Source organism: Hylobates moloch, unplaced genomic scaffold, assembly GCF_009828535.3.
Source record: "Hylobates moloch isolate HMO894 unplaced genomic scaffold, HMol_V3 SCAFFOLD_18, whole genome shotgun sequence".
NCBI lineage: Eukaryota > Metazoa > Chordata > Mammalia > Primates > Hylobatidae > Hylobates > Hylobates moloch.
In genome coordinates, this window is record NW_026652293.1 from 4,603,729 (window position 1) to 4,675,817 (window position 72,089).

General features: G+C 43.6%; 1 protein-coding gene across 1 annotated transcript; it reads right to left on the minus strand.

Moving 5' to 3' along the window:
• Positions 1-25,889: 25,889 nt before the first annotated feature.
• On the minus strand, positions 25,890-29,616 carry LOC116457374 (uncharacterized). Its single transcript, XM_032136545.1, has 4 exons — positions 29,353-29,616; positions 29,033-29,260; positions 27,963-28,014; positions 25,890-26,238 (listed from the first exon to the last, which is right to left on the minus strand). Exons 2-4 carry the CDS (start codon positions 29,141-29,143, stop codon positions 26,090-26,092), a joined length of 312 nt encoding a protein of 103 aa, XP_031992436.1. The 5' UTR covers positions 29,144-29,260; positions 29,353-29,616; the 3' UTR covers positions 25,890-26,089.
• Between the last annotated feature and the right edge of the window lie 42,473 nt (positions 29,617-72,089).

Below are 72,089 nucleotides of genomic sequence, written 5' to 3' on the forward strand. Positions count from 1 at the left end.
AATCATCATCTATATGTAGACTAAATCCTGATGCCCTTACATAGCACCTAAGGCAATCTGCAATCTGGCTTCCTCCTTCTCATTCTCTTACTTTAATATTCCATGCCCATCTTGCTGAGTGATTGTGTCTCAACAGTATAAGGAACTTGCATGTTGACCTTTTGGGTACACATACCGCTACTTCTACTTGGAATACTCCCTTTCCCCACTCACAGTGACTGTGGATATTTTACTCATCCCTTTGGTGAACTCTTTCCTGTTCTCAACTCACAGCACTCTAGGCTAAGTAGAGTTAACCCGGGGATAGACATGATTTCAAATATTTAGCTCCACTGTCAGTTTAGAAACTAGAAGTATCATAACTGCAGTTCTTACCTAAGTGTCTATAGATGGTCAGTTGTGTTGTGATTGTCTCGTTTCACTAAACAGTGAGGTATGGAGTAGCAGAATATGCCACCCCAAAAGATGCCACCTACTCAAAAAGATTATTTTGAACTAAAGACAATTGAGAAGAAGACAATCAAGAAAAACACTTTGCTCTCTCCCTATTTGCCTAAAATCAGGACATGAATTTGTAAAGGTGTTCTTTCTCCTCTCTCTACTAAAAAGGATGAAAGTTAATCATTGGAAACAACTTGAGACCCTATCATCCTGGAGATGGCACCAGAAGAATCTACATAGCAAACTTTACTAACTAGCCCTTATTTTCTGTTATTTATATGTTTTCCTTGCTACAATTTGCCATCCTAGAAAGTCAAAGTCCCTTTTCTTTGTCTTGTCATTTCCTTAAATTTTTATTTTTCTTTTATTAAGATGTTACGTAAGTTCAAATTCTAACCATCACTTTTAGTTAATCATTTTTGGCTACTCCCATGTGTATGCATCAAACAAATGCTAATACATTTGTTTGTTTTTGTAGGAAACCAGAATATACCACCTTAAAATATGCCTCTTTGGCATAAGGATTATTTTGAGCTGATTATTCTGAGAAGCTGCAGACACAGGAGAAGTCTTGGAAACAGAGTAGAAGTTGCCCTTTTGTAAGGGAAATGTAAATCTATTAAGGAAATATCCGTTTGTAAGGGTGTCTCCTTCTCTGTACCAGCAATAGAAGAATGACTCTAAATCATGAAAGCCTCTTGCTAATGGAGAAGGCACAGACTTAAATCTGCATAATGAACTTAACACTTGCCCATGCTTTTTCTCATCATTATAATTATCATCATAATATGCCCTCCCCATACACTTCTTGCTTTGTTTCAGCAAATGATGGTATTTAAGCCTGAATTCCAAGATAGCTGTTTGAGATTTGCTTATTTCTCTGGATATCTCCTGTATGTACATGAACTATACATGTTTTTAAACTTCTGTTTGTTTTTCTCCTGTTAATCTGTCTTTTGTTACAGGAGTCTCTTCCAATTAAGAGTTATGAAGAGTAGAGAGAACATTATTTTTCCTCTCCTACATTTTTCTCTTGCTAATCTGTCTTTAGTTGGTTCCATTTACGGGCCACAGCTGGAGAACCTGAGATGGGTAGAGGGAAAAGGTTTTTTCCTCCTCTACAGAGCTTTCTGGGTTTATTTCTCCCTATCACACGCTGCCTCCACTCTTATCCCTTCTCCTTTCTACTTCCAGCTGGGTGCGGTGCCTAATAGATACTCACTAACATTTGTTTGTTCAAGCATCTCTGTCCTCATTAATTCACCTAGGATTTTCTCTTACTGAACAGATTTTCTAGGGAATGGATAGAGCCAAAATTGAATTTGGCAGTTTCAAATTCAATTTTTCAGATGTTTAAGCATTCTTTTTTCTGCTTATTAGAAGCCTTTATCTATACATGGTTACTGAATTGCCTTAGTTTGCTGTCTTTTTTTTTTAAATCTCTCTTATTTAGGCAGCTGGTTGTTTAAAGGTACTCTCCAAATACACTGGTTCCTGTTATTTTATAATAATGTGACATTATAGTTTCTGCAAGTTTTGAAAAATCACAGATTCTTGTAATATCTAGAGTTGTGTAATTTAAATGCTTTTGGAAGCCACTGGTTTATTTGTGAAATACTTACATTCTTTTGCATGTGTGTAACTCCCCAGTGGAAAGGTTCTTCTTACCTGTGGCACAGAAAAGCCAGTACCCTGAGACAGTGGTGTTGCAGTAAAGAAAGTGTTTTCTTATTGCAAAGCAGCCAACTGGAAAGGATGAGAGATATTTCTCAACTCTGCCTCCCTGAGAGCTCAGAGACTAGGATTTTTAAGGATAATTTGGCAGGTAGGGGGCTCGGGAATGTGTGCTGCTGAGCGATTGGGGATGAAATTATCATCAGTTTCTAGGTAGAGGTCATAGAACCATTGAGTCAGTTCCTTGGTATAAGTCATGGGTTGGGGTGATGTCAGTTGGTCATCAGAGTGAAAACATCTGAAAAATATCTCAAAGATCAATCTTAGGCTTTACATTAGTGATGTTATCTATAGAAGCAAGTAGGGAAGTTTCAGATCTCATGATCTTTTGCTACATGACTCCTGAGCAGTAAGGAATTATAAGAAAGCAAGCTAGGGGTCAGGCACAGTGGCTCACACCTGTAATCGAATGCTTTGGGAGGCCGAGGTGGGCAGATCATTTTAGGTCGGGAGTTCAAAACCAGCCTGGCCAACATGGTGAAAGCCCGTCTCTACTAAAAATAAAAAAATTAGCTAGGCATGGTGGTGGACATCTGTAATCCCAGCTACTTGGGAGGCTGAGGCAGGAGAATCATTGAGCCCAGGAGGTGGAGAATGCAGTGAGCAGAGATTGTGCTACTGCTGCACTCCAGCCTGGGAAACAGAGCGAGACTCCATCTCAAAAAAAAAAAAAAAGAAAGAAAAGCAAGCTAGGGACAATGGCTGGTTATTGTTTAACTATGCCTACAGCTTAGCAGAATTCAGGTCCCTGCTTTAATCCTAACCTTGTGGCCTTTCATTAATCTTACAAAGGCAATTTCAGTCCCCAGAAGCGGTCAGTTTTAGGAAAGACTATTATCATCCTTGCTTCAAAGTTAAACTCTAAACTAAAGCAATCCTCCTACCTTAGCCTCCCAGGTAGCTGGGACTACAGGCACACACCACCATGCCTGGCTAATTTTTGTATTTTTTTGTAGAGATGGAGTTTTGCCATGTTTTCCAGGCTGGTTTTGAACTCCTAGCCTTAAGCAATCTGCCTGAGTTGGCTTCCCAAGGTTTTGGAACTACAGACGTGAGCCACCACACAGGCCTATCTTTCTTAATTCCTTAACTCCCTTTCCTCTCCTAGCTTCTATCATTCCTTTTCAACCCATATCTCTATCGTATAGAGAAGAAAGTTGTTAAAGACCAGAACTGAAAATGTTAAATTGTCAAAATACTTGGTGATTACTGGATGGGAGTCCTAGCATGTCAAAATAGAAGAGGTCATTAGAACAACCAAGTCCACTTCCCTAAATTTAATGGATAGTGTTTTAGTCTGAGAAGCTATAACAAAAACTATAAACTAGGTGGCTTATAAACAACAGAAATTTATTTCTCACATTTCTGGAGGCTGGAAGTCCAAGATCAAGATGCCAGCATGCTCAGTGTTTGGTGGGGGCCTGCTTTCTGGTTCACGGATGGCACCTTTTTGCTGTGTTGTCACACGGTAGAAAGAAAGGGCTAGCTGTCTAGCGCTCTGAGGTTTCTTTTATAAAGGCACTATTTCCAGTCATGAGGGCTCCACCTTCATGCTCTAATCACTTCCCAAAGGCCCCATCTCATGTCCTAATACCATCACCTTGGAGGTTACATTTCAACATATAAACTTCGAGGGGACACAGACATTGAAACCAAAGCAGATGAGGAAACCGAGACTCGGAGGATTTACTCTGGAGGCTCTTCACAAGTTCTTCTCGGATATAATGTGAATGACAGAAAGAAGGACCAAAAAAGCCAAAACCAAAAACAAAAACCCCAAACCCAAACCCAAAAATAAAAACAACAAAGGTTCTTGATCTGAAGAGGATCTTCACCGTCAAAGGGGAAAGGTGACAGTGAATACAATGGGGTCTTCAGGCCCCTTACAGCCAAGCAGGACCTTAGCCTGTTCCCTCAGAGCAAGGGGAAATGAATTACTGAGACGCTGGGGTTTAACATGCTATTCTTACTAATAAGCTCTCTTAGCTACAACCCCAAAAATGCCACTAGATGTCGAGAGAAGATTCATAACGACACTTCAGTGTGCAAGGGCTCTCATTTTGAAACTGCAGCCATAGCACATCATCCACGTTATGCTGAGCTCATATTTAATTCTGACAAAGGACAAATACGAGGTGGTGAGAACTTGATGTTTTTTCCTCTGTCACTGGAGAGAAGACGTGTTGGGCCATATTGTTTTTGACACAGCACCTCAATTAGGTCTTAAAGAATAGGTAGCACGTGCTCAATGAAATAGGAGATGCTACCTGATCTGGGGAGAATTTAACCTCAAAACAGCTTGGTTTGAGGTTTAAGTCTGATGTTCACCCACCAGGGACCCACCAGTCACAATAATTACATTTCTGTCTTCTCATAATATGATTTATTTAGATGTTGCTTTATGAATTAATTCCCTCTAATTGCTGCTCCTCTCACTGTAAATCAAGGTTTCTTGCTTTCTGTAGTACGACGAACATGATCCTACAGTGCAGTAATTAGTCCAATTAGGAAGCAAGGCAGATGTGGAAAACCAATTAGTTTCAGGAATATGTCTGTGCCTATGTATCCCAAGCACTGTTCAATTGAAATTTAATAGCAACTTAATAAAACATTGTTTTATTCATAAACTATCTCTTCCTTCCAAGCTCCCATTTGTTTGTTTATCTGTTCATTTCTAGAGGAGCCAGTGCCAACGTGCTTCATGCTTGGCGAATCTCTTTCCATGCAGAGATTATTGTTATTTTCTCCCTGTGGTGAAAGTGAAGGGATCCTTATTTGCTGACGGAGGCAAAGACTAGTGGTTTGGGAAAAGGGTGAGTTTTTGGCCTCTTCCCCCTCTTTCTCTTAAATAAAACCATCACTTGATTCAGGGAAGTAAACCAGAAGACAACAACAACGCATTTTGTGCACACACACACAAACACACACTTATACACACATACACATACAGATATATATACACATATGTATACATATACACATATATGAAGATGCACACATATATGTAGACACACATACACATAATCCCTGTCATGACCCTTGGAAGCAACCCTGGGTTCAAGCTCACTTTGTGTCTATCAATCTCACTGAGGCTTCTGCTGCCTGAGTCTGGGTCTGACTCAAGGGACATCCCATTTCCTGAGGTTTATTCAATTGGGAAATGGGAACAAAATGAATTATTAACCCTACGGTTCCAAAAGATAATAACTTATTTCTCAAAGTTCTGAAGTATTAACTCACAAAACACCAAAAAAAAAAAAAAAGGGTTTAACAATACAAACTGATTGTGCTCCAATTTGAGGGAAAGGACTGGATGCGACAGCACCCTGTTATGTGTGCAAACCATTTAACCCAGTGTAAAAAGAGGAAGAGGCTGATCCCAGCCCTTGATCTAGTTTGGAGTCTGAGGTTGAAGCAGTGTTCATAGTGAGTTAAAACTGATATTTCTCTATTTGGTGAAGGACAAGAGGACATGGGGAACCCCATCGGTGGGTGGGCAGACAACTGGCTGACTCTCGTTGATACCCCAGCCCAGTTCTCTCTGCAAAGTGGAAGGCAGGAAGGAGTCCCTTTCCCTTTGCTGGAACAAAGCAAGTGTGGACAACATACAATCTCAGACAGAAAGAGACCTTTAGAGAGTGCAAAGTTCATTCTATTTCATAGAAGAATCAGAAGCCCTGAGAAGAGAAATGGCTTCCTTCCCCAAGGTGGCAGAGCTAAAATTAACTCAAGAGTCTCTTGACATGCCATGCCATGTTCTGCACAGCATTCTGCTGCCTCTCTTTGGGGAACAAATCTCTAGTTCCAGAACATCTACATACAAGAGTTATTAAAAAAATCTATCACCAAACAATCACAGTTACTGAAAATCCCTATTCACTGCTCAGTCTGATAGGTAAATTACCCAACTTTGATTTATGCAACTCATTATCATTGCACAGTTGCTGCAGTGATAAGCTCCATTTGTCTCCTTGATCATTACGTGGTTGGTTTTCTCTGTCCTGAAAGCAAGACCTTAATAATAACCACCAAGGGTAACACAATTAGCAAGATGTGGCATGAACGTGTGCAGTTGGCCCTTTGTGTGTGCATGTGGGCATGCTTGTGTATGTGTTGGGGAGGTGAGGGTGTTGAGAATGTTCAACGCAATAGGTAACTAAGCCTATCTCTTGGGAAGAACAACTGCTTTCCCTCCTGACCCAGGAGAGGGATGGGATATTTGAAAGTTCTGTTTACATCCTCAGGCGATTCAATCAGAGAACGCTTGGATACAAGCTGGAGTGTGTGGGGCAAAGGAAGAGGGAATAATGTCAGTGTGGAAAGAAAGAGAAAGGATTGTGATAAATCTGTGGCAGATTTCAGAAGATGGTTGTCTGGTGACCTGGGGGATAAGGTCATTCATTCCAGCTCGCAGAAAGTCATTATTGCTCTTCTGATTGTATCTCTCCCTTGGGGGACATGTGACAGTGTTCAGGCTACAAACGCCCACCACTCTGGAGTGGACGATTCACCAGCCTCAGCTGATTGAGGGGGTTAAAGTGGAAGCGGGAGGAGCAGAAATGCTCTCCTTGCCTTTCCTAGGCTTTCACTGGAAGAGGCACTGTTTTGTGGGGGTGGAGGTGGTTAAAAAGGCAATTATCAATCAAACCAATGTAATTTTTTAAAAGTCTGTTGCAATATCTGAAAATTCAATACAATTCGATTTGACAAATACTTATTAAAGGATACCCAACAGTTAAAAATAATTGTATACTACACTGGAGCGTATGGGTTATTTAAAGGATTCCTGTCCTCAGAGGAGTTGACAGTCTATGCAGGCATAAGTCAATGGTCCAAGTGTCTGTGAGACAAAGTAATATATGATGAGTGATATAGGAAGCATCCAAGTATGGTGAGGCAGAGAGAATGGTTGAGGCAATTAGGAAGCTTCTTGGAGAATGAATGTGTGAGCTGTATCCTGAAAAACGGGTGGGTTTTGGATAAGCAGAGAAGGGCATTGCAGGCAGGAGGAACAGCACAGAAGTCAAGCGGTGGTGGGAGAGCACAGATGACTTTAGGGAGTAGCAACTCTCCAGGTCATCTAGAAGCACAATAGCAGTAAGCCGTGAATGTGGTTTTGTATGGAACATGGGGACCAAGGAACCTGCCCTGAGTTTAGTGGGCCCTGGGCAATGACAGAATCTTCAACCATATTCTTGGGACTTTTTCTAACACAGAAACCATTTCAGTGATTGATTCCATCTGCTCTGCTGAATGGTTGTTTCAGAAAATGAAATGCATCAACCCATTGCAAATGACATATTTAATTCTATGCCCCTCGCAGCTCTTGTTAGATGAGTTTTCAAGCACACACCCCTTGCAGCCTTATCTACTATGGTAATATTGAGTTATTCATGAGTCCAAAGACTCGTAAACTATTGCTGTGAGGTAAGCGTTTGCAATAACAGAGCAGCATAATTTTTCTCTGTTACCAATAGGGGAGGGGAGGATAATAAAAATAAGAACTATTTAAGTTTCTTTCAGGGATCCCAAGGAGAATAAAGAGGCCACACTTTCTCTTATGTCTGTTACTTGGAGAGAAATGGGAGCCAGGACAAAGACTCAAAGACTTCACGGCTCTCCCCAGGGCTCCCATTGATTGTGTGGAAGAGCTGCCTTTGGAGCATCTGCTTTCCCAAGCAATCAATGCAACAACACGAGTGAGAAATGAGTAACAGCAACTGCTTAGCATCCATTCTTTCTTGTAATTAATATCACGTGGCTGCACAGACAGCCAGGAGCTGTCTGGTGAGAAATGCTCATTCAGGGAAACCAAGCAACAAACAAACAGACACGAAAACATGTTTCGCACAATTCTTGGAAAATGCAAAAGGGAAGGGGCTTACCTCAAAGCTGTCTGTAACTGAATTATCACTGGAGGTTTATGTTTGGTGTTTTTTTTTCTTTTCCTCTGACAAATCAGCTCATATATTTTCTTGCAACTGAGACAAGCACTGTTTTAATTGTTCCATTAAAAGAGGTGTTGAAATGTTACTAATTGTCAAATGCAATTAAGTGTAGCAACATGTCACAGGTAAATTAACGAGAAGCCAGGTGCTTGAGGGGTGGTGCTTAGCATTCAAGGGGATGGGAATAAAGAGGTGACTCCTGCTTGCCTAACCATGGAGCAGTATGCACTGAACTGGCCCCTGATCACAGGTGTTTCTGACTCATCAGTGGCCATTTGCTGTGAGTCATTTTTAGCTGCTCTGTCTCTCAAAGCTTGATGGTGATGCTGTGGGCAGGGTATTGGTAATTTTAAAAGGAAAAGACAATTGTTTTTCTTGAATAACCCAGAAAAAGGGAACAGTATTTGCAAAGAATCCAGAGGCTCACATCTGGAACTCTCTACCCATCACCCTTCACATGCCATGACAGAGATAGAGGGCAACCATAGTGCCTGATTGTCCCATGAAGACATGTTGTGAAACCAGATGTCTCCCAAGATAAAAGCCAAAGATGAGCTGGAAAACACAGAGAGCTACAGAGAGCTGCACCCATAAGGTTAGAAGTGCCTTATGGACATGGTGCTGTTGTCTCAGTAGATTAGTTAGGTTTCACATTCCTTCATTTGATTTCCTATTTATTCATTTATTCTTTCCACATGCTATGTGCAGTGGATCATACAGAAGTATAAAACATAACCTTATGCCCTCTGCTTTCATTTTCAACTACAGTCATGCACCACATAATGATATTTCAGTCATTGACAAACCACATATGCAACATTGGTCCCATAAGATTATAAGGGAGCTGAAAAATTCCCGTTGCCTAGTGACATAGCTTTCATAACATCATGGCTCAACACATAACTTTTTCCAAGTTTAGATATGTTTAAATACACAAATACTTACCATTGTGTTACAGTTGTCTGCAGTATTCAGTACAGTAACATGCAGTACAGGTTTGTAGCCTGGGAGCAATAGGCCACACCATATAGCTTAGGTGTGTAGTAGGCTATACCATCTAGGTTTGTAGATGTATGCTCTGTGGTGTTTGCACAATGACAAAATCGCCTAAAGATGCATTTCTCAGAATATGTTCCTGTTGTTAAGTGACACATTGAATGTATCTTATCTAGATTAAGCACACACATTTTCAACTAGCTTGTAAGCTCTTGACAGTAGGTACTGGGCCCTATTGTTTGAACCTGAAACACCTAGCACAGTGCCTGGCACATATTAAGAACTCAGTAAGTATTTAATGAATAAACAAAAATAGAAGAGCAAGGCAGGAAAGGAAATTTCTTTGTGGGAAGAGGGTACGCTAAGTTAGGTAGAAATGCCAAAATTTCCGTGGCAGGTGGTGCAAGAAGGAATTGAGTTCAAGGAGGTAAAGAGTTAAATGATAGTTACCAGAGAACGAGAAGGGTGTGTGTGTGTGTGTGTGGTGTTGGGGAGGGAGTGTGTAGGGATGAAGAGGGGTTGGTTAATGGGTACAAACATTAGCTGGATAGAAGGAATAAGTTCTAGTGTTCCATAGCGGAGTGGACTGACTATCATTAATGATGTATTGTGTATTTCAAAATAGCTAGAAGAGATTTGAAATGTCTCCAACATAAATAAATGATAAATGTTCAAGGTAATCCTAAATACTAAATCAGGATACCCTAAATAGCCTGATTTGATCATTACACATTATATGCATGTATCAAAATATCACCTCTACCACATGAATATGTACAAATATTATGTATCAGGAAGGAAGGAAGGAAGGAAGGAAGGGAGGGGAAAGGAAAGGAATTAGTTCAGTGAGAGAATCACAACATAGATACCTGGAATTTTTGGGCAAGGCTGTATTATCTGTAACAGAGATTTACATACCATTTGAAAAACAGCTCATAAAGTGTTAATGCTCCCCATAGGGCTGGAATGCTTGATCATCAGACATTAAGTTAGCATGCATTTGGGATTGGCCATCATGAGCTAAGTTTGTTCAGAGCCACCAAGTCATAAGGTCAGGAGGGCCTGACTCTCTGAGGGCCTGGCTTTCTCATGATGGAAGTGATATATCTAGAATTGTACACAGACAGGACCAAAAGGCACAAGCAAGCTGCACTATCAGGTGGCCCAGGTCTCATGACCTCTGCCACAGTTATACCAGAACTTTTTCCCCAGCTCACATATGTGGCTACACATGGTATTCCTTATGACCTGTTGATGAAAGAAGAAAAAAACCTGATTGTGATTCATGGATGGGTTGGCTTAGTTGTGGGTATGTTTGGTAGCTGAACTATAGCTCCACTCAGGGTGAGATTGAAATGGGAGAAAATCTTCATAGTGGAAAGAGCTAAGGAAGCCCACCTAGTCATCCATTTTGTGTGTAAAAACAAGTGTTCCAAGGCTAGAATATATATGAACTCATGAATTACAGGGAGTGGGTAGGCTGGCTAAGTAGGAGTTTGGATATAACAAGATTGGGGCTGGGCGCAATGGCTCACGCCTGTAATCCCAGCACTTTGGGAGGCCGAGGTGGGAGGATCACCTGAGGTCAGGAGTTCCAGACCAGACTGGACAACATGGTGAAACCCCATCCATACTAAAAATACAAAAATTAGCTGGGCATGGTGGCGGCGCCTGTAATCCCAGTGACTCAGGAAGCTGAGACAGGAGAATCGCTTGAACCCAGGAGGCGGAGTTTGCAGTGAGCTGAGATTGTGCCACTGCACTCCAGCCTGGGTGACAGAAAAAAAAAAAAAAAATTAGAAATGGGACAAGAAGTATGGACTAAGGCAGGAGATAAAGTGTGAAGATTTTTATATCACATTTTTTATGCCTATTGGAGCACATTCTACCACAGAACAGATATTACGGAACCAAGTATGCTGAAAGGATCTATTATTGGCCACTCCTGTGTTGGCAAAATGGACCAATGAATATGAATTATGCTGGCAGGGTTGGAGGCTGCCCATGGGCACAGCAGCATGAGCACCCAAGGCTGATTTATCTACTGTCACTGTCTAATGACCAACCTGCTAGCAACAGAAAACAACAGATTCAACACCATCCTTCAAGGAGAACAACTGGCCACTTGGTGGCAAGTTGACTATATTCGATCTCTTCTACCTTGGAAGAGGCAGCACTTTATTTATTTATTTTTCCTTCAACTTTTATTTTAAGTTCTGGGTTACGCGTGCAGGATGTGCAGGTTCGTTACACAGGTAAATGTGTGCCATGGTGGTTTGCTGCACAGATCATCCCATCACTTAGGTGTTAAGTCCAGCATTCATTAGCTATTCTTCCTGATGCTCTCTTACTCCCCACCCACCTCTGACAGACCCCAGTGTGTGTTGTTCCCCACCATGTGTCCCTGTGTTCTCATCATTCAGCTCCCCCTTATAAGTGAGAACATGCAGTGTTTGGTTTTCTGTTCCTGTGTTAGTCTGCCAAGCAAGGATAATGGCTTCCAACTCCATCCATGTCCCTGCGAAGGACATGATCTCGGTCCCTTTTATGACTGCATAGTATTCCATGATGTATATGTACAGCATTTTCTTTGTCTAGTTCTATCATTGGTGGGCATTTAGGTTGATTCCATGTCTTTGCTGTTGTGAATAGGAGGCAGCACTTTATTTTGACATGAATATACGCACATTCCAGATATGGATTTGCCTGTCATGCCAACAGCATCACAGCCAGCATCACTACTGGAGGCTTGTAGAGTATCTAATCCATTGGCATAGGATTTCACATAACATGGCATCAGTACATGGGACATACTTTACTGCCAAAGAGTTGAGCTAGTGAGCACTTGACGGGGAATCTGCTGATCATATCACATACGACACCACCTAAAAACGCTGGCCTGATAGAGTAATGCAATAACCTACTCAAGGCACACAGTAGTGGCATCTCAGGGGATGTGGCACTATCTTTCAGGAAACAGCATATATCTTAAATAAAAAATTTTATACAGTGCTATGCACCTAATACGTAGGATTCATAAGTATGGAAACCAAATGGTAGAAACCAGAGCCCCACTCCTAGTGAGCCACTTGGGGGGAACATGGGCTTCTCATCCCCAGAACTCAAGGCACTGCATATATAAAAGTTCCACCTTCTTTTCTTTTCTTTTCTTTCTTTTTTTTTTTTTTGAGACAGAGTCTCACTGTTTTACCAGGCTGGAGTGCAGTGGTGCAATCTTGGCTCACTGCAACCTCCGCCTCCCAGGTTCAAGTGATTCTCCTGCCTCAGCCTCCCGAATAGCTGGGACTACAGGCACATGCCACCGTGCTGAGCTAGTTTTGTATTTTTAGTAGGGACAGGGTTTCACCATGTTGGCCGGGATAGTCTCAATATCCTGACCTCGTGATCTGCTGGCCTTGGCCTCCCAAAGTGCTGGGATTACAGACAGGCATGAGCCATCGTGCCAGGCCTCCATTTTCTAAAGGAAAAAATACTGCTGCCAAGGGACACAGCAGGAGTCCGTCTGAATTATAAACTATTACTGCTTTGGCACTTCAGACTCATTGTGCCCAGGAACCAGCAGGCAAGAAGAGGAGTCACTAGTTGGCTAGAGTGATTTACTATGGTCAGCAGGAAGAGGTAGGGCTGCTAGGAGCAGAGAGAACTAGGTTTGGTACTCAGATGATCCACTTGGGCATCTTTTGAGACTCTCTTGGCCAATTTTAGAAGGATGTGCAGCAACCTTGGCCTGAGGAGGGCATGGTAACCAGGAGTTCAGATCCTTTTAGGGTCTAGCTCATGTCACCAATAGGATAGCAAAAGCAGCAGGGGTACTAGCTGAGAGTAAGGGGATCTATAATGGATAACAGAGGACGGTGAGAATGTCAGTTGTAGCTCCAAAGCCAATTGCCATGGTCGGGACTGCAGGTCATCCCACCGACCTTCATCTTCCAAGTTCCCTCCCCAACCGGGGGTTTACAAGAATGCTGGATGAACTGCTCCTAGGACTTTGGTGAAGAAGTGGATCCAAATGGTGTAAAAGGTGCACTGTGCCATGTGCTGTGATATGTTGCTCAGATCCCCTTTTGGGAATGAAGAATTAATTACCCTAGCTGCAGTGGTGGGTGCTGCTGGCAGATGACCCTCAGTTTTCAGTACTTTTGGGGGGATTGTCTCAACCTGAGAAAACAGCCTCAGTTGAGGTCATGCCTTCTTCCAGAGGCCGCCCACATGCAATGACTTATCATCATGGGGATATAACAGCTCAGCCCATTCACCCCCAATGCAGGATAACTCTGAAGGGACATTTGAGCTCTGGAACTTTCTGTGAATCTGCTGAAGCTGTCATTAGATCCACATCATATCTCAACTTCTCCCTCTCCCTAAACCTGTTTTCTTCCTCTCTTCTATAGGTTTTGAATCATGAGAAATCTTTAAATGACATCTCTGTCTCATATTCTGCTTGCTGAGAAACTCTACTGCAAATACCTATCTTGCAAACTCCACCACTATTATTACCATCATTGGGTTGCCCTTCTCTCCATAGTCCACATTCCTTGCTGCCTAGAACAGTCAATAGCAAATAATTTCCTTCCATGTTATAATTATGATCTAGTTTACCCTGTGGTTTCAGGCCTTGCTCAAAGGACCATCACCAAGGAAGCTTCCTTGACTGATCTTTTTCCATTCTGATCCAACTTTAAAATGTGGGTCCCACATCCCCGTCCTCTGGTGTCCTGTACCCTCTGGCATTGTGTTTGTTGCATTACAGTGCAGTGACTGTTTATGAGTCTGAATTTCTTCCTCCACAGTGAACTCCTAAATGCTGAAGACACGACCATACCATTTTCCTTTTTCCAGCCCTGGTACCTAACACCATGCCTGACTCATTGTGGCCTCTCAATCCGTGTTTGTTGCAGAATGAAATGCATTTGGATTTTACTGCTGGGAAAACAAGGACAGGCAGTCTGAACAGAGTTGTCATCATTGTCTAATTAGTCTTGGGTGTGTACCTGCTTATTCAATTTAAGAGAAAGCTCCTGACATTGCAGAGAAGGTGCTTTTTCATTTGCTAGTAATTTTTCTATCTTCCTATAGAGGATGGTGCTCTCTTTTTCTCTTCTTTTCTCAGTAGGACCTGAGTAAACACTAATAGACTCATTGTAACAGGAGTGTAGAACAGAGCCTGGGTTGGCCCCAGGCAAAGTTGCAAAACAGCAAACATTTATCTTCAGTTCTTTACCATTTCTTTTCTATGTTCTTTCCCCACTTCCAGCACTCCATTTTCTCTGCTATTTCATTCTCAGAAAGCTTAGTTCTAGGAAAAGGACTGATTTAGTCATTTATCGCTTGGTGTGACATTAAGTCAGTATGCTGTCTCTTCCTGGAGTACTTGCACTTTTGCCTCACTTTTGATTCAAGAACAAAAGTCTCCATAAAATGTCTAAAGGGCTCCCTACCTTCCCTTCAGAGTGTCTGTTTTTGTTTTAAATTGCATTTTTGAAACATAGTGCCATTATTTGACTCATATTTTCTTCCTCCTTGTGTTGTATCCTCAAGGAGGGTAGGGACCTGTTTCTGTTTTGTTTTTGGCATTGTATCTCAGCACTCAGTATAGTGCTTTGTATACCATGAGTAATTTATAAATAATGACAAATGCACATTTATAAATAATTGTATTCATATAAGTAAATTTATAAATAATGGTTGAATAGTTGGGCAGGTGTTTTAGAAGTAGGCAGAGAAGCTCTGCCCCAGAGATTCCCACTGAGCTTACATCATCTGGCTCTCACCTCCTGTTTGCTCCGGGGCTATGCCCCTCACTGTTTCTTATGTGAGCCTTCCACATTACCAGAAGCAATGGGTGGGAAGAGTAGAAGAGGCTGAAGCATGAGGAAAATTGTCAGTTCTGAAGCCCCGGAAAGAAGCCCCTGCTCGGTGTCCAGGAGGGTGAAGATACTAAAGCATGGCAACTATGGGGTGCTTTACTTGGGAAGGACCCTAGACGTCTTCCAGCTCAAGGGACTGGGACATGCAGAAGTTAAGGGACTTAAACAGGGCCAGTGTGTTCATTTGCTAGAGCTGCCATGACAAATTGCCACAGACTGGGTGACTTGAACAACAGAAATCGATTTTCTCATAGTCCTGGAAGCTACAGGTCTAAGATCAAGGTATTGTCAGGGTTAATAACCTCTGAGGTCTCTCTCTGTGACTTTAAACAACTGTCTTCACATGGGTTCCTCTGTGCGTATCTGAGACCTAATCTTTTTTCTTTTTCTTTCTTTTTTGTTTTAGAGATGGGGTCTCGCTCTATTGCCCAGGCTGAAGGGCAGTGGCACAATCTCTGCTCATTGCAGCCTCTGCCTCTTGGACTCAAGCAGTTCTCTTGCTTCAGCCTCCTGAGTAATTGGGATTACAGGCACACACCATCACACCTGGCTAATTTGTGTATTTTTAGTAGAGATGGGGTTTCTCCATGTTGGCCAGGCTGATCTCAAGCTCCTGACCTCAAGTGATCTGCCCGCCTTGGCATCCCAAAGTGCTGGGGTTACAGGCACGAGCCACAAATCTTTTATTCTTATGACACCAGTCACAGTGGATTAGAACCCAGTCATATGACCCAATTTAAGCTTAATTACCTCTTTAAAGGCCCTATCTCCAAACACAGTCACATCAACATATGCGAGGTAGGACATCAACATATGATTTTTGGGGGAAGAGAATTCAGCCCATTATAGTCACCAGGCAAACAGAGGCAGTATAGTACAAGGGTTAAATGTACTATGTGTAGAGACAGACTAGATTTGGAACTCTGACACTGCCACTTCAAATCACATGGGCCAATTTTTCAACCTCTTGATACCTTAGTTTCCTCTTCTGTTAAATGAAAATAAAAATAATTATGGCAACGGCCCTGTTAAGTGAGATGATGTATGCAAAGTACAATGTGTGGATATTGCCAGTACTTAATAACTGCCAGTAGTAGTAGCTATTGAGTTTGTGTTGTTACCGTTGTTATTATTAGTTTCCTTTCCTTTTCTTTTTTCTTTTTCTTTTTTTTTTTTTTTTTGAGACAGAGTCTTGCTCTGTCGTAGGCTGGAATGCAGTGGCACAATCTCGGCTCACTGCAATCTCTGACTCCCAGGTTCAGGTGATTCTCCTGCCTCAGCCTCCCAAGTAGCTGGGACTACAGGCGCACACTACCATGACTGGGTAATTTTTATATTTTTAGTAGATGTGGAATTTTGCCATGTTGGTCAGGCTGGCTTGAACTCCTGAACTCAAGTGATCCACCAGCCTCAGCCTTCCAAAGTGCTGGGATTACAGGCATGAGCCACTGCTCCCTGCCTATTAGTTTCCTTTTCTGTAAAATAGGGCTAATTGAAGTGCCCACCTAGTTCTTAGAGTTGTGAGGACTGCATGAGATAATGCATAGTGAAGAGCTTATATATCCCCTGGCACAGGGCAAGACCTCAAAAAATATTAGTTGTGGTCATTGTCTTCATGAGACAAGAACGAGTTTTCCAAAATCCTGTAGCTCCCTTTCATGCTACTAAACAAGATCTGAAATAGCAAAATTGTCTGTGTATTTCATAAGATGCAAATTTTCTCATTTGATTAGTTTTCAAAAGAAAAGCCACCTATTTCATGCAGGTACTCTTATATCAATTATTAAAACCTGAAATGAAGCAACACAGGAGCACACACAACTTATAGCTAAAATTTTTTTTTAGCCATAGGAAGGTGGGATCCGCGTTCTGAATTACATGGTAGAAAAATGTTCCGGTTCAATGTGGGTGATTAACTGTTTGATATCTTGTCAGGCTTTGACAGTTCTCCCTCTGTTTTACACCTCTTACTATGTCTCATGTAATTAAGAAATGGTACTGAGTTCTTGTCATCCACCATTAAGGAGTAGTCACAGATAGTTTCATAACATCTGCTTTTTGCAACCTTCTAATTATCCATAAAAATCTGGCAGAGAAACCTGACAGTTTATCCAGAACACAGAATATGAATGCAAAATAAGATCTTTGCTTCTATATACAGAGTGATGGTATAAAACAGATACTATCTAACCTCTTATTTTGCATGCAGCTATGTTGCCTGTTTAAATCAGTTAGGTGCATGTCTTCTCAATAAAGACTCAATTTTAAAAAGCATTTTTTCACAAATTGAATGTGGATCAGGAATACACTAATGATGCTGTGTCAGGATCTGTTGTCCATTGCTGCCTCATTACTCTCCTTAGAATCCATTCAAAAACAATTACTCCCCTCCCCTTATCTGCAAGCTTTGAGCTACCCATGCCCTGATAGGAAGAACTGAGGAACTCTTGACTGGTCCAGATGCTTGCCTCTAGCAAGGTCAACTCTCAGCCTCCTCTTGCTTGTTTCTGGTAGTGGGTACATGTCTTGTCCACCAACCTGCCTGGCTTTCTGATTCATTACCTGACCTTGATTCTGGGAAACACACTTTCTGAACTCTTACACTGTGTGTCTTTAGTCTGTTGAAACACTGTGTTATTTTGACTTTTGGCCATAGCATGTCTTCTTTCTACCTACACCTTCAAAATCCATTTGGACCCATAAATAACTTTTGTTTTCTGCCCTTTGGTTTTAAATCCACAGATGCCTATCTGAACATTTTCTTTTTCTTTTCTTTCTTTCTTCCTTTCTTTCTTTTTTTTTTTTTTTTTGAGACAGTCTCACTCTGTCCCCCAGGCTGGAGTGCAATGGTGTGATCTCAGCTCACTGCAACCTTTGCCTCCCCAATTCAAGTGGTTCTCCCACCTCAGCCCCCCAAGTAGCTGGGACTACAGGCATGCACCACCATGCCCAGGTAATTTTTGTATTTTTAGTAGAGACAGGGTTTTGCCATGTTGACCAGGCTGATCTTGAACTCCTGACCTCAGGTGATCTGCCTGCCTTGGCCTCCCAAAGTGCTGGGATTACAGGCATGCGTCACTGTGCTCAGCCTGAACATTTTATTTTAGACCTCTACTTTGTTAAGATCTAGTCCTTCTGTGTCTTGTAATTTCCTTATGGCTATGACCTCACAGCCTTGCTTCAGCCCTCCTTGTCCTGCTGTCTTTTCTTTTCTCTGTTTAGTAGGGGGAAAATAATCCTTCCTCTACCCTTTTAGGTTCAGTGGCTGGGGCCCACAAGTCAAACTAATAAATAGCAGATTAACAGAAGAAGAAAGCAGATTTAATTGAGTAGGCATGCACAGAAGTTCATAAAGAAATGTGAAAGAAGGAGATTAGAATTCAGAACTTATATACTATCTTAACAAAGGGTGATAAAGTGTGGAGAAAAAGGTAGACAAGGGAAAAGGAGCTTGGGCTCCTGTGGTGGGGGTAAGTTGTGGGAAGATGTTTAGAAAAATGTATGGTAATTAAGAGTTGTGTAATCAGGTCTGATAAGTCATCTCAGATAATAAGTGTTGCCTCTAGAACAGTTATCTTTCTGGTACAACACAGGGAGGCACCGTTACATCTGGAAATTTATGTTACCTTTACAAACGAAAAATTTATGTTGTTCTTAGGCAGTTAATGGGAGGGAAAAATAACTTTTCCTTTGTCTGCTCCTTCTCACTTGCCTTCAAGTCAAAATAATTCTCTTGCCAAGTTGGTATATTTGAGATGGCATGTTCTGATCCTCTTCAGTATCCTACTACAATTGAGATACATAAAAATAATTATTTTCACATTTATCCTTCATGAAGTACTTTTTGTACATGAAATGACTTTGAAAGGTGAAAGGTAGGGACTTTGTTTTGCCTTGTAACATTTTACAAACTGAAGCACAGATTTACTGTTTTGCTGAAGGCCACAGACACTGGATTTGAACCTAGATCTATCCTGCTTCAGCTTAAGTTCTTCCCACACAGTCACTGACTTTCTGATCCAACATCACTGCTTGGCATGTTCATTTATTGATGGAGTTCGTTTCTCCAGTAAACATTGGAAAAGAAAAGTAGCTAAGCATTATAAATAGCCTTTAAAAACATATTTATATTCAGTATTTAATTTTTAAATTTTTTCAGCTCTACAGATTCCATTCCCAAAATAAAAAGATAAAAAAAAAGAATGGAAGCACTGAGTTTCAGAGTGATGATAAATCCACATGGTAAAGTTAATGAGAGAGGAGTAGCTTCTCAGCACAGCAATTAAGTGGCTTGTTAGAAACAACACTAAACTAAGAGGCAGAAGAACTGGGTCAGTTTAAGGCCTGGCCCAGAATCTTGACTTTAGGTAAATTACTTAACTCCTTTCTTCTTAAATCCTGAAAATTGCCCACTATGTTTAGGTCTGGATTTTCTGGCGGCCAAAGTGTACTCATGGTTACTTGCTCCAGGTTGGTGGTCACTTGTCAAACTACTTGAAGTTGCTTTATCTTAGTTTCTGGGTCACAAACATTTAATTTCTCAGTAATCTACCTCACATATTAGGTGTTGGGGGCACTTTTACTATTCTAAACCACTGGTGTTTCCTGAATAGGGATCACCCAGGCCATTTTCACATTCAGAAAAGGCCCCATCTTCTTCATCATTTGTCAGAGCCTCTGCTGCTGTGACAAGCCAAGCACACCCTCCTGCGGCCTTCTCTGGGCCTCTCCTGTCTCCCCAGATTGGCTAAGACATCAATGACTTGAAAGAGAAGCCAAAGGAAAAGGAGAGACACCAAGGTGAGACATGAGTCTGGGCCTCCTGCTAAACTGAGAGGAATAGTGTAGGAGAACGGGGTTTTGAATCTTGAGCCCCCTAAGCCTTTGCTATTCACAGTGTGATCCAGGCACCACAGTAACATCACTTGGGAGCTGGTGATAAGTGCTGAATCTAAGGCCCTATCCCACATGTGCTGAATCAGAATCTGCATTTTTACAAGATTCTCAGGTAAATTGTATGTGTATTAAAGTTAAAAAAAGCATCATTGATTCACGCATCCATAGCAACTTTCAAAATTAGCTCTGAATGGCAAGAAATGTTGAATAGAGCCCCCGTGGAGAGGGATACGAAAGTTGCTGCCATTGCTGGGAAGGGCTTAACTCAGGAAGGAGGGAGCCTGGATCTAATTTCAGTAGACAAATTGACTCAGCTAAAAGCCAGGCATTCAGGAGGGCAAAGTGGAGTGATGTGGGCTTCTGAGGTGAGGCCATTAACAGTTGGATTATAATGCAATGTGCCATAATGGCGTAGTAATGAAATGTAATTGATATAGTTCTGTTATTAAAAGGGACACTTTCTTTGTTCAAGGCTTTCTTCCTTCTTAGAAGGCAGATGGTCACAGGGTAAGGTAATGAGACAAAAGGAACTCATTCCGTAAAATGTCCTAGTTTCTCCTTTGGCCTGCTTTTTGTCTGTTTTCAGGTGAGAATCTCCCTCATGTTGGCAACTTTGCCAGGTGAGTGTTCTCCAGCCAAGAATTTCATACTTTAAAATTAGCTGGATACTTAAAAGAGGGAGTGGTAATATGAAGCCAGGTGTCCAAGGGGTCTAGGTGACATAACGGTCCCCAGTCTCATCTCTGAAAGGTCTTGGGGAGTGACCTCCAGTCTGGGGATGACACTCCTGGTGTAACAGCTGCCTCAACTTTGGAAATTTCTTTGACGGAACCCACAGGATGGGGCTTCATCAAGAAGCTGCTTCTCCATTGCTAAGCTCAGTGCCCACGCCACAGCAACATGATTGTATCCTCCTCCCTGATCACTGGTTTGCTATTTCTTGCTTGATTTCTATTGATTGTTCTACTTTCTTGTGTGCTCAAAATTATTTTTTTGGCCGGGCACAGTGGCTAACACCTGTAATCCCAGCACTTTGGGAGGCCAAGGCAGGCAGATCACCTGAGATCAGGAGTCTGAGACCAGCCTGGCCAACATGGCCAAACCCCGTCTCTACTAAAAATACAAAAATTAGCCGGGCATGATGGTGTATGCCTGTAGTCCCAGCTACTTGGGAGGCTGAGACAGGAGAATCACTTGAACCCAGGAGGTGGAGGTTGCCGTGAGCCAAGATCATGCCACTGCGCTCCAGCCTGGGTGACAGGGTGAGACTCCATCTCGAAAAAGAAAACAAAAAACAAAAACAAAACAAACAAACAAAAAAACCAACTTTTTTTTTTCTTTATTAGCTCTTCACCAGCTTCTTTCTCACCAGTACTTTTCACCTGCCTTCAGAAAAATGAAGTAAAAATTTGAAATGGCACTAACCCTGGAAAAATTGTTGTATCTTTCTTATTGATCTCATGACAATTTTAAAAAAGAAAACTCTCAAGGCTTCTACAGTATGATACATATACTAAATGTAAAGGTAAACAAAGCAATGAAAACTCTCCTAAAAGGAAGGTGATGGGAGGAGGAGATAATTGTGATAAAAGTTAAGGTTGAACTGAAGGTGTGACTAAATTGCACAGTGAGTTTAATGCTGGATTTCTGGCAGCCAAAGGTGTGCCTATGCTTACTTATTCCAGCTGAGTGGGCACTAGACAAGCTTCTCAAATATACTTTTACTTGATACTGAGATTACCATCATCAATAATATTTTTGAGTGCATGAAATTTACTAGGCCTAGGCACTTGCTAACACCTTTGCATGCATTATCTTATTTAATTCTCATGCTATCATTAAGAGATAGGATAGAGTAGTAGCTTCAAGTGTGAACTCCAGAGTCAGGCAGCCCAGGTTGGATCTTAGCTCTGCCACTCGCAGTCTATGTGACCTTGGGCTGGTCCCTTACCCTCTCTCCTCCATAAAACAGAAATATCAGTCATACCTTAAAATGGCTGGAGATATTAAATGATTTAATATACACAAAGCGTGCAGTGTCTGGCTCTTAGTAAGTACTTGCCATTATTATCATTATTTCTATTTGACAGATAAGGAAATTGGGTCTTAGAGAGGTTAAGTGGCTGGCCCGAAGTCCCACAGCCATATCAAATTGGCACCAGATCTAATTTGACCCCCTCTTAACCACTTCACATGCTGACTCAGAAGCCTTGGGCTGCTCTTGGCAACCTCTTGGGTGCAGATAAGAAATTCCTCAGTATTCGCCTTGAGCAGTCAATGTTCCATTATCTTTGGTGAGAGTTTCTCATCTACGGATTATCTTCAGGGAACTTCTTCCAGCTGTTTGGCTTGGTGAGTCCACTGGGATAGTATCTATTTTCAATGTGACTTTAACTAAAGTTTAAATAATGTGGGAGTTGCATTAAACATTATAGTGTGTATTTGTTTATCTATGGATTCTATTTGTTTATATTTATTCTGAGCCACCCATCTCTTCCCAAACATAATTGAAAAGAGCATAAATTTAAGTCAATTGCTACTACATTTAAAGTCCACTTCAATATCACATCCCCTAGAAAGATGCCTTCCTTGTTGTTTCCCATGATCTCAGAATACACAGGTCTCCCTAGACCTGGGTAGTGACGTTGAGGTCCAATGTGGCTGTAATTCCCCCACTGCCCGCCAGGTGTCCCACCGGTCCCTGCTATCTGACAGGCAGCAGGAAAAATGGCCATCTTCACCCCTCCAAAGGGGACCGAGGATTTGAAGGCAGATGGTGGAGAGACTGTGGGGAGGAGGGAGGGAGGCTATGACGAGACTCCCAGATGCTGCTTCTTGTCTCCAGACAAAGAGAATTTTTCAAATTATTTTTCTTTGATGTGTAGGTGTCTCTCCAGAAAGCCCAGCCAGTTCCCTGCAATTTAGGAAGCTTTTATTTCCACTAATGAACTGGTGTCTGGCCAGGGCTTTTCATCTCTGAGCTTGAGGTTGGGGCTGCTGTCTGCCTCCTGTTCCTTTTGCCTGAGAGACCCTGACGGCCTCCCTTCCCTCCTCAGCCTCTCCTTTTTCTTCTAGGGGCTGAGTGAAAAAGAGACAAGAAAGAGACTGCCCCTTCTGCCTTGTAAGTTTCCTCAAATATCCCCTGAATCAAGGGAGTACCAGCGTGTGACTGTGGCACTAACTAGCCCTCTTGCCCACATTAACCTTATTTGTCCAGATTACTAGCGTTACTATGGTAGAAATATTTCCTCTCTGCTCTTAGGTAAGACTGTCATTTGCTTCTCTTGCAGTGGGGAGTAAGGGAATTTGGATCCACTGACAAAAATTTAGTAAGTGGGGCATTTGAAATTTCAGAGTAAATCTGTCTTCCTTTGCAGGTCATTGGCTCCTTGCCTGTCATAGTACTTGCCTTTTTTTCTTCCCTCTTTTCTTTCGGAGGATCACATACAAGTTGGGGAGGCTGCTCCAAAGCCACATGGTCTTTCAGATATTGCCAGCTGTACTGGACTCTCTAGAGTCCCTTGTGCATCGCCACAGGTCACCCCAGCAGAACCTGGGCATCTACCATAGACCTGAGGTGTCCAAATTGGGGCAGTGCTCCAAGCGGTCTGCAAACTGGTGCCCTGATTATAGGTTATTCTGTGATTGAAGTTTCACCCAGAGATCGGCTGAGAATGTGAATGGGATGTCTGCATTTAGCATCAGGTTTTGGAGCTTTGATGTGGGCTATTTCCTCCCGAAGGGCCTTGATAACAAAGACCACAGCACAGTCCTGTGGGAGTTTCTAGCTTCTGTAGCCACTGCCTCATTATATGCATGGCTTTTAATATTCGGAGAGCCTTTGCCAATACACATTTTCTTGTGTATTGGGAAACTGGAGCCCGGATGCGATGTATTATTGATAGGATTGTAATTTACTCCTCTTGGGTTGTATCTACAGTGTATACCATTAGCACAAAATATTAAATTACCAGTGGTTGTATATATTTGTCTGTCCAGGTTTGGCTCAATGATATTTGCCTTTTGCCTCAATAAAAGATCGTGAATAATGGAAGCAGGGTAATATTATTTTGTTGTTGTTGTTGTTGCAAGGGCATTTTGATGAAACCATTTTCTCTGTGTTGTGTTTTGGCGAGCCATGCTTTGCAATGAAGACATGAGACATAAAAGAGTGGGGGTTGGACACAGAAGATGGATGAGCAGCTCGCTCCAGCTCTGGGCACACACTGGCTTCCCTGGCAAGCTGCTCTGGGCCAGGCTTGGGGCTTTCTTTTTCTGCAAGAGAGAATAAGCAATCTGTGCTGCATTGGTGGGAGGAAGTGGGCAGTTCAGACCTTGGTGCCAGAAATACCAAGCCCTGTGCCTCTCTTGTGAAGATAGCATTTGCATGGGACTGTGGGTGTGGGGGAACCCAACAGCACGTCAGGTAGAACCATTTGTAGTCACAGCATTGTGCCCTGGCTAGTGTTTGACAGTCTACCCTCTGGTCACCATTGTTGGCCATTTTGGTTCCTGCCTGCACCTGGGCCAGGTGGCACATAAATACACAAGCACTTATCTCCTTTAAAAAGATTCCAGGTCATAGGGCTCAAACCAAGCTGCAAATAAAAATGCCACATCGTGTCTGTGGTATGCTTTTTGTTCTGATCTCAGGGCTTGTTTCAGAACTTTGAATGGGAGGTGTTTGCTGGTTAACTAGGAGTTTGCTGGGCAAACAGTACCCCACAATTGGATTGGCTACGTAATTTTTATGAGTAAACATGTTTTTAAAAAATGCCTGTGGCTTAGCTTCTTCATCCTTTTGTTGCTTGTGGGTCTTGGAATGAAGGGGTTGGGGTGACAGAAACTAGGTTTTAAATCTGTATTAACTTGACACAGAAACATTTTGGAGAAAGGTTTATTCCTTTTAGTTCCTGCTGGCAATCTGGGACCCTCAGGGGTCAAAAACCAGGGAAGGGTTGGGGGAAGGTGAAGAGACCTATCCCCCTCAGAGGTCACTGGCTGAGGGGCAGAGCTTGGCCATTCAAGTGATAGGTATCCATCTGCAAAGCTGGAATCTCCTTTAGAGTGAGCTCCGAAGAAAAACACCACTCAGCCAAGGAGAGCTGTTGTATTTTGCTGCCTGGGGCACATTCTGGAGGTGAAAACCGGTTTTTCTGAAGACTTGTCAGGGCCAGGCTTTGTTCAGAGTCTGCCAATTTAGCCAGACTGGCTCCTTAAAGGAGACCCCTTTACCTGAGGCAAGGGCCAATTATAAAAAAGGCTTGTGGATGGCATTCCCTTCATAACTGGGTTGCACTTCCTTAAGACTTAGGAACTTTCTCTTGTTCCACACCTTCTCCTTCCTTAAAGGAGAAACTTGGAGTAACACACACACACATGCACACCCAGTCACACTGAATTGTAAAGAGAATGGAATCAGTACTAAATCTATCAAAGCATATCATAGACCCTGACAGCTGAGAGGTATTATTTGCTTTTTTCTTCCCAGATTTCTACCAAGCCTGGTGTTTTAAGCATATGTCTTGGGGAGAAGAGACCCATAGAAAGGCAGTTACAATTGGTGAATGATTAATGTTGGATCTGACATTTTTATGTGTCAAATATGTTTAACTGCATTAACCTTTGCAGAATTTACACCCATACTATGAGATATATTTTGTATAGCATCGGAAATATCTGCAATCTGCCTTCACTTAAATCTTATTTACATTTACTTTGTTACAATATAAATGGGTTTAAAAAATCTTTAATAGAGTATTTTTACCCCATTCTGCAGGTTCTGCTTGCTCTGTGGGGAGTCTAAGGGCAGCAGGGTTCCTTGCTGATTGCAAATAGTGTCCCAGCCACCTGCCTGGGGACCCTAAAGGGAGAGGAAGCCAGTGTCAATTCTTCAAGTTCATGTCTCAGTTTTAGCCTAAAGGGGAGGTGGCTTAGAAGGCCGGGAGTTGGCATCCAGCGGTATAAAACATAGAGGCAGAGAGGCTTTTCAGTAGACAAGCAACTTTTAATTTTTACAAGTTACAGAAAACACAAATTTTCATAGCATCAATTTCAGAAAAGAAAGATAAGTGGTTCCCATCTGTGGTGCTTTTTCCAATCTGCCCATCACCAGTCCCTCTGAAGAAGCGCGCACACTCCAGATGTCTCCTTCATTGATCACATTCTCTCTGGCTGTCTCTATTCCTAAGTCAGAGTTACTCTTGCTGCTGCTGCTGCTGCGGCGGCGGCGGTGGCGGTGGCGGTGGCGGTGGCGGCGGCGGCGGCGGCGTCTGTGGCTGCCGAGGCCTCATTGCCGTCAGCTCCATGCCTCCTGAACTTCACTCCACTGAAATCTGGTTGGGTATGAGACAGACTCCGGTGGAATGAAGGACAAGAGATGCACATGGATTGTCTGAGGATCTTTTTCTCAGAGGGTGGGGACGCATGTCAGCCCCAGCCTGTGGACTCTGCATTACCTGGCCAAAGGCCTTTGGCATCCCGGAATCACACACATGGGAGATGTCGAGGACCTGAGTACTCCTACCCCTCCCAAAGGATCACATCCTCCAAGGAGGCTGCAGAGAGCTAGTTCAACACGTCCTTGCACCTGCTGCACAGATAGACAGTGCTGAGTTGGGGAGATCAGTCTGTGGGGCCAGGGACTCTTGACTGTTTCTCATTTTCAAAGCAGCCACCGAGATAAGTCCATGTGGAACCATCTCCAGCATCCTAGTTAGGATGCTGGTCACCCTCTCCCTTTGTCTAGGTCCCACTGTGTGTGCCATAACTGAGCTCAGTGTGGTTGGTCCTTTCTAGAGGAAACAGAGAAAAAGCAGGTGTTCTGCAATTGCTTTAGAAAAATCCAGCTACTCTGAGCTTGCTTACCGAGGCCATGGGATGCAGGGGCATGGGCATTCCTCTCTACAAGGCACTGTCCAAAGAGCACGAAGAGCACTTTGCACTCCCGTTTGCCAATGTGAAATCCAGAAGAGATAGGTGAGGAGCTCAGGAAAAACCACAACTCCCGGCTGGAGCCAGGCCCATTCATGGGGGTGGGTGGACAGAGGAGGGGAAGACTGCTTGTTCTCACTCCTACAGACTTATCTAGAAGGACAGCCTCCAATGGCCCCATGTCCTCCCCCAGATGTGCCTGGAAAATGATTCAACTATTTCTTTGTTAGGCATGAGGATGGAGGATTTAGGGAGGAAGAAAGAAAGCTAACCCGGCTTTCATAGACTGAGTGAAATAGGAAGGACGCAAAGTATCTAAGAGTTTTCTGCCCTCTCTTAAAAGAAATGCCCATCAACCCTTTGTGTGCAGTTGCTGCTCTGGCCTCTTCCTTGTTGTGTTCAGACATGCCCATGGCTCAGTGCAAGCCCCATAAAAGGCTGTTCTCAGCACCAACATGCAGGCCGGATAGGTTGGGGCAGATGCACCTTGTTGTTTGAAATACTTTCTTCCTGGGGCTTGTTCTGACCCGAAGCAGGGAGGCAGTTTCTCGTATGTGGCTCCTCCCCACGCATCTAGCCTTCTGGGCATTGGGTCTCTCTGAAAAAGGCCCTTAAGCAAGGGCTTGAGGTTTCTGGCTAGTGCTGAGAAGGAGTCATACTCTCCTTGGTCTGAATGTAAAGACTCTTTGCCAGGGTGAACACGGGGCTTGTTGGGAGGCAGAGATCTGGGTAGTGAGGGGAAGAAGACTGGGTCATCTTCTCCCACTCTGCCTTCTTGAAAAACACTCACAGTTCTCAATAATGAGAGGAAAATGCGCCCTGCTTGTGAATTATCTGGACCAGATACTCCTCCTGCATTGCCTTTGACCCGTTCCCAGTCAAAGGGAAGAAAGAGGCCGGTCTGTTGGCTGTAATAAATAAATGATAGCCTGGGATGGTAGGAGGAAATGATGCCAGGAAGGCAAGATTCTTTGCTTTCTCTTTAGATTTCTGCTTAACTCCAAGAGCAAAAGGGGCAGTCAATTCTTCTCCCTCCAGACCCCCGGCACCCTGTTCTTCCCCTCCCAACATGTACAGTCTGCTAGATTATTAAAGTCCTCACTCTGGAGTGTGCAGAGAGCCTCACCCTCATGTGGGGTCCGTACCCTCCAAGATGTGTACTTGAGAGATGACAGTGTCTGCAAAAAGCAAATGGGAGGTGGCATTAATGTCAGAGAGCCCCAAAAAGGTGAGTTCTTCCCTTATCACTCTCCCCTTGCGTTACAGACCTGTAGCTGCTACAGGCAGAGACAAAAAACCATGAGTCACAACCTGTATCAGGAGAGTTGACCTGCTCTGGACTCCGTGTTCAAGATTTTTCTGCCCACTATGCCTTTGCCAACTGAATCCCCCAGTGGCCTTCACCATAGTTACATGGGTCTATAGCCAAGCACATGCACGATCAGAGAACAAACCATGCATGGGCTCGCTACAGGGTAAGTTCATCCAGTGACCACTCTCTTCCCCCCAGCTGCCCTCAGGATTACGTCTCAAGTGTCTTCCTAACATTAAAACCAACTTGAACATGAGACTCAAAGAATGAAACCAGGTCCTAAATTTTCCAGTACAGCTGCACCCTGCACCTCAGGACTGAAAAACCAGCCAAATCTCTGTTTTTCTAGTTGAGTAAATCTCCACAAAACCAGACAGAGCTACAATCTTGGTGCTTAAACTGCTCAGCACCCACCTTATCACACCAATTCCTATTATCAGCAGGATTTACTGCCTGGGATTCCTGGAAATCCTTGAGAAAACACAAAAGTGGCTGAGGATTGGTTTAAAATGCAGTAGGTTCAGCTATTTTAGCCTTGGAAGAAGTTGATAATTGACTTGCAGTGAATATGGCATTTTCCAGTGTCCTCTTCCTGCCCAGTGAGCCCCCTGATCTAGCCACTCATCTTTGTTTTTCTAAAGCTCCCCAAATCCACAGATTTCAGACTCACCTTTAAGTACGAGTACCTGTGACTTGAGATATCAGGACCTAGCTTTGAGTTTGCTTCAAAATAAGAATTTTTTTTTTTTTGTCATAAGATAATGCAGAACAAAGAGATGGCTAGAGCCACATGGATGAGAAGAAGAAAAGAAATCTCAAATCTTGGATGTTTCTTTTGCCCCTAAGGCTTGAGGACAGGGAACAAAAAAATGAGAAACACTTACCCTATATAAAGCACCCAGTTCAGCAGGCCTGTGTAGAACAGAAATGACTCCTGAAGAAAGGTGGGGGCCGGTCCTGAATAGTTGATTTCTCTCTTTAATGAAAAAGAACATGAGGCCGGATGCGGTGGCTCACGCCTGTAATCCCAAGACTTTGGGAAGCCGAGGCAGGTGGATTGCTTAAGCTGAGGAGTTCAAGACCAGTCTGGGCAACATGGTGAAACCCTGCTTCTACAAAAAAATACAAAAAATTAGTCAGGCGTGGTGGCGTGCGCCTGTAGTCCCAGCTACTTGAGGGGCTGAGGCAGGAGAATCGCTTGAACCTGGGAGGTTGAGGCTGCAGGGAGCCCAAGATTGCACTACTGCACTCCTACCTGGGCGACAAAGTGAGACCCTTTCAGAAAAAAAAATGAAAGCAGAGGAAATTGGAATTGAAGGAGAGGGAGTAAAAGTAGCTGGAAAGGAGAGAGTTTGGAGTATGGTTGAGAATTGAGCTGAATTTTTAGAATAGAGATTAGTAACACAATAAAAGAGAAACTGGTTTTTCCAAGTCAAGGGTGAGCAAGAGGGACTCAGCCCATTTCAAGGAGGTGGTACTAGTTTCACTCTTTATTTATGCACCTCTCAGCAAAGCTTCAGGTTACCTGCTGAGCTCAACCAATGGAGAAAGGGCCTGGCAGCTGGTCCCACCTCTCAGAACCCACACCCGTGGGGGGCCATGAATGGAGAGGTCTTTCTGCAGGCTACCCGTACTTTCTCATTGTTCTGTGAACACCAGAAAAGGGAAGTGAGGTCTTTGTCATCCCAGAGTTGGAGAGACACTGCGGGTTACCTGAGCCTTGCACCTGAAGCCTTTGGCCTCCCAGAGACCTAATTGGGGAGAGGGGAATGCTAAGATTTTATCTTGTCCCAAGGAGGCTGTGTGTGTGTGTGCGTGTGTGTGTGCGCGCGCGCGCGTTTGAGCTTTTAGCCTGACCTGACTTGCTGTCTGTACACAATGCACTTCGGGAATCCAGCAGAGATAGGCCAGTCCATCTAGGCAGCGCTGTAGAAAGAGGCCGGAGGGTCACAGTCTAGGCCCAGCCAGAGGCTTATCCTGGCATTTAGTACAGAGTAAGTCTGCTGCTCCCCTTGTGAGAAGCAAGTGTTTCTTTTATAATCCGAAAGGCTTTGTGACCTGCTTCTCTTTCATGTCTGGGGGTGGGGAAAAGACCACACTGTGAGGGGAAATTAAGGAAAGAGAAGGCAAGCTCATTAGTAACTTTAAAGAGGGCGGTCTATAAACCTGATTATTTTACCCCACCCCCCTTCCATGCGCAACTCGGGCTCCGCCTCCTGCCCCTCCCCTATCTCTCCACCCACCTTGCAGGCTTCCCCCTCCCTCGTTTCCCCTTCCAAATGCACACCTGGAGGGCAAGGGAAGTTGAAGTCTCCTCACATGTGCTACATTTCACCCAGGATCCTGGCCTGCTTTCCATTTGTTCTCCAGGTAAATCTCCTAGTGTGCAGCGAAAGCAGATTCCTCTATTTTCCAGCGGAAGGAGGGGAACTGAAGAATCCAATCTATAGGACCTCTTAGTGCAGTCCTGTCCCACAGCCCTTCATGGAACTGAATCATGCCTGCTCAAAATCTCCCTAGAAATCAGCTGATCTAAACTTCTTACCGCATAGGCTGGGGAACAGAGGTTTTGAAAGGTGAATTTCTGTCTTGAGTTCACACAGCCAGTGCAGAGTCAAGATTCTAATCTACCTGGATCTCCTAAACCCCATTTAAAAGCCCTTTACAACAAACCCTATACGTTGCTTTCCCCGTAAAAAGCCTCCACTGGTGAAGGAGAAAAACCAATACAGACCAATAGGAGGAGGGCAGGGAGATCTTCCACGTGATAGCTTCCTTAAGCACCGGACTCCTCCCCTAAACCGTGGAGCTCATGGCTTCCCTGCTGACTGGACCCAGTTTGCCTACACTGAGCCTCAGCTCTCCCATTTCCCAAAAAAGTAACGCAGGCAGAGAAGCGAATTGTTCCTGGCCACAGGGATACACCCACACTGTGTGCTGAAGACTCTGGGCTCCCTTCTGACCTTTTCCCACTCCCTCACTCCCTCTTCCTTCCAGCATAGCATTCATTCATTCACTCACTCACTCACTCACTCACTCACTCACTCACTCACTCACTCTCCCCCTCACGCATCATTCTATGAGCATCGACTCTGTGCCAGGTGAGTGAGAGGTTGCGTTTACCCTCTAGGAGCTCCCTGCCTAGATGGACATCTGCAAGAACAGGCATAAACATAGGCCAATGTGGAAAAACATGATGAATATCCCCCACAAAGGGAACTGCCGCATTTGTCTGTGAGATTCAGGGAAGGCTCTACAGAGAGAGTGACGTATTGGAACTGAATCTGAAAAAAATGGTGGCAGGCTGAGTGTGATGAAGACCCGCGTAAATTCAAGCCTTGAGGAAGGAGCGCTCACAGGTTCAGAGCAGCCTAGGGTGCAGGGGACTGGAGAGCGCCGCCATCTTGTGACGGGCCTGTGGATTTCATTCACAGGTCAGGAAGCCCTGGAAGTCTCGAGACAGGGAATGAATGGACCAGAACTGTTTTTCAGAAGCCAGCTAGGACTGGAGGCAGAGCAACTGACTGCTGAGGAATATGACTGCCCCCAAAATATAGGGGAGAGGAGGGTAAGGAAGAATGCCTAGGGCAGACGATATCAGTAGTCCTGTTGGTCATATTCTGTCCCCTCCAGGGCTCATCTTTGACCTCTAAATTTGTTCAGAAAAACGGGGTAAACCTATAGATTTATTGATTCTATATCCATCCAATACAGTAAAGAAAGACGACCTGCCCAAAATTATTATTATATTCTTTTTCTTCCCTTCAACTTCAGTCACCGCAGCCCAGAAAGATGCTCTGTGGACTGACTGGACACTGGTTGGTGTGGAAAGTCTAGAGGGTGGGGGAAGCATATCGGGGTGGCTCTGCTGAAGTTTCTTCTCCCAGCCCCTCAGCCTGGCTCTTTGTTCCAGAGTCAGCTTGTGAGGCAAAAGCCTTGATGTCCCCCTTCCCCTAGGTTTCTAGTTCCATGTCTCTGAGAGGCATTCCCCAGAGTCATCCAGGGTGGTGCTGTGCTTGCTTAAGTGTGTCTGGGGTACAGGAGATGGGGAGTGGAGCAGGGTAGTGTGGTTGGAAGGGGAGGATACAGGGCTTCCTCCCATCTCCACTGAAGAGTAGCCATGGTAACCGTGGTTTACTCACTTTGGCTGATCTTCGGCCTCACCTTTTGTTTTCATGCACTGTATGCCCCCTTGATCCTCATCTCTCCTCCCCCTCAACTGCCGCAGCCAGAGTTCCTCTACTGTTAGAAGTTCTTGGTCCTCACATGCATTTCTGGGTCCTGAAAAGACTCTGCCATTCTCTCTGCTCAAATTTCCAGCCCCATATCTAACTGCAACATCTTCAGTTTTTGAAGAAAAATGTAAAAGACCTGAAATTCTCCAAAGTGTTTTAACATGTGGTTATCATTAGACTTAGGTATGGGTCTCCCTGACTAAATTCTGGTTATAAGCTCATCTAACTTTGCAGCTTCCCCTCCATGCCTAGCGCTGTGCCTGAGGTCTTCGATAAAGGTCTGTTGAATCAACCACGGTTATTTCTATAGCGGAGGAACACCAAAAGATAAGCTACCTAGGTTCCACTGCACAACATTTGGAGTAGGCTGGACTCTTGGGGGTGAAACAGTAAGGACAGTGTGATGCAGGGAAGCAGTGTGTTCCTAGGAAGCTGCTGCGGACATCAGGGTCCATGACCATAATGGGGATGGCCCTTGGGGTGCCTGTAGACTGGAGCTTCATCACCAGCCTTCTCCTGATCCAGGTTTACAGCTTTGTTCTATGTATTGAGGAGCTGGGAGGACCTCTCTCTGAGTCATTTCTTGGTTAGGATCCAGAACTGGGAAGTATGCATGCTGCTCTTTCAGCCACTGGTCAGGGTCTACACAGATGTAGAGTGGGGGAAGATGTGGTTTGACAGCAGTATAAATAGAAAAAAAAATGGCCGGGCGTGGTGGTTCACGCCTGTAATCCCAGCACTTTGGGAAGTCGAGGTGGGTGGATCACGAGGTCAGGAGTTCAACACCAGTCTGGCCAAGATAGTGAAACCCTGTCTCTACTTAAAATACAAAAAATTAGCCGGGTGTGGTGGCGGGTGCCTGTAATCCCAGCTATTCAGGAGGCTGAGGCAGAGAATTGCTTGAACCCGGGAGGTGGAGGTTGCAGTGAGCTGAGATTGCACCACTGTACTCCAGCCTGGGTGACAGAGCAAAACCCCACCTCAGAAAGAAAAAAACCTTAGGATGTGAGCCGATGGTAGGTTTCGTGGGATTCAGTGGTGTGATATGGCTACCAAAAGAGCAGAAAATAAAGGAGATGGGAGATAATAGTTTTACTCTACTCTGCACTGATCATATTATACCTGGTTATTACATTCATTTTTTTGTGGGCTCCACATTTTAAGAGGGGTCAAACCTGAAAGAGAAAAAAAAAAGTGAGCACAGAGGACACAGGCAGGCAACAACAACAGCAGAAACTGTGGTGATTCTGGAGTCAATACAGTCTGCAAGAGGAAAAATCTCTACCCAAGGAGTAAGTGGAAGGACGAGGCAGCTTATCACCTCCTATCCCCAGACCATACACACGCCCAGGTAGTGCAGAACACCAATCTGAACAAGTGGGGCCAAAGGCCTAAACCCAAGTTCATAAAGCAAACCCAGGCCCCTTCCTCCCACCGTGAATGCACCTCTGCTTCCACTTCATTGCATTTCTTCCGTTGATTCACTCAGTGTAAGTGTTGTCCAGCCAGAAGTTGAGTTTGGTGTGGCCATCATTAGCCAGGTCTCTGCAGATTGGCTGTTTTCTGAAGCCACACCCCGACCCTGCACGTAACATGTGTGATCTATGCATACCTCTATAGTACATCGTATTGTAGTTACTGAGTTTTTGTTTTTCTCTTTCACTAGACTGTAAGCTTCTTAAAAGAAAAGAAAGCCCGATATTCCTAGTACGTAGCATGTAATAGGTGCTCAAAAACCATTTGTTGGCTGGGTGAAGATGAAGACAGGCCTGACTGGGAGGTATGAGCCTCTGTTGCTGAGGAGACTTGAGGTCTGGGTTTCATACTCTTCCCCTTCACTCTCCTGGTTCCTCTAGACGCCAGTGTGGATCAGTACCTATCCCAGATCTTCAGGAGCTATCCCTTGATGTTTATTTGCTCTAGGGGATCTGATAGATCTGACAGCTCACTGCCTACTGCTGTATTTCTGGGGTGGGGCTGGAGGCCCCTCATTTTCATTTTCTGAGATGGGCTTATTCTCTGGAGAGTGTAGAGAGAGTGACACAAGTTGAAGCCTGCCTTTTACATTCCCCTCCCTCTGGCCCCTTCCACCCCCGCCCCTCCCCCTCACCGAGGCCTAACCTAGTCCTTCAAGTGAGGAAAAAACCCCAGGGCCTACCTTTCTCCTCCCCTTGCTGAAGATAGAAAAGAGAGCCCAGGGGACATTGTAGCACTTGAAAGCAGTCATTTTGTCTTTAGCTCTGCCATTCTGGCCATTCCTTGCATTTATCAGCGCCTATAAAGCACCACAACAATTTCTCCAACTTACCTGCAAGCCTTCTGGGATCAGGGGACTTCTGTCTTCACTGAGAATGCTTGTTTGGGTTCTAATTTTTCTAAATTAACATCCGAGTACCATCTTAGGAAAGCAGAGGGGTTGGTTGGGGGAGAATTCTTAGTAGAAGAAGCTTTGATAAGTTGAAACAGTTCATGTTATTAAACACCCAAGAGGGAGATCCAGAAGCACTGAACTGGGGGTAGTTTGCACCTTCAGTCCTTAACTCGTGGCTATCATGATCTGGGGAATTAGATTAGGAAAATTTGGAAAATTACAGCCTGTGGCAACTGCAGAATAGAGACAGGTAGCATTTGTTAATTTGCATCTTCACCTAATATTTATTGAGTGCTTATTATGTGCCAGGTATTCTACCAGGTGCTGGAGATAATAGAAAACTAAATCCCTGCCCCTGAACACAAAGACTTTCCAGATTTTCCAGTGGGTGTGGGGAGGGAGGCAGCTAGGTGACAGGTGCTGCAATAGGAAGGGGCAAGTGCAATAGTCATCCCCCCTGCCCCATGAGAGGCTCTGCAGGAGCCCATAGGGAGGAGCCCTATAGATCAGGACAGCTTCATGGAGGAGGTGACACCTAGTTGAACTATAAAATGTTAGAGGAAATATGCCAACTGGAGAAAGGAAGGGACTTCTTTGGGATAGTAGGGCTGAGCTGGAATGAGCAGGGTCGACTTCTTCCTAAGTAAAAGTTTTAAAAAATGCAAGCTCCCCTCTGGGTCACTGGGCAAATACTGATTTACCACCTGGAGGGCCTGGAGCGAAGGATGGAAAGAGGATTGAAGGAGTCCACACTGCCTCTGAGGAAAAAATCTAAGCCAAACTCTTCATCATCTTTGCAAGATGGATCCATGCAGGTAATCACGTTTGGCAATCTCTGTTGGCTGCTTCACTGAGTTTTTTTGTATGTTTCATGAGATACCAGTTAGAGTTTGCTAAATAAAGAGGGAAGATTGGCAGGAGAGGGGCAAGTTTTAAAGGGGAAAAAATGACCACTGAGCTGGTAGAGGCAGGCAGACTGTGAGGCCACCAGGCTTAGCTCAGCACCAGGGAAAGCTGGTGTGTGTGTGTGTGTGTTTGCACATGCACACGTGTGCACGCAGCTAGTTTCAAGTTAATTACAATGCCAGAGTATTTCAGCCTGGCTTGTCTAATAGTCACACAAGGGAGATTATGTGGGCAAAATGGATGAGGCAGGAAGAAGGGGAGGGTTGGATAGTTGCAAAACTTTTATATGAAAGGTTCCTAACAAACACTTGGTGAACTGCTGGAGGGGAAATAAACCAAATTTGGGCCTCTCTTCTCATACCTGCAACCCTTAGACAAAGCAATTCGAAACCTAGATCTTCAGTTGGAGAATCGTTTTGGGGCTCAGAGTGCAGGTCTCTGCTCTCAGAACATGCTGACAGGTGCCAGCTCATCCATTCTGCAGGAGTCCTGGAGAAGCGAGCTTTGGTGCTGAGTTCAGCAGTTCTGAGCAATACAGCAATAAAGCAGTCACAGAGCCCTGTCGCTGCAGCAGAATGGGATAATCCTACAATTTAATAAGTAGGAACATGCAGCAGGACTTAGGCAAATTGTTTGTAGGTGATGAGATTGCCATCCCCACCTGGGCTGGGAGAGAAACGTGAGGAGTTTGGGATTTGAGAGCTGGGAAAGAAGAGGACCCAGTTTCAGCCTTCACTCTGAGATTTGCTTTTGGAGGGCTAGGAGGACCTTTGGCCTAAATCTATTTATTGTCATTTGAAACTTAGAATGGGAGGAGCTAGGGAAGAGATTCTCATCGCTTTTACTGAACTGGAATGAAAAGGGTGTTGGGCAGTGGAACTCTTCTGGGGTTGGAGGTGATGGGGGAGAGAGCAGACTTAGAGACAATAGGATTAGGTTTGAGTCCAGACTCCATTAATTGCTAATTATGCAATTTAGTCATCATATGTACTCCAATGCTCTGCTTCCTCCTCTGTCAAAGGGCCATAATTGCAACGCCTGATAACACATGACAGCATCCCCCAAAAGCTATGAAGAGCTTCACAGTCATCATGAATGTTTATCACAACTGAGATTCCAAAATGGTAAAATGCAGAATTGTAATGCAGGAGCTGCTGGGTGTTCTTGGTTTCCGGGTTCAGTGTTGGGTGCTGAGGACCTGGCTGGCATTCCCCCAATTTTCCTCAACCCAATCCGGATGCTGACTGCAGCTAACTAATACCTTTTTTTGAGAGTCACTTGTTAAAATTCCAGGAAACAGCTTGTCACCTGGTTGTTGAACATGTTGGTAGCTTGAAATCAGCCATGGTGAGAAAGCTTATACTATGCTGCAAAACCAGAGTGTTCCTGAGAGCCAGTTGTTAGGCATTCACCAGCACACCTGACCCACCTTTCCCCCTCCATTGGTTCTCCCTGTTGTGTGAAATGTCCAGGCTTCCCCAGGGCCAGCTTTCCAGCCACTTTGCTCCTCAATAATACAGCATCCTGGGGCAGGGGTTGCTGAGGCACCGGCGTGTCTCTGATTCTGGTCCCACAGCCACAACTCCAGTCTCACAGGGCTGCCTTCTGTTCCTCAGAGATGCCATTTAGTGTTTTGTCAATCTATGTTTTGCTCATACTTTTGCCTCCATCCAGAACATTCTTCTGAAATGCTACCTAATAGTAAGCCCCCTGGCCCCCCTTCCTGGTCTCTGCTCACATGGCTCCATGCAGGCCTCCCTGCCCTGGCGCTGCTTTGTGTGGCAGAAAGGTGGGTGCCGCTGTTTCCCTGGCTAGGCTGTGCCTGCCTTCAGAGGTGGGCTGGAGTCCACTAACCATCTCAGCGCTTCTCCTACTATTATTAGGCCAGCATTTTTCTCATATTTTGCTCCTGTAATCCTCATGGCACAGACTTTTTCAAATGAGCAAACAGAGGTTAAATAACTTGTATGAGGTAACATAACCAGTAAGTATTCGAGTCTCCATTTGAAAAAGATTTTTTGGATTCCCCAGGCTAGGGATTTTACCCCTCCCCTCCCCATTCCATTTTCAGACTCAGCCATTTCTCTCTTTGGTATAGAACCTAGCAAAACAGGCTGCACCACGGCATGGATTTAATACCGCTTAGTGAATTAACTAAAACTTCCCTTCTTTTCAGTCACGTATTTTGTAACAAAAATGAAATGGGGATTAGAGAGGAATTAGAGCATGATATTACTTCTGCAAAATCAACCCTGTTCTCAGTGAAAGCCTGAGAATTTTTAACCTCAGTAGGCACAATGCTAGGTGTTCTCTTCTGAGTGAAAGCTTGAGTTTTTGCAAAGGCAATTGAAAAGGTTTCAGCAGAAGAATAGATATGCCCTTTGACTTTCAGCAAAAAAATATTATTTAACAAAAATTTCAGTTATAACGTTGGACACATCAAACCTTTTAAGCTTTAGTAGGCTCTTCTTCTTCTTATTCCTATTATAACCAACAGAAACAATTTACCATCTCCCTCAAATTTGAGGGCCATAGGTCCATGTGAGAATGGAAAAATGGATAAGTAAATAGGCTCTTTCACAATGAATGAGAGATATTTGTGATAGTTTTTCTTGTAATTTCTGATTTAAAGCTTAAAAAATCTAGACGCCCCCTTCCCACTCACACTCAAGAAAAAATATTAAAAGTAGGAAATAGTAAGAATGTAGGAATGATAATTTCCTATTTCTCAACAGACCTAGTACTTAATCCTGTTTGGACTTGGAAATACGAGCCCACTCATTTTCTGGCCAGGTTTAAACAAAATAAGAGACATCTCCCTACGTCTGTCTTCTTTAAATCCGTAAGTGAACCAACGCCACTCAGCAGTGAAGGAGTTTTCAGTGCGTTGTCCTCTGATCGAAAATCAAGAGCCACGTGTGTCTTCTTTCCCATGAAGGTTCCGCCAGGACAACAGTTGGTGAAATTACAGGGGTACCTTTGGCCAACGTTTGAAGAACTGTGGTGTTCCTCTTCTTTCCCAGCTAAGCTGTGATGTGTGCAGACTCCCTGTAATTATGGTATAATTGGATTTAACTATAGGGGTAGAACTAGTTTTCAACCAAGTCCCCTCAAATAATTTGTTGCTTATTAGAAAAAAAGAGAACTTCTGCTGGCTTTAGTGGAGTGTATGTATGCCCCACCCCACCTCACTCCAGAAGAGAGAAGAGAGTTGCTGGTGTGAGCTCTAGCAATTTAGTGGGGTTGGTTTAATCACAGTGCCCCAGCTCTGAATATTTCAGAAAGTTCATTTTCTCTAAAAAGGAAATCCAGAGAGAAGGTGGTACAGAGTCCCAAAGTGAAATGTCTCGGTCTCTCTCATTCCTGTGGTTGGGAGATTATTCTAAGTGTCCAGAGTTTGCAAACTGTGTGCTTGAATCTGGGCATGGGCTTTTACTATTTGGCCTGCATGATGTTTAGAGTTTTTGTGACTTAGGTGCCACAGATATAAACTAGGAGATTTCACATAAAAATCTGGATTTCAGCCTCCCTTCAAAAACAAAAAAGGAAAAAAAATCTGGCCATCCAGGGCCTGAATTCCTTCATTACTACACTTGCTGGACTTGAATCTCTGTGATACTTTAGAGGGGGCAACTAATTCACAATTTACTGTCCAGTGCTCATCACTCGTTTACTGAAACTTCTTGACTCTGCTGGCATTTGAATTTGTATCTTTGTCTCTCTCTCTCTCTCTCAATCCCCACCCCGCCCCCGCTCCACCTCTCAGCCATATGAACTCATTTTTTATTGAAGGCAGGGTGATGTAGCACAAAAAGTTAGTCCTTTTGTGTTGAAGAAACATATTTAAATCCTGGCTCCATTGTCCACCAGCTGTGTGACTTTGGATGAGCAACTTAACATTTTGGATCACTGTCTCCACATCTGGGGCTTACATGATACCATGACATGGGCTGGTGTGAGCCCTGGCGTGGTCTGTGGCACATAGTGAATGTCCATTAACAGTTAGTTTCCCATGCTCTTATTCTGCCTTAAATGGAAGCAGACAAATGTCATTAATATCAGTCAGTGTTGTAGACCCCTTACATGGAAAGGCACCTGGGGAGTTTGTTTTATCTACTTTTCTACCTTCAATTTAACTCTCCCACATAGGAGAAATGCAGAGATGTGAATTGACTTGCTCAAGGTCACTCAGTGAATAACAAATAAACCCAGGTGTCCTGGGCTTTCATCCCAGTGCTCATCTCACTCACAACAGCCTGCCAGATCCACGCAGACTGTTCCCAGCAGAGTTGAAGATGGAGTGAGCGTGGGATTTCTGTTGCTTAGGGCTTGACAAAAACGCTGCAGACAATGAGTGGTTTGAATGTCTGAAAAGAAGCATCAGGGAGTGACCTGAATTAATCACACAATTGTTCCAAGATATGTCTAAGATGTTAAAAAGCTCTGCCTTGCCATTTCACTCTTTAATGAGGCAGTTTGGACAGGCTTCCCTTCAATATGCCTTGCCTTCCTTTTTGAGGTGACTATACAATATAAGTGTGCCATCTAGGTCAGGGCCATCATCATCTCTGGCTGAGGCATTAAAATAAAATGAAATAAAATGAAACAGCTGGTCAAGGCTAATTTCCTTCCCACCACCAAGATCCTTTATAGGCAATGTGGTCATCAGTTGCATGTCTTCACTTGCAAATGTTTCAAGGGATGTGATGAAGTGGAGGCCAGCCAGGGTATTGGACAATAATTCCATCTTCTCATAAGGTGATTCAAACTTCCTGTGGCCTGGGAATTAGGAGACCTGGATTCTAGTCCATGCCTATTACCAAGGATCTGCGTGACCCTGGACAAGTCACTTCACATCTGTGGATCTTGGTTTCCTTGTTTGTCAAGTGGTAGGGCTGGAGAAGACAAACTCTAAAGCTCCTGTCAGCTCTAACAGTCTCAGATGATTCTGAATGTAGAACTTTAGCTCCTCAAGTGGTTGTAGATAGACTTTGGGAAGGACCCAAGTCAGGTTGCTGAAGGACAGAGGAAAATATATAATCTTGAGGTGGGTCAGATAGAAGCCAGGGTCAGGGAACAGGCCCCATAACATGTTGTCCACAACCCTTGGGAATTTTAATGACCTTGAAGAATGCCACGCTGCTAAGTTGATTTGACTTAGAACAGTGTAGGGTCAAATGATGGTTCCAGGGAGGTGAGTGATGGGGTGGTGAGGCAGGAAGTAGAGAGTTTGGCAATTCCATTCTTAGGTTTTAGGCTGAGCAGAGCATCCTTGGGTGGTGGGTTTCACTCAGACTTACCTACCTCAGAGATATAGATGTGGGAAGATTGTGAGTCAGAGATGAAAGTTCAACAAGACTCATTTTTGCTCTTTACTTGGGGTCAAACTAGAGATAGGAATGTGAAGAAGAGATGTGGTGATGGATTTCTCCTTCATAATTGACTGAGTGGTTTCCAACAAAGCATTTATCCTCTCTGAATCTCTGAGGCTGGTGTCTTTCCTGGGGCTGATCTTATTCTATTCTCTGGGTATATTCAAGTTTTTGGATGAAGAAGCTTTAGCCAGAACCAGAAAATGAATGGATATTGATTTTTTGACATTTAATCTTGACCTTGGCTCATGACCACCATGAAGTGGAGCTCAGTGCTGCTCCTGTTGCTAACATCCTAGCGGGATACTTGGAGTTGCCTGATAGCTCAGGAAATTAGAAGGGCCCTGTGGAAATGCAGAGACAGTTTGGAATTGGGCTGGGCTGGATTGGATCAGTCATGGTTCTGCTAGGATAGTCTGATCCCCAGCCAGTCATGCTCTCACTTGACTCTTGAAGATTGAATTCACGTTGCACCCTCTAGATGCTAAGGACAGCACACTGGTTCCTCTGACCATGTGCACAGCCATCCCTGGCTTATTTCTTTCCTTCTTTCTCTACCCATCCTCTGTGCTGCTGTGTGCCCTTCTTCATGTTTTCTTCCCCAGATGTCTCAGTCAAAGGTGGTCTTTTTTTGCTATGACCTGTGTCTGTTACATTTGAAGCCCTCCGTTTAGCTTTTAATTATATGCTGTTTTGCAGTGTCCACTAATTGTTTCACATGTATTAGTAACCTTTTCACAGTCTATCCAGATTGTAGAGTCCTTGGGTCAGGGGACCATGTCTTCTGTTTTCCTTAAATTGCTCTTGGCCCAATCTTGCTGGCCTCACAATCAGAGTGCCTGATCTTTCATGGTCACAGGCTTTGTACTAGATATCCCCTTCACTGGGATTTTCCCCTGCCTCCACACACTTCCCCCAGCTCCTGCTTTGCTCCTGCTAGTGACAAACCCTCCTGTACAGCTGGGGCCCTGCAGCTGCCCCAGCATGCCGGCTGCAAATCAGCTTGAAGTAAACTGTCTGGAAGTGCCCTGATGAGTCAATTGGGCCCCTCCTTGGAGACAAGGAATTCTGAGGTCTTGCAAGCACGCACCTGCCCTCTGTGGCATAATTCCACAGCTGGCCCCCGTCCTGCCTCTGGGAACATGTCTTACTTTTGCCTTGCTTCAGTAAGCTTATTCCCTCCTCCACTGGCTGCCCTGACTTGTCAAGTGGGGATGGCAGGGCAGTTGTGAAGAGCCAGCCCTTGGTAGGGAGAGGCAGGACATCCGCCTGCTAAGGACTGAGGTGTTGCTGCATTCTGGTGGGTTTACTTTAGTAAGCTTAAGGGAAAGAGGAGAAACCACGGAATCATGACATTTGAAATTTTCCCCCACAGAGAGCTAGAGTAGAGTGGGGAAAAGGGCCCAGAATTCTGACTTGGCTTGGCCACCAATTGGCTGTGTCACCTCATGTGACTCACCTGCCTTCTCTTATTCTTAAGCTCCTCTTCTGTAAAGTGAGGCTGTTATATTAAAGTGGTAGCTTTCAAACTTATCAAAATAAAAGAAGCCATTAATCAAATGAAATTGTACAAGGAATTCCATTTTCTAGAAAGAGAAAACAGCCATTCTGCTTAAAGCAAAGGTGCAGGTGGACCCTTGGTTTCCTCCTTGTCTTTCAAATGATCTCCTGAAATACCTCATCAGAACTTCCCAGGAAAACACAGTGTGAAAAGCACTGAGAAAGATGATCTCTCTGGTCTTTTCTAGCTTTGACAGTCTCCACCTTCTTGCTACTCAAAGTGTGGTCCTCAGCCAGCAGCAAGCATTTGGGAGCTTGTTAGGAATGCATCCTATCAGACCCTACCTAAGACCTACTAAATCAGAATCAGCCTTTTCACAAGATCCCCAGGCAATTCATCCAAGTTTGAGAAGCACTGGTCTGTACAGTTCTGTGATCCGGAGAACTAAGTGACAAGAAGACCACGGGATCATCGTGCCTTTCATCGTAGAATGTGGGCATGGTCAGTTGGCATAGGAAGTGTGGACCACATCTCTTTCTTGCCTTGGTGCACTGGTTGTATCCCTCATGGGGAACCAGTCATGGCAAACAGGTTGGATTGTTCTTGGGCTTAGCCAGAGAGGGAGAAAGAGGGGGAAATCATCTGACCCTGCAGAATGCATGTTAGTAAATGCTGGTGACACAGCATGTGACAGGGGGATTTGTGTTTCCAGCAGGGAAATGCTCACTACAGATACCTTATTAGCATGACTCTACTAGGCATTTGTGCTTCTTAACGTATGTCTCTTCCCTCATGTCACAGGATCCCTGTTCTCTCTTCGGCACCTGGGGTATGACAGCCAGCTTGGACTTAAAAACCTATATTTTGGTCCTAGCTCTGGAGGTTTCTAACATTGCTCCCTTGGGTTTCTCCACCTCTGCGGGCCTCAGTTTTTCTATGTGTAACACAGCATGGTAAACCCCACAGAGTGGTGGTGAGGATGAACTGAAACATATGGAAGCTCTTTGTAAACTGTAAAGTGATAAAAACTCAAGGATACTTTTATATCAATTCTAATCTGTAAAAAGATCCAGAGTTTAGCTTCAGCTGGGCTTACTAACAGTGCTAACCCCAAGACCTCAAATGCCCCTGTGAGGCTAACAGCTGGTTTCTTGTGTTAGCCTAAGCTTGTCCCCGGGGTCTGGATTCCTTCAAGGTTGGTGGCCCAGTTGGTGGTTCTTGATGGTCCCTCATCAGAACTTGATTATTGTGGGAAATTAGAAGGAAAGGGGAAAAGAAAAGAAGAACAGTTTTGCTGCTGTTTTGTCTCTGTACTTAGAAAATGCTAGCAGCCCCTTCCTAGTTTGACTTTTCTATTTGGCCGGAAGTTGGAAAGAAATGGGTCTTGAGTCAACTGTGAAGATGAGCTTGCTATTTTTCTCTTTCATTAGTTAATGTTCTAAGTGGCCATTTCTGGGAAAACTCTTTCTGGTAATCTAAAAGCATGTTTGTGCTGTGGGTGGAGATGTTTTGGGAAAATGTGTACATTTCTGATGCTTTTCTATCGATAGAAGAATTTGAGTGTCATTGAAGAATAAGACCTTTAGGGTTCTGATTTCTCATTTCTTCTGTCCTTTTTGAAAACCTGAAATATTCCTCAGCCAAGAACAAATAAATTTTAGCCCCAAAGAGTGGGCTTGATTTGCCATCTAAATGTCTGGGATTGAAGTAGGTTCATATACTTGACAGGTGGCCCCGGCCCCACCCTGTTTGGTTGCACACTGTAACACCCCACCCTTTTTCCTTCTCTTTGCTCGGCCCAGCCCCTGCTATTTTATTCTACCTCCCTTGTTAATAACCTTTTTAAAGAAAGTACCTGCAGAGGATCTATGCCTTTAGAAAAAAAATGTTCCCTTGAGGAACTCAGTGCTGGACTCAGGGAGAAGCACTTTGCTTATGGTGATGCTGCCACATGGACTCTCCATGTGGACTGAGACAGATCTAAAAAGCATTAGGAAGGCCAGGCGCAGTGGCTCATGCCTGTAATCCCAGCACTTTGGGAGGCTGAGGCGGGGGGATCACTTCAGGTCAGGAATTTGAGACCAGCCTGGCCAACATGGCGAAACCCTGTCTCTACCAAAAACACAAAAATTAGCCAGGCATGGTAGCTGCTGCCTGTAATCCTGGCTACTTGGGAGGCTGAGGCTGGAGAATCGCTTGAACCTGGGAGGCAGAGGTTGCAGTGAGCTGAGATCACGCCATTGCACTCCAGCCTGGTCAACAAGAGCAGAACTCCGTCTCAAAAAAAAAAAAAAAAAAAAGTGTTAGGAAGATATGAATGCTGTTGGAGTAGAACAGGTCAACTTCCCTTGAAAAATAATTTTTAGAAGCATTGAATCTGCTGCTAAATTTCACCCTGTGAAGTCATCCTGGGAAAGGTTTGGCAATGCTGTTCGGATAAGTCTAGGGAGCTTTTCTTTTTAAGCCTTCTTTACCATGTGCTGGGCAAAGGTCCCTCTTTGAAAGGTCATGCCATCGTTGGCCAGGCCTGGCAGGGTGGAAAGGGTGGCTCTGTGCAACTGGATCTGCACAGGGCTCCGTCTGCCTGCTACTGGAAGATACTGGCTCTCTGGGCCAAGCAAAGCTGCCTTTGGTAAATTAACGAGATTTTCCCACTAATTCAGGGTCTTTCTTAGGAATCCATACTAGTGATCAATTCCAAGCACTGTGGGATTTTCATTTGCATCTTGTTCTCCCTTTAGGGGCAGGAAAGATACACATAACTTCGCCAACCCTTCCTTCCTTTCCCATTAACAAACTGCCTGAATTCAGTTCTTCCCAAATTCATATCTTTAGCTCAAATCCTTGTCCTAAGCACAAGATCCATTTATCCAGCTTCCTAGTCCACATCTCCACTTGGATATTTCAAGTGGAGTTCAACCTCAACCTGCCTAAAATGGAATTCATTATATTTTCTCCCACACTTGCTGTCTCACACCCTCCTGTGTTCATTTCCTCTGCAAATGACATCATCTTTTACTCAGTGGATCAAACCAGAAATTTAGGAGTCAACCCTGGTTTTTCTCTTCCTCCTTACCCTCCATGTTGCTATTTGCCACCCAAATTTGTCAGTTCTACCACCTTAACATGCCTTGAATCTAACCATTTCTGCCCATTCCCATTACTGCTACCTTGGTGTAAACCATGGATATCAATCACCTGGATTAGAATCAAAGACTTTTACTGGTTTCCCTTCTCTTCCTCCAAGTTTCAAGTATAAAAAGTGACACAATAGATGCTGAATAAATGTTTGCTAAATTAAGAAATGAAGAAAGGAAGGAAAGAAGAATGAAGCTGTTAGCAACTCTATTGCCTCCTGAAAGGGTCAGAAAAGACAGAGGAGAGAGATGAGAAACTCTTCAGATATTCAGACTTCTGGAGGAGATGTTTCACAACATCCTTTTGTTGCAGGATGCACTGCCAGGAACTTCATTATCTAACCTGGATCCCAGCAGCTACAGTAGGAACCTGTATTTGTTGGCTCTGTCCTGAAGGAAGAGTAGCTAGTCCCACTTCTTCTGTAAATGGCAAAAGAAGCTATGAAAATTACACAGCCTTTGTCCAAAGCCTGGTCCAAACCCAGACTGGAGACCTGGATCCATTTGCTGGGAAGCAGCTGCCCCAGGGCTGGCTCTCTATGCCAGATAATTAGCAGAAAAACAAAAATGAATTTGAGGTTTGGGCTGAACTTCCAATTGCTTCAAGTAGTTACATAGATTTCAGTTTCTCACATACTCTGCTCCTTCACTTTCTTTCGGTGTAGCCCCCAAATCCTTTGCCGTTTTTTTTTTCTTTTTTTCCAAAGACCAGTGAGAAAGGAAATAAATAGCAATAAGAGAGGCCATGCATCTTAAAGCCCCACCCATTGCAGTTTGAATTCTTTCCCTTTTTGTCTCCTCACCAGAGCATGACATAACATGTTTTGCTGATGCTAGATCCTAGAACTGTTGGAAAGGGAAAAGAAGCCTGACAGAACTCATTGTTGTAAAATTATTCCTTCCCCATTTCTCACTCTCCTACCAAGAAAAAAAATAAAGAGGCATCTTCAGTTTCACAACCCTTTTCTGTCTGTCTGGACTTGCTCAGAAAGCCTTGAAAGGGGCCAGATATTTTTGGTGGGAGGTAGGGGGTGGCCTTCTGCTCTGCTAAGAAAACATTTTCTGAGCATGTTGTCTGTAAAGACCCCTGTATTGCATTTGAGTAGTCATGCCCATTTCTGCTGAGGGGAAGCAAGCCAGTCATCTTTCTGGCTGTCCTTGGGTGGTGGCAGTGTTGGTGGTGCCAGTGGCAGTTGTGGTGGGGGTGATGGAAGGGGCTGGTGTGTGTGCTACTAGAGTGGATACAGGGAGATGTTGCAAAGGGGAAGGATAAAAAATAAGCCTCCTTGGAAGGCACAATGTTGATGGACTAAATTATTTGCTCTGAGAGAAGGCAAATACACAGTTCTGAGCAGAAAGAGAATTCTCTTGGATTTGGGGAAATTCTTTTGATCTGCAGAAGAATTTCAAGTTACGATAGAGAATAAGAAACTGGTTAGGCTTTCACTTTTTTGAAACAAAGGAAAAATACATAGATTTAGCAGCTTGCTTTTCTTTATTGTGATGCTGTAATAAGAATTTGTCAACATTTTAAAATTCATCTAGGCTCTTCATTAGATTGACTTAAATGATTAATTGCGTACCAGTTTTTCTTAATGTCTAGATTTGTAATTAGTTACTCCTGCTAATTTTGAAAAATTGGATTAAAATGTTGCATGTCTGCTGTAATTGAACAGACCACCTCTATTTCATCCAGAAAATGACTTCCAATAATGTAATACGTTATTGACTAAAACTTAACATAAAGTTATTAATGATTGAAAACTTCAAAGCATCTGTCTGCAAACAAGGATAGATACAGAAATTCAGAGCTGAAAGGGACATTAGAGATCATACCAGTGGGTCTCAGCCAGGGACATTTGGATATGTATATGTTTGGGATTTTCACAGTGACAATGACCAAGGGGCACAATTGCATTTAATGTCCCAAAATCATGGATGCTAAACAATCTACGGAATGTGATATAGTTCCACACAGCAGAGAACTTCCCTGTCCAAAGTGCCAGTATTGCCTCAGTTAGGAAGATTGAATTCAGTTTTTCGTTTGAGATATGAGGATACTGAGCCCTGATATTTCCTGGGTCAATAAAGAGGCAATGAGTGGGGCTGATGTCCATGTCTATTTGTTACAGGAAAGAGGTCCCGATGCAGACCCCAAAAGAGGGTTCTTGGATCTTGTGCAAGAAAGAATTCAGAGCCAGTCCATAGAGTACAATGAAAGCAAGTTTATTAGGACAGTAAAGGAATAAAAGAATGGCTACTCTATAGACAGAGCAGCCCCAAGGGCTGCTGGTTGCCCATCTTTATGGTTATTTCTTGATTATACGCTAAACAAGGGGTGGATTATTCATGCCTCCCTCTTTTAGACCATATAGGGTAACTTCCTGATGTTGCCATGGCATTTGTAAATTGTCATGGCACTGGTGGGAGTGTAGCAGTGAGGACAACAGAGGTCACCCTCATGGCCATCTTAGTTTTGGTGGATTTTAGCTGGCTTCTTTACTGCAACCTGTTTTATCAGCAAGGTCTTTATGACCTGTATCTTGTGTGGACCTCCTGTCTCATCCTATGACTCAGAATGCCTTAACCATCTAGGAATGCAGCCCAGTAGGTCTCAGCCTTATTTTATCCAGCTCTTATTCAAGATGGAATTGCTCTGATTCACATACCTCTGACATATCTTTGATGTGATTCAGTTTCTTTGGTTCCCTTATGCCAATGTTAACAGTAGTAGCACAACTAGAGTAAAGAGACCATCTCCATTATATAGTGGAAGGAGCAACCAAAACCTGGTGTCAGTTTTGGTGCCTGGGGATCTGTCATCTTCTTCTTTTCTACTGTGGATCACAAATCTTCTCTCAACCGAAAAATGGCTTAAATGTACAAGAAAAACGATGAAAATGATCAAGAATGGATGGGCCAACTCTTTGAGGAAATTGTCAAGTTAACAAATAAATGAGAGAAGATGAAAGCCCAGTGGGAGTTGAAGTTCAATCTCTTTCAAGAATAGGGAAGCCAGGCGTGGTGGCTTACTCCTGTAATCCCAGCACTTTGGGAGGTGAGGCGGGCAGATCACCTGAGGTCAGGAGTTCAAGACCAGCCTGGCCAACATGATGAAACCCTGTCTCTACTAAAAATACAAAAATTAGCCAGGCGTTGTGGCACATGCCTGTAATCCCAGCTACTTGGGAGGCTGAAGCAGGAGAATTGCTTGAGCCCAGGAGGTGGAGGTTGCAGTGAGCTGAGATTGGGCCACTACACTCCAGCCTGGGTGACAGAGTGAGACTCCATCTCAAAAAAAAAAAAAAAAAGAAAAAAAAAGAATAAGAAGAAGAATAGAGAAGTCAAATTAGAGAGGTTAGAATCTATAAGTTAAGGATGGGTGGGGAGATATTAATATGTAGTCATTTTGAATCAGATCACAGTCTTCATGTCCAGGCAGCTGGATCTCATATAATAAAGACATTTGTAGATGAAATCTCAAAACTCTTGTTTTCCACATCACGAAGAATGAAAAATTTCCCAGAATACTAGAAATAGAAAAGTATTTTTCTAATTTTCAAAAGGAGGGAAAAAGGAGTTTTGGACGCCACCTCTTACAAAACTTGGCCTTGGATCTGATAGAATTCTTCAACAGTACATTAAACTCATGTTAATCTACTGCACTAATGCTCAAAAAAATCAACTGCACAATGACAGAGTAGGGAAAGCTAGTTTTGCAGATGCTAAGATTGAAAAGGCAAGGGCTTTTTACGTAAAGGACTCTTTATTGGACCATAACCAAAAGATGAAACAATAGTGACATGCGGATTTCCTAAAAGCAAATATGATCTAAGATGTGTCCAGAGAATCATGTTAGGTTGGCGAAGGGCTTGGAAAATATGTTACATGAGGAATGATTGAAAGACTAAAAGAACTTGTCATATCTGGGCTAAAGAAGAGATGACTAAAATGTCAAGGTTGTCTTCCAATATTTGAGGTTTCCTATAAGGAAAATGGAGAGGGTTTACCTTGCAAGAAGTTAAGGTAGTAGAATGAAGGCCAACTGGCAGAAGTTACAAGGAGGCAAATTTTAATTGAGTATAAGGAAAAACTAACTAGCAGTCAAGAAGAAATGGGCTTACATGCATGTTTATAGCAGCATTATTCACAATAGCCAAAAGGTCATAGCAACCCAACCATCCATCCACAAATGGGTGGATGAGCAAAATGTGTTACGTACATGCAATGAAATATTGTTAGGCCTTCAAAAGGAAGGAAATTCTGACACATACTACAATGCAGATGAACCTTGAAAATATTATGCTAAGTAAAATAAGCCAGTCACAAAAGGACAAATATCATAATGATTCCACTTACATGAGTGCTGGAGTAGTCAAATTCATAGAGACAGAAAGGAGAATGGTGGTTGCCAGGGACTTGGGGAGAGGACAGTGGGAAGCTGTTATTTAATGGGTATGGAGTTTCAGGTTGGGAAGATGAAAAGCTCTAGAGATGGATGGTAGCACAGTAATGTGAATGAACTTACTGCCACTGAACTGTACACTTTAAAAATGGCTAAAATGGTAAATTTTATATATATTTTACCACAGTTGAAAAACAAATTAGGGGCTCCATTGCCTATGGAATAAACCTAAACAAAGAAGAAGGAATGGGCTTATGTGCGAGGTATTGAGTTTCCTGTAACTGTAAGTATCAAAATCGGGACCGTACAGTCTCAGGGTGACATGCTCTAGGGAATACTTCAGGGTAAGAAGCAATCCCAATGATTTCAGAACGTCTGTTACTCTCATGAAAACAGCGGCTCACTCTGTGCCTCAGATTGAATAAGGCTGCATCCTTTCTTGATATGTATTAACATATGCAAGAGTATATTCATATATACATTATATAACAAATATGCATTTTACTATGTACAATTTAATAAATATTTAAAAAATGGATCTCCTTCTAGTCCCCATGCAGGTTTAATACTGAGAATTTACCAATATCTTAGAAGTCCCCAACCCTGTGAGATGCCCTTACCCTATCACTTCTGTTCCTTCCTCTTTGAGATGAGATGACCACTCTTCAGACTTTTGTGATGACCTGTTTTTTCTTTTCTTTTTTTTTTTTTTTTTTTTTTTTACAAAATAGCTTTACTACCTATTATGCATCCCTGAACAGCATAGTATAGTTTTGTCTGTTTTCAATGTCATGTATCTCATATGGTATGTTTTCATTTGTGACTTTCTTCTGTAGCTCATTATGCTTATAAGATTCATCCATGTTGATACATGCATGCAGCTGTAATTAATTTATTTTCAGTAGATCATTTGTCAAAAGTTTGTAATAGATGCTGCTGCTAGGAACATTCATATGCATGACTTCTGGTGCTCATGCATCAGGTTGGGAATTCTGGATTGTATGATATATACATCTCTGAATTTCTGAGATAGTGCCAAACTATTTTCCTAATGATTCTATCAATTTTCATTGCTTCCAGCAGTGTAGGAGAGTTCTTATTGCTCTGCCTGTTGTCAGATTCGGACTGCGCTCTTCACCTAAGAATTAGAGAAAGTGGTTAGGTTGGTAGCCTGGCTCAAATACCTCATCATAAAGTGGGAAAATGGACTTGAGCTGCACCAAGAAAAATTTAGGTTCCAAATCAATGTAGGTGCTTCTATTGCGTTAAGTGGCTTGTCAGAGACAGGCTTCCCATTATATCCTAAGCACATGAAGGGCATGAAGTGCCACGTGTCCTTTGGTGAACTGCCCCCAACCTCACTTTTTCCCTCAGCCTTAGGTTTATAGTGCCTGCTCACCAAACACTGACTACATTGTGTCATCAGCGCAGTGGTTTTGCGAACATTTCAAACAAGAAAAAGAATGAAAGTGAGACATCATTTCCTGAATTATGTTAATTTGGTGAGGCTTAGTGAGTGGAATTAAAATGAACATCCCTTGAGAGGATGTTACGGACCACACAGAGATCTGGGCTCTGGAGTTGACAATCTGAACTGGAATTCCAGCCAGGCCACTTTTCAGCTATTTCACTGTAAGCAAGTTGTTTGATCTGTCTGACTTTACTTGTCTGACTTGTAAAACGGGCAGAGTAATGGGACCTACTATGAGTGTGTTTGCTGGGGAGAGGGAATTTTGAAGGTGAGATAATTCATGTAAAGTGCTAAGCTCCGTCCTTGGTGTTTAGTGTTCAAAAAATATTTGACATATTATTAGAATCTCTGTCCCTGAAGAAATACTTTTACAATGGCTTCCAGGATAACATAAGCATGGATTTGCCTAAGGAGATGGGGCAGGACTTGATCTCTTCAGAATTTTGTTCCCGTCATCATTCCCTTCCACACACATGCCTTTGGTAATTTTCAGCAGCAAACATTTAGAATAAGCTCTGGTTTTACCCTTCATCAAACCAGAAGTGACAGCAAAAACAGACATTTTTTTTCAGAAAAGAAATTAATCTCCTAAACAGGGTGATTCCACCCTTTTCTTTAAATACTTCTAAACTCAGGAGGGGGGAGCAGAGCACACATTATCCATCAGAATGAGGCATCAGCTAGCACCGTCGAGTTTCATTGACTTTAAGACTGCCCTCTGAGCTGTAGGTTTTTTTTTTCTTCTTTCCCAGAGCACAGTTAGAAGGGATATTTTTCTTTAAATGGCCCCATTTCATTTGCATTTTTAAGCTTTCACTGCAGAGAGTAGAAGCAGTTGTAAATGGTTCCAAGAAGGTAGCTGTGGCTGCTTGCCTGAAGCTTCTGAAATTGAGTGTCAGCTTCCCTCAGAGCAGAAAGATATTACTTCATATTTGTGCATGTGGTTTGCTGCTCTGCTCTTGGTTTGATGGTCTCATTTAGCCACAGGCATTCTCCAGCAATGATTCGTTCTCCCCAATAAAATTAAATATCACCTTTCTCCCCCCCCTCCACTACCACTCCACCCTCTTTTTTTTTAATAAGACATTTTCTTGTTTATACTGAAGCGAGACAAGGTAAGAAAGTATCAGTTTTCCAATTCCTTTTATTGCTCCTTTTTGACAAGAGGAGAACAGCAAAAAAGCAAAAGAGGAAGAAAATCTACAATTGGAAATCTGAATGGAAAGCCATATCCAGATCACAGACCTCTTTGAGTTTGTTTAAGATTGTATAGCAAGCTACTGAGAGGGGAAGGGTATGGAGAGCCTATGGGATGTTTCACTATGTTGTAGAATGAGGGGACCCACTGATCAGCATTATCGCCCTGTTGATTCTTGAGTTCACACCCTTTACCCCAATTAGGGGCTCAGGTCTGCAGTGAAAACCACAGGTGCACCATGTCCACAGGGTCTTGAAATCTCCCAAAGGACTGCAGGAGGAGCCTGGGCTGATTCCAGGGAGGGGTGGGCAGGAAGCTGTTTGTAAGATGAACAAAGAGAGTCCCTGATGGGTGGGTCATTATTGTCAGAAGGTGGAAGTCAGGGTGCCTTGACTGATAGTGTTCCTGAACAAAACAAGCTGAAACTTTTATATGCTTTCAGAAATGTGGTTTTAGTATATAGGCAGCCTTCACCCTACTGATGAGCTGGGTGCTGGAGTTTACAAGTTGGGTTTTTAGAACCTGGAACACAATTTACTTCAAAATAGTCCTTTAATAGGGTGATCAGCTTTCTCAGCCTGCACACAACAGTCCATTTAATACATACTAGTTTGTTGGAAATGTATTGCTAAGAGTTTTAGAGTGATGGAGATGGAATCTATGTGGTGAGGGAGGAGAAGGTAAAGAGTCTCTACTCCTTTCTCCTGTATCTTGAGCCAAATTAGGGGGAAATTTTGAAATAGACATAGCATGTTTTTGGCATCTTCCCTTTCTACTCCTCTCTCCCTTGGTTGTCAGGGAATTGTGTAGCCCCCAAGGCGACTAAATTCATTGTTGTAAGAATGCCATAAAAAGGGCTCTTGCTTGGGATAACCAGTGTCGAATCTGACTGAGATTTCTATATTGATCTTCTGTGACTCTCGGACAGAGCAGAGGAAGAGGATTCGAAATTTAGCCTGACTCACTTCCCAGTGACCTGGTATTAGGGTGATTCTTAGGTATGCCTGAGCTGTCCTGGAAAGGTCTCTGTGCCAAGGCAATTTGGGTGCCCAGAGTCCAGGTCGGTGACTCCAACTCAACCATGAGGTTCTCCCGAGAGTAATTAGCTTGACATTTTTGAGACTTCTCATTGGACGCTTACATCTGAAATATGTTTCCCCAGGCGATTTCTGATCCTGTGCCATCACCCTGTGTTTCCCCTTGCCTGGCCCAGCTCCTACCAACAGTTTTATGTCTGTCCTTTGGAATGTCCACGGTGAATAAACTCATTCGTAGCCTCAGACTCTTCCTTGACCACTTTGCTCCCTCTACCTTTTCATCTGAACCTGCCTGTCCCTCGAGTGTTCTGTGCTCTCTGTAGCCTTCTCAAGGGGAGACTGCTAATTCTGCTGCATCTCAGCATCAGCAGCTGGTGTTGGCACCATCCCTGCTCCCCACCTTCACTCCCCAAATGATTCACGTGAAAGTCTTGGCCCCTTTTAGGCTCAAGCTCGCTGGCATTGCCAGTGCTCTCCAAAGTATCTCCAGTGAACTGTGACAAGGGCAGGTCTGCCTCTTAAATGAGTGACACAAGCCCGAGGGGGGTCTGTGGTGAGCTGGAGACCCCAGGATGCTCAAAAAGGGCACAGTTGCTCCGCAGTTCACAGCGGAAGGAGATAAGCCCTGTGTTCCCAGATTTTTTTTTTTTTTTTTTTTTTTTGAGATGGATTCTTGCTCTGTCGCCCAGGCTGGAATGCAATGGTGCGATCTCGGCTCACTGCAACCTGTGCCCCCCAGGTTCAAGTGATTCTGCTGCCTCAGCCTCCCGAGTAGCTGGGATTACAGGCATGCGTCATCATGCCTGGCTAATTTTTTGTATTTTTAGTAGAGATGGAGTTTCTCCATGTTGGTCAGGCTGGTCTCAAACTCCCAACCTTAGGTGATCCTCCTGCCTTGGCCTCCCAAAGTGCTGGGATTACAGGCATGAGCCACTGTGCCCGGCCTTTTCCCAGATCTTTATAGTTTCTAAGAGCAGCCTTTCAAAGAATCTAGATTTTTATATGAAGTTTCCTGATTTTTAAAAAATGGTAGGTAGTAAACCATCACAAAAAAAATAAGCAAAAAACACCATGATAGCCAAATGAAACCTGGCTATTGGGTCTGAGTTAGTCCACAGGCCTCTGATTAGTGATTTCCACTCTGCACTTCCTTTTCCTCATCTAACACCCTCTTAGTCATTCTCCCCATTCACTAATGACACCAGCATGTGTTACACAGTCTTTCCTTCCATCTGAGCCTTGCTTTCATCCTGGGCTGCTTCTGGGCTCATGAGGATGCCCAGCAACACTCGGCCCCCCATTCCTGCATCTTCCCTTCTCAACACGTCCACCCCACCTAGACCTTGTCATCTCCTAGCTCACCTCCCACAACCTTCTATCTTTCTACTGCTTGTACTCAATCATTGACATTATTTCTATTTTAAAACTAGGGACTCCCAGACAACTGATATCTCTCTCTCTCTTTTCAGTCATACCCTCTCATATCATACCCTCTCAGCTTCATTTTAGTTCAACCTCTGTCTTGCTAATATTGTTGCCCTGTTGGCTTTCTTTTATACTTGGATGGCAAAACCTCAACACTGGAGCTAACAAACTATTAGCCTTCTCTGCCAGTGTTGCTGCATGTCATAGAGAAACCCATACTATCTGTAGACTCATTGTACTACCATCTGCCATTTCCCAGACCCCACTGCTCCCTGCCACTCTCCTGTAATCATTCTGGGCTTCCTTAGTCACCTCTGTCTCTAGTTCTCTAGACTAGATTTTCAATGCCTTCTCCACTCTCCTCCCCTCCTCAAATATTTGGCCTTCACAAGTTAAGCGCTTGATGTTGCTTCCTGCTTCACAGAAAGTGTAGAACCCAGAGATGGAAACATCCCACCTCTTAACTCAGTGCCATCAAACCTACACCTTACCTACATCTGCCACCATGCCTCTTTTCTTCACTTCTGATTTTATGGAAGAGGAGCCTCTCTCTGTCTGAGCTTATCCCCTTTCTTGTCCTCTGGAGTTTTTCTCTCCTTAGCAGCCTGGCTTGATCACTTTTCCCCTTCTCTTTCCTGTCCCTTCACCCTGTCCCTCTCTCTTTTTCCCTCTCTCTATCAGGACCTAAACATATTTAAGCCCTTCCATCTTGTATATTCAATTCCTTGCTGGCCCCATGGCACTTTTCAGTCACCGCTTTCTCTTTAAAAAGGCATCTGTATCTGTCACTCAGCTTCTTTACTTCCCATTCTGTATTCTACTCACTGCAAGCTGGCTTCTGCCCTTATTGTTCTGCTGAAACTGCTCTCAGCAAGGTTGTAGATGACTACTTTATTGCTGAATCCAAAGGCAACTTTTAAGTCATTATGTTCCTCGACCTCTCTGCAGCAGCTGACACTGTTGGTCCTTTCCTGCATATTGAAAAACTCTTTTCCTGGGTTTCCATGACCACGTGCAGCAGCTGGATTTCCCCACCTCTTCAGACTCCTTCGTGGGCTTCTCTTTCTCTGCTCACTTTAAATACTAGCGTTGGTTCTGTCCTACTGGTCTTATTTGTCCATGCTCAGGCCTTGTTCGTGTGCACCCCTGAGGTTATCTCAGTATTCTATAACTTGTGTGGGGAGACTGAGATAGACCAGGAGGGGTAGGATGCAAATTTTATGACGGGGAACAGTGGAAATGAGATTGGCCAGGCATAATGGTACCAGATGATGAAGAGACTGAGGAGTCAGCAAGGGAGAGTTTAATTTGCTGAAGTTGACAACAGGGGGACAAGCCTTGGGTCTAGGTTGTTAGTATCCAAGATGCCGAAGACTTCCCTCCTTTTGTATAATGAAGCATTTGTCTGGCCTTTGTCCTGCGTTCCTGGGATGGAACTTCTAAACAAACCCTCTAAATTTCCCAGGTGATAAGACTTTCTGTTATTCATAGTGAGCCCTTGGGACCATGCCTGAGTTTATGTTAGTGAGGTGACTCACAGTGAGCCCCTACATAATTTCAGGATGGGGGCTGGTCATGCTGGAAAGGCCAACCGTGTGATTAGAGAGTTGGTGCTTTGAGCCATGTGATATTGGTCCAACCTCCGGGAGGGATTGGGAGATGGAGATTAACCACTTGGCCAATGATTCAATCAGTGATGCCTACATCATGAAACCCCAGTGAAAACGCTGGACTCCAAAGTGCCAATGATTGGTGAACACATCAGTGTGATGGGAGGGTGAACCAACCCGAGTCCATGGGGGGAAGGCATGGAAGCTCCACATTCTGGACCCTCCCAGACCTTGCCCTGGGTATTTTTTTCCACTTGACTGGCTCTGATTTGTACCTTTTATGGTAAAACTTTTATCCTAAGCATAGCACTTTACTGAGTTCTGTGAGTCATTCTAGTGAATTATTGAATTTGAGGGGGCTGTGGAAACCCCCAAAGTTGCAGCCAGAAGTGTAGGTGGTCTGAAGACCCCTGAACTTGTGGCTGGTGACTGAAGTGAGGCAGTCTTTTGGAGGCTGTGCCTTTCATCTGTGAAGTCTGCACTGACTCTGGGTGATTAGTGTCAGAATCACATTGCAGTACTGTGCCTCCCCAGGGTAAAGCATGTGGACTCAGTCAGGCAGCAAGTGCCGTAGACGAGACCTGATTATAGAAGGTAGAAAACCGAGAGTCACAGGAGATTGGAGACATAGCTGATTGTATTACTTAGAAATAGTTTTTCTTGGTTTTTGGGTAGCATGGCAGCAAGGAGTTTTTGTTTGTTTGTTTGTTTGTTTAAGGCAGAAATAGTGCTCACTTTATGTCTGGTCATACTTTCACAGTTTTTGTGCTTCTGGGTTCTTGAGTTTGTCCCTTGAAAATTCTAGAACACACACACACACACACACACACACACACACACACATATATATATATATATATAGGAACATATAGGAATGCAGGAAATCCCTATATTTCTAGGCTAAAAAATATGACTTTTTCCTTTGTCCCTTAGAAAAGGCAGAGAGCAGCCCTTGGGGATAATAATGACGCCATTTCTGCTGTGGTTGCTTGTAGTTAAAATTGTGTCAGCCATTTTGACCCCTGATGAGATTTATGGTGGCTTAGATCTCTGTTGGAGAAATGAGTTTCAGGCAGCAGACAGGAGGGAAAAGGTCTCAGGCTTAGAGCATATTATTTTAGTGAAATGGGGAGAAAATTCACTTTTGCTTTTTTTTCTTCTTTTTTATTTTTTTAGCTGTAGAATCTCATTGTTCCCATTCTAGTATCCTTGTCTGCTCCTAATGTCACTGAGCTCCCTCACAGGGGACATTGGGTGGTTCCACATTTAACACTAGGAGCTCCCGTGAAGTGCTGACCTCCGACTACGTGACAGGTTTCCTAGCCAGCCCCTTCCAGACCCTTGCTTTGTTCCTCCTTCCAACCTTCTCAGATCAAAAGTATCTCTGTTTCACAGATGAGGAAACTGCAGCTTAGACAAACTGAGTCACATTGTCAGTGGCGCCTGCTTAGAATGCCACAGTGATCAGAGCCGAGGCCTGCTCAACTCCCGACAGAGTGCCTCTTAGGGATGGGGTAAGCGTTACATCTGGTGCTGGAGAAAAATAATGAGAAAGACCCTGTTCTTATCCCTCCAAAAATCTTACAGTGAAATCAGAGGGACTGACCTTTATCTTCTGATCAAGGTGCAAGTTTGGAGGAAGCATCAGTAGAATGAAGACTGTAATTAAATACATGGCCTGTTGCTAAGTCAGGCTAAAAAGATTGCCAGAGAGGGTCCCCAGCAACATCTTAGTTTAGAAACAGCTTGCCTCTATCTCTTGAACCTTTTGATCTTTGTATTGCAGCACCTAGCATGATGCTTTCCACATAGTGTATATTCAATAAATCTTTCTAGAATAAGAGAGTGGATGCCTAAAAGCCTAGCTTTTGCATATTTGAATCCAAGCAAGCCATTTCTTGTCTCTGAGAGCAATACGTACCCATGCGCAGAAGGGCAATTCTCAAGGAAATTTTGTTTTGGAAGGATTTGGCTCCCAAAATTTATTACTTAGTGTTTAGCTCCTTTTTTACAAAATACTTAAAGTTTTTCAAAGTCCAAATCGGCTGTTCATTTGTGTAACTAAGTGACACATCATTTTTTGTTTCAACCTCCTGAAAAACAGTAGTCAAGTAGGCGGGGCTTGCTTGAAAAAGGAATATGTGGACTCAGAGATTACATGCTTTTGTTATGTAAGAATTTGTAAGATTTACCATGGTTTCTGGTAAATGCTGGCACATGTTTGTTTGGCCCCAGGCTCTGTAAAAGCACTAAGCTGCTTCCTGTCTGATGTTGCCGTCCTTCTTTTTTTGGCAAGGGAGCAAGACATAGTCAAGTCCTGCAGGGCTGGGGCAGGGCGGAGGCAGGTGAGTGCAGGGGAGGGTACAAGCACCCCACTCTCTTCATCCCATTTCCTTAGGTCATATCTGCACTTAGAAACTCTTTGAAAGCATGTTGAAGTCTCTTGATTGCATGGTGAGTCAAAACTCTGAGGGTAGACCCTTGTGGGCATTCTCCTCTCTTTTCATTGCCAGCCCCACACCCAAGATCACAGGACGGAGCTCAGATACGGGGTGCTGAATTATTGCCACTGAATAACTGCAATGTCTGCCACATGTGCCAGACACTCCATAGGGCAAGTTTGTCACTATAAACTTATTTAACCTCTGCTGGAACACTGTGAGGGAAGTATTGTTATCCCCACGTTATAGACAGCAAAACTGAGACTCAGGGAAGTTGAGTGACAATGTCCAGCTAGTAAGCATCTGGACTGCATAATCATCCCAGTTTCCTGACTTTCTGTTAGGGACTCATTCCACAACTGAGAATGTGACCTGTTTGGGCTGGGGCAAAACAGCGGGACACTGACTGGAAGGGAAAAACAGTGGGACACTGACTGGGAGAGTGTCCCGCAAAACAGCAGGACACTCTCCTTGGAATGGACCCATGAGGCATGAGGGGATGCATTGGTGCAAAGGTTTAAGGGTTTAGAGGTCTCTAGATAGGCTCTGGAGGTGAGAAAAAGCCTGAGCTGACTCTGTGGTGCAAAGAAGTGGCAGCCAGGCCTGCTGGGTGCCGAGATTGCCTCATTCCATTCTGGGAGACTAAGTAGAGAAGCCTGGAGGCTTCTTCCCTTCCATTTGGAGTTTGGAGAAAACTCAGAGTAAACAGGCACATAAAACCTACCTGAACTTGTCATTATAAGCCCATAAAAGGTTAAGAAACAGTTGAAGGATGGGGAAGAGAGAAATCAAGGGACTCTTGGTGTAGTCAGCTTGTTACCACTGGCTCCTTATTTATCGGTGTCGTGTCTTCCATTTGTCAGGCTATAACGATAGTAGCTTTTATGAGTAAGCAATTTTTTAATGAACTTGTTCCAAATGTGTATTCCATTCTTGGAACTCTCTGTGCTCTGAAGCAGCTTTATAATTATTGCCTTTGGTGGAATAGCCAGGCTCTATCTGGCTTTTATATAAGCAATTTCACTTGGTTTGCCTCTTCCTCCTTCAGCTTCAAATGAGTCAGATGAAGGGGTGGAAATATACAATAATAATAGCTTTTTAAAAGAGTGCTTATTATATGTTAGGCATTGTCCTAGAAGTTATGCATTTGTCTTTTTATTTTATCCTGACATACCCCAGGACTGATGTACTTTACAGCCCCCATTTTACAGATGAGGAAACTGTGGCTCAGAGAAGTTGAATAGTGTCTAAAGTTCCTCAGTTAGTGAGTGGCGGGGAGAGGATCTGAACACAGGTCTGTCTGGCCACACAGCCTGTACTCTGATCCCTCTGCTGTATAGAGAGGACTGGAAGGGCTGTTTGTGCCAATGTATTCCAGGTCAAACTGGGAGTGGGAAGAGGAGCTCAGGACACTCATTAGTGGTGTGGAGTCATTTGCCATGTTGGCCCATGCAAGAGATGCTGTAATTAAGTGCTGATGGCTCAGTAATTATAGATAATTTTCTGCTCTTTTGCTTTCATAAAGAGAAATAGAAAAGTTTAGAGAGCTCCCTAAACTTGTTGCTGCTCACAATAATGCTACCTCCTGTCTCAGCCAGTGACTGTACCATTTATCCCAAAGCTCAAAATTTTTTCATATGGTAAATTGGTCTCATCTTTGCGACATGGACTGTTACCATCCTATTCAAAACCCTGATTCCTTCCCAACTGGATTGAGGCTGCTTATGAGTCTCTGCTTCCAGGACTGTCCCCTTTGTCTCCATCCTGCATGCTGTTCATAAGTACACAGGGCCAACATGCCCTTCTATCAGACCCATCTGCTACTGGAGCAATGCAGGCCACAGTGTGGCTGAGACCAGCTCTGGAGTCAGTTGCAAGCTCAGATTTCCACTTCTGTACTTGCTCACTGTATGACTTTGGGCCAGTTATGTAACCTCTTTGAGCCTCAGTTTCTGCATCAGTAAAATGGGAATAATAATTAGAAGAATGTCTATTAGATAGGTTATTGTGAGGGTTAAATAAAATGGTGCATGTAAAAATGATTGGCTCAATAAATTCTAGCCATTGTTATTCTCTCAGCTCCTACCTGAACTCTTCAGTTAAGAATTGGGAGCCAGTATCAACTGGCTCCTAGTACCTCACCTAATTGTAACTGATGTTCAGGGTGTACCAACAGTTAGGCTGTCTTGAGGACTCTGTCTCTTCATGCATTGTCATTTGCAATATCTTCTTGTGGAGTAATCGTGTAAATTAGCAAAGTTTGTTTTGGAGAAGGCTCCTCTCTCTCCCATTCCCCGTTCATTTTCCTTGGTGCACTGGCTCTCTTTTTGCACTGGTTGCCCTTCTGCTGACCCCTGGCCCCTCAAAGTTCCCCAAGGAACACCCAGGCGCCCAGGCCCTTACCTCTTAATTAAGACAGAGCCAGGTCCTGTACAGAGATGGGGATGTTTGCTTGGTTTTGACCCAGGAGTGGGTTTGTTTTTCTCTAATTAGTTGGAAAATCGAACTTGATCTATGAAGAAGGCAGATTTACAACTTGAGTGAGTACCTCTCTGCCTGAGCTTTGTTGTAATAAAAGGTAAAATCACTCCTGTGGGGTTTGGGTGGGCATCGAGCTGGTTTCTAATGGCTGTGTTCCCTCTCATTTTCAGGTCCTAGTGAAACCATCCAGAATGATCAAATAGTCCCTCCTAGTGAATAAGTTTGGGGAGCTTGAGAGGAAGATGATTGAAGTGTTTGCTTTTTCTTTCCTTTCACTGAGACATGATGATATTCCTATCTACATGGAAACTTGAACTGTTTTGGCTAATTTTCAATGAAAGGTCACGTAGATGACATATCCTCAGGACAGATGGCTGCCAATGTGGCCTCCATCCCACCCATGGAGAAAGACAATTTCTCTCCACTTTGTTTTCCAGCTTTCCTTTTGCTGCTGTTGATATACTTTTGTTCTGTTTTGCTGCACCATTCCCTCTGCTTCCCTTCTGCTCTCTGTCTCTTGCTACCTATTTATATATTTTCCTGTGTCTTTTCCTCACTCTTTCTTCCTCTCTTTCTCTTCCCTCCACATTCTCTTTGCCACTGCATCTCTTTCTCTGCCTTATTTGCCTCCCTTCCCCTCGGGATCTTATTTTTGGCACTCCTCTACTTCCTTCTCTCCCTCTGATTCTGGTTCATAATATCTTGAAAGAGCGTTTGATAACATTTGCCTGACCCCGACTGACACTGGGTGAGTGATTCTCCTCGGGCCGTGTTTGCTGTGGTCTGTGTGTGATTGATGAAAGCTGCTCAATTTGCTCTTCAAAGCTCTGTTTATGGAGAGCTTGGATGCATCTCCTCGGGATTTTACTTTTTTTTTTTTTTTTTCCCTCCAGAAACAAGTCCAAATTATAGGATAAAACTGGAACACTTCCCATTTGTTCATCATCTTCACAGACCCCTTAAGGCTTGCAATAGAAGGGCCAGATTGTTACATGTCCACCTTTTAAAAAACTGTTCTTCTTCCTAGAGTCCTCGTGTCGGAGATTTTAACCCACAAAAGAAGTTATTTGGGTGACCTTTAATTTCAATATGACCACTTTCAGCCCTAAAGAAGACATTTAGATTTGGACTCTGGGTACTAAAATGGAAGAAAATTGCTAATGCTATTAATACTAGAATCTGAGTACCTGTGGTATCCTGGCTACTCAGTACGAGTTCATCATAAAGTGAAAGAAGTAAAATCAAAAGAATTGTCTGTATTTTCTGTTTCTGGAAAGAACAGTGGTTCAAGTTTTTCTTCCAGTATTAACTATACTGGATCCCACATGAGAAGATGAGACATATTTTTCACCTGGCTCAGGTTTCCTGTAGAGCTGTTCCTATTTTTCAACCCAAGAGAGGTCTTACGCACCTGCACTAGATGCTTTACACATTCAACTGCTTGAAAGACGGATGGAGTAAGTAGTCTGCAGAAGTTCTTTCTAGTTCCTAGATTCTCTGATTCTGAGAATCTAATGCTTTAGGTATGATAAATATATTGCAACGGAAGGATTACCGAGTTTCATGCTATAATTCCTGAATTTAAATGCAGATTTGGGCAATTATGACTTAAATGATCTTCAGTAAAGTTTTACAAATAGTTTCAGGTTTTGTTCAATAGCTTTACTGAGGGATAATTTACATATCAAAGAATTCAGTCATTGTAAGGGTATAGTTCAATGATTTTTAGTAAACTTATAGTTGTGCAACTATCACCATAATCCAGTGTTATAACATTTTTCACAAAACTTTTGACCTATTTTTTTCCTCATCTTAAAATTAAACTTATGGGGTGAATTGATTGCAAAAATGGCCGTAATTCTTCAACCTATTGTGGCATGAGTTGGTTGCTCCTTCCATTGAGAGCTGGAATTGATTTCCCCAGCCCTTGAATCTGGGACTGGCCTTGTGAAGACTTGCTTTAGCCAAAAAAGTGTGGTCCAAGTGATGGTGTGCCAGTTCTAAGCCTTGCATCAAAAGGTCTTGCATGTTTCCATTTGCTCTTTGAAACTCTGCTCTCTTCACCATGAGTGTAAGTATAGCCTGCTGGAAAATTTAAAAAAAATCATGTGAGGAGAGGCCCCAATCATTCCAGCTGCTCTATGTTAGGCCATCTTAGATCAACTTCCCCCACCTGCCCTCCGGCTGACCGCAGATGCATGAACACCCCTCATGAAGATTGGCTGAGCCCAATGCAGATCAGCAGAATTGGCCAGCCGACATGTAGATCCACAAGAAAAAATAGAAGGTTGTTGTTTTAATCTACTAAACTTTTAGGTGGTTTATAAAATGTCATTATTGAGGCAATCAATAACTGATATAGGATGGCCATAGGGATCAACTTTTTTTAAGCCATGAAAACATCTAACATTCTGCCTACATCACATAGTATGCCCTCACTACATTTAAAAAACATTCACTTTAATAAACATGTATAGAGGCCTTCATATATGAAAAGAACTTTGGAGTTGTGAGGGAAGTGGAATTGAAACAGAAATGATATAAATCCTTAAAGAGTCAATTCCAGTGGGAAAAAATAGATACTTACACAGAGAGCTATAATATAGGACAATCTGTCCATCTATTACAATATTTATGTTGAAGTGGTCCCTCCATTGTCTGCAAATAACCATGTTCTTCTTTTCTTGGTATTTCAGTTTGTTCCAAAATGTGTTCAAGGAATATGGTTTATTGAAAAACTCCCCAAACAGCACATTGACAGAAATTAAGTTTCATTAATATGTCCAAGTACAGTGTTTGCATTTGTAGGAAATAGTCTTTATGGCAGCTTGGCCATGTGAAATGTTTTATGAGCCAGGGAAACAGAAAAGCAGACATGAATTTAGAGCCAGGGTTGGGAGGAGAATAAAAAGAGGAGAAAGAGAGGTGGGTGGGAAAGTCTTAATTTCTAAAACAAGCAGAAATTTTAATTTCAAGAATGCCTAAAGAATAGAACATTGCCTTAGCAGCTTGTTTGTGCTCAGCTCTAAAATATTCTAGAGGTTTAGGTGGCTGGGATTGGGCTGTGGAAGAGGAAGAAAGAGTGAGGGTTTTGGCAAACAGGACCTCAGGCAGCAGAAGTCTTGTGGTTGGTTGATCTCAAGCAGGTTCTCTGAATTCCTTCATCCTGTCCAGTAAGCAGCCCATCTGGGGAGTGTGACAGCACAATACAGAGCCCCGGTTTGGAAGCCAGGGGCCCTATTTCTAGTCCTAGCTCTGACACTAAAGAACTATTGCTGTGTGACCATGAACAGGTCACTTTTCCTTTCTGAAGGCTGATCTAGGTGATTTCTAAGGTCTCTTCTGATTCAAATAGTCTTTAAGTTCAGGTCCAATTCACCCACCAAGTTAGAGGAGGCAAATAGAATCAGAGTGAACCAAAATAGATGAGAAGGCCTCTGAAAACACACGTGGACCTGTAAAAAATGGAGCCGTTCAGAAAACCAAGACACAAGTTAACGGGTAAGCCCCGCAGATGCAGACCCACCCTCCACTTCTCCACTGAATGTATGGAGTCTGACCATGCCTGTCCCAAGGACTCCAGAGGTCCTGGATGCTCCCTACCTGTGACCTGCCCACTGGGCCTATTGAATGCATCCTCCCTCTCCTCCTAGAACGAGGATGTTAAAGGCTTTTCTTAAAATGAACTTGAGTTCTAATGAGTGGCTGTTTAAACAAAGTCAAATATTCTTAGAGGTATGGTGGGAAGGGTAGGGGTGAGAAGGTGGGTCTTTTTTCCAAGCAGTGGAAATAACAGAAAGACAAAGAGTAAATAAAGAGAGCTCTCTGCAGCAAGGAACTCCCTGAAGCTAAATGTAAACCAGCACTCCCAGGCTGACTAGGGTCTCTTTTAAGATGACAATTGTGGTTGATCTCAGGGCAGTTTTTGGGATACCTTTTGGGGAGACACAATCTTTGTCATCACCTAAAAAAACCCCTGGGAGGTGGTGAGGGAACAAGCAAGAAGTGGCAGAAGCCCCTGCCAGGTCTGAGTCACCAGGAGGTGAGCCCCCCTCCCCTGCTGGGAGGAATGAATTCCTGACTGCAAGTCTTCAAGTCCTGTCCACCAGCATTTCTCCAAGGAGCCTATGTGAAATAGACAGATGTCCCACTATGAAGTTGTTTGGCTTCCAACCACCGGAAGGGCCTCTGAAGAGGAGGAGTCTCCTGTCCGCTGTTGATTAGGGTAGCAGTCAAGAGAGGCTGTGTGCGTCCCCAGTGACCACCGCAAGGCTGTGCTGCCAGAGGCCAGGCCCAGGGATTCTTCGTGAAATGTGTTTACATGAGGTTCTGTTTTCACCTCAAAAAAGCAAACAGTACAGATGCTCCTCAACTTATGACAGGGTACGTTGAAAATATTATAGTTTGAAAATGCATTTAATATACCTCACCTGCCGAACATCATCTCTTAGCCTAATGTATCTTAAATATACTTGAACAATGTTCGTGCAACAAACAAGGACATAGCCTGCAGTTGGGCAAAATCATCCAACACAAAGCCCATTTTATAACAAAGTGTTGAGTATCTCATGTAATTTATTGAATACTGAACTGAAAGTGAAAAACAGCATGGTAGGCGGATATTTGAAGTATGGTTTCTACTAAACACATGTTGCTTACATGTCATTATAAAGTCAAAAAATTGTATGTCAAACCATTGTAAGTTGTGGACCGTCTGTATAAATAGCACTGTTCAGAGCATTGTTTGTCTTCATAGTGGCACGGTCTGGTCTGTGCATTCCTCTCTCTCCTTTTGCTGACACAGGTCACTCTCCAACACCCCCAATCCCCACCATTGGATCAAGGAAGCCCTGCAAGTCACTACAGTTTGCACCTACTTAGGAGCATAAAACATAAAAATAATTTTCTTTTTTTTTGGCTCACAGATTTTGTGGGCTAGGAATTTGAACAGGGCATGGCAGGGGCTGCTTACCTCTGCTCCACAACATCTGAGCCCCAACTAGGAAGACTCAAAGGCTGTGGGGAATTCAAGGCTGTGGGAGAGTGGGATCATGAAAGGTTGATTAATTCACAAGTCAGTCAGGTGATGCTGGCTCTGGGGTGGGACTCAGCTGTCACTCTTACACATGGCTGCTCCAGACACCTGAGATTCCTTTCATTGTGGTTGTGGTTTCAGGGCAGTTGAATTTCTTACACCGTGGCTTGGGGTTCAGAGCTCCAAGTGCAAATGTTCCAGAGAACAAGATGGAGGCTGCAAGGTCTTTTACCATTTGGCTTTGGAAGTCATGGAACATCACTTCTGCCACATTGTTTTGATTACAGTAAGTCAGAAGCTTGCTCAGATACAAGGGGAAATGATGTAGGCCTTCCCTCTCTCTCTGTCTCCCTCTATCTCTCTCTTTTTCTTTTTTTTTGAGACCAAGTCTCACTCTGTTGCCCAGGCTGGAGTGCAATGGTGTGATCTCAGCTCATTGCAACTTCCACCTCCTGGGTTCAAGTGATTCTTCTGCCTCAGTGTCCTGAGTAGATGGGATTACAGGCATGTACCACCACGCCTGGCTAATTTTTCGTATTTTTAATAGAGATGAGGTTTCATCACGTTGGCCAGGCTGGTCTCGAACCCCTGACCTCATGATCCACCCACTTCAGCCTCCCAAAGTGCTGGGATTACAGGCATGAGCCACTGCGCCCAGCTGGGCTTCCTTCTCTCTAAGAGGATTGTCAAATAATTTGCAGACATGTGGTTTTTTTATTTAAATTTTTTTTTTTTTTTTTGAGATGGAGTCTCGCTCTGTCTCCCAGACTGGAGTGCAGTGGCACAATCTCGGCTCACTGCAAGCTCCACCTCCTGGGTTTAATATAGTTTAGTTTTTAGGAAAGTTGTAGATTCACAGCTAAATTGAATGGAAAGTATAGAGATTTCCCCTCTACTCCCTGCCTTCGCACATGCATGGCCTTCCCATTATCAACATCCCCCACAGAGGGGCCCATTTGTTACAACTGATAAACCTACACTGACACATCCTTATCACTCAAAGTTCAGAGTTTACACTGGGGTTAATTCTTGGTATTGTACAGTCTATGGGTTTAGACAAAAGTATAATGACAGGTATCTACCATTACAGTATCATAAAAGTAGTTCACTGCCCTAAAAGCCCTCTGTGTTCTGAATATTTATATTTTAAAACCCTCACACTAGCCCACATTGCCTAACCCAAACTAGGCCCCACCATCACTCTCTGTTCATTTCCCTGTAAGGAGCTCCCTCTCCTCCACCTCTCAGATCCTAGGAAACTTTGGAGATGAGCATGGGGAAGTTGCTAAAGTGCTTCTTGGTTATTTGGCCAAGGTTGAGTTTAAAAGTAGCGGGTCTTCTGGGGGAAGTCCTCCTTTTCTTTGCTCTTCCCCCATCCTTGCCTCTCCACCCCACACTACCACTTGTGATTGCACCCACGCTCTGCTTTGCCCGACTCTTCGGTGGGTTCCCTGGAGTGGTTTCCTACCACCTTGTGTGTCCTTGCAGAATAAATTAAATGCTAAGGATCTGCACACAGGCTCAACACAGATCTCTTCCTTGGTAATACCTCCATGCCAAGCTCTTGACTCACCATGCTTAACTGAAATGGTTTCTCCTTCATGGTGTGACTTGGGAAGAAAGGCTGTCAAATATGTTCTAGAAACATCAGCCTGCCGTGCCTAGGATGGCACCTGGCAGTAGGAACTTGCTTTCTTAATGATTGCTGAATAAATTAACCCTGGGTTAGATGTGCTCTGGATGACTCATGGGCTCTGATTCAACCTGATTCACCAGAGGATTTAGGGTCATTTGACCATGGAGAGCCCTGCATATCTCCAGAGGGAAATGAGCAGTGTGTGTGTGTTAAGGTGGTGGTGGGGGAGTGTGGATGTGTGGTTTTGGGATAGGGGATGGGTGTGGATGGTCCTGTGATGTGATACGGTGGGTCAGGGCCAGCAGTAGTACTTGCAAACATGCTTATTTCCTGGGCTTCTGGTAATGTGCCTCTGCTTCCACATCTCCAGAATTTGGAAACTTTACCGGACACGGTGAAGAAACCCTTCAAGGGTCAGGCCACTTGTTGAGTTTCCAGGAGGCTCAGATCAGTGCTGCTTCCTGTTTTCCTCCCCAGGGTGTCTGCATAAATCACCAGAAATTATCTGGATAAGCTGACCTCACTTGAAGAGACCTACCTATAAAAGAGAAGGTCTAGGTTTTTAGGGTCAGTGGGAGAAATCATCAGAGTAACCACATTATTAATATTCTGGCTAGAGATGCTGGATTCCCAGGAAAACTTATAGAAATGATTCGCTCATGTGTTTCTCATTTACGAAAAGAGAGAAAAAGAGAAAGGAAGAAAGGAAGGAAGGAAGAAAGGAGAAAAAGAAAGGAAAAAAGGAAGGAAGGGAAAAAAAGCACTTCCAGGCTTCCTTGCAGCAAGGGACACTGGTTGGGACAATACATCCATGGAGAAAAGGGTCTGCACACTGACAGCAAGAGTCTTCATTGCTCTGAGCTTGCTGCTTTTGTGTTTTTTTCTTCATTTCCTGTGCAAATCCACAGCCCTAGGTGAATTGACTCTCTGTGCCTATGTGTCAGCACTGTGGAAGGCCTTTACATGTCACCTCTTCATATGAACAATATCTCTAAGAGACATGGATTGTTATTTCCAATTAATAGATGAGAAAACTGAGGCTCAGAGAAGTGAATTAAATTGCCCAGAACACACAGCTAATAAGTGGATGAACCAGATTGTTTATTCATACAATAAACATAACAAGGCTATGTAGTAAGCTATGGAGAGGAAAAAAGATGAATAACATGAGTTAGTTCTACAGAAAGTTTACAGCCTAGGTGAGAAAGATGGGTAAATATATAACAATACTGTAAAGTGCACAGGTAGAGCTACGCAGAAGGCCTTGGGGGGAAGTATCAAGATAGGCATCTAATCCAAATGGGGAGGTCAGTGGAGACTTCCTGGAGGAGGTGATGTTTGAGCTGAGTGTTAAGGACAAGTAGCAATTAGCTCAGTGAACAGAAGCTGTGGACTGGGAGAGGACAGTCCAGAAACATTAGGCACATGTTTTTGGAATGGAATGTGATAGGCACCAAGTCTACACATACCAAGAAGATAAAGTCCTTTAACTGTCTTCTTTTAGCAAAGAAAATGGTAATTGACAATACTCACTAAAAAGATAATTAAATAATATTTTAAATGGTAAGGCATGGAATGAAAATATGGCAAGGTATGTGGAACCATAAGCAGTTCTATGTTGCCCTATGGCTAGTCTTACTGGGGTTTATCTGAATTGAAAATATAAAAGCTCTTCCTACTGTGCTCCTTCTCCTCAACAAACTGATTTTGGAGGGCTTAGCACATGTAGTATTTTATGCAGACCTTGGGTTCCCATTTCTCATTCTTTAAAAGTCCCTTATGGAATTAGCAGAGCCTGGAAAGTTTTACTGGAACTAACTTCTATGTTGTAACCTAGGAGGGGCTCAGCCTTCAGAGTTCCCCCTGGGGTTAAAGGGGATCAGGAGGTAGCTGTCCCAAAGGCCCTTGGCTACCTGAGAGAAAGTCAATCTCTTTCACAAGGCTTCATGGCTGCCTAACAGCGTTTTGGAAAAAGTAGGCCAGAGATCACCAGGAAACAATGGCGCCTGGGTTCGCTGCCACAAGCAAGGGGTGATGAGTCAGAATGAAGCAACAGTTACACACACCAACAGGTCTAGTTGGCAACAGGTAAAGATATTACCTCAGTGAAAGTCCAGAGCTGAAAACGGGTAAGGTCTAACTGTGTCAGAGATCTGCTATGCTCCTTTTTTCAATGGCTATGATAGCAGTGGGGGTGGGGAGTGGGGGGTCGGGCGGTATACAATGCATGCATTTAAGTTTCCAGCCACTAAGTAAACAGATCATGTTCCTAAAGGATACTCTTTACATGGGCCGTACTGTTTTGAATTCCTTCCTTTAATAAGTCTTCTCATGGGGTCACTTGGAGAGGACTGGAAGATGGAGAATCTTGGGGTCTGTCAGGAGATAGCTTATCCCACAACCCAGGCCTAATGCAAACAGGTGAAGTTTCTGCCCTGCTGGGAAGGAGAACTGTGACCAGATTAAGGGGGCCCTGAAAAGAAATTCCTTCTTGTATTGGACCTGGAATCATAAAACTAGGAAGTGAAAGTGACTTTAGTCATTTTACAGGTCAGGAAACTGATTAGATAGGGAAGTGATTTGCCCAAGGTGGGAAGTAAATTCAGCATAGAACCAGGATAAAACCCATCTCTTGACTCCAAACCCAGTGCCTTGGCCTGCTTTCCTTGTTGCTGTTCTGCCCATTGTCACAAAGTTTAAAATACTATTTATTTAATTATATTTTTAATGAGTATTGACAATTACTTTTTTTTTTAACTAAAAGAAGACAGTTAAAGGACTATATCTTATTGGTATTTGTAGGCTTGATGCCTATCACATTGTCTAATGCAGAATTGATACTAAAAATATCCGTACAATATTTCTACCCTTGAATCTGCACATAGAGACCCCATTGGGAGCTGAGCCTTTGTGGATCATTTTGATTTAGGTGGGACCTTATGTCTAACAAATCTTTCTGTCCATTATCTTGCCCAGCCCCTATTCAAATATAGCTATATTTTCAGGGTTATTTTTGCATTCATAATTCTTGACAAAATCCTCCCATCTAATCTTTGCTTGATTTCTTTGTTTTAGGAGATTATTTAGCATGTCTAATAGAGCAACAAGTCATGTCCTGTGGCTCCAGGCCTGGTATTCCATAGCATACCCAAATCAACCACAAACCTTTGCCTCCAACCTCACCCATGTCAAGGGCAGAGATGAGGCTGCCCCCTAGGGAGGTGGAATTTATAACCAAATGATCATGCTCTTTCTGGGTTCCTGCAGGGTTCCCCAGAGAGGTAGCATTCTTGGGTTATGGGGTACAGAGAACTCTGAGATTAATTTTCAGTGATGCAAAACCAGTGTAGAACTATGAAAACATTGCTCCCTGAAGGTTACTGGAATATTGGTAAAATATTACTTCTTGGTGAAGGAGCACAGGGAACTTCACCCAAAATATGGCTCCCTGGTATAATGGGTATTTTAAATTAAAAGTCCTTTGAGATCAACAGATGCTGGAGGAGACTTTTCCCCTATCTACGTAAAGACCAGACGGACCCATCAAGGAGAACAATTGTTTTTCCCTCTCTACCCGCTTCTGTCTCTCAATCCTTTACTTCTACCATGGAGAAGGATGAAGCTGTTCTCTGAAATTCCCTTATCTACCTAAGGTCTATACCTACCAAAGACGAAAACAA

Bases quoted from the DNA above. Each gene is read 5' to 3' on its own strand.
- LOC116457374 (XM_032136545.1), bottom strand. From the start codon at position 29,143: ATGTTCTTTTTCATTAAAGAGAGAAATCAACTATTCAGGACCGGCCCC. The intron at 28,015-29,032 runs GTAAGTGTTTCT...TGCTTTTTGCAG, and splicing joins AACTGGGTGCTTTATATAGG to ACACTGTCATCTCTCAAGTA. The intron at 26,239-27,962 runs GTGAGGCTCTCT...ATACCCAACCAG, and splicing joins GGTACGGACCCCACATGAGG to ATTTCAGTGGAGTGAAGTTC.